This window comes from Eleutherodactylus coqui, chromosome 10 (assembly GCF_035609145.1).
Source record: "Eleutherodactylus coqui strain aEleCoq1 chromosome 10, aEleCoq1.hap1, whole genome shotgun sequence".
NCBI classification, from domain to species: Eukaryota; Metazoa; Chordata; class Amphibia; order Anura; family Eleutherodactylidae; genus Eleutherodactylus; species Eleutherodactylus coqui.
The window spans coordinates 53,691,049-53,763,137 of record NC_089846.1 but is presented as its reverse complement, the minus strand read 5'-3'; the positions used below and the strand labels follow the sequence as shown (position 1 = coordinate 53,763,137).

At 45.8% G+C, this 72,089-nt stretch overlaps 2 protein-coding genes across 2 annotated transcripts; both read right to left on the bottom strand.

The window, feature by feature from the left end:
* Positions 1 to 33,296: 33,296 nt before the first annotated feature.
* LOC136580433 (transcription initiation factor TFIID subunit 7-like) lies at positions 33,297 to 61,882 on the bottom strand. Its single transcript, XM_066581012.1, has 13 exons — positions 61,819 to 61,882; positions 57,058 to 57,102; positions 54,550 to 54,623; positions 50,852 to 50,930; positions 50,025 to 50,158; positions 48,972 to 49,098; positions 46,542 to 46,600; positions 46,371 to 46,443; positions 44,407 to 44,511; positions 42,372 to 42,530; positions 39,708 to 39,820; positions 39,546 to 39,605; positions 33,297 to 33,964 (listed from the first exon to the last, which is right to left on the bottom strand). Exons 2-13 carry the CDS (start codon positions 57,068 to 57,070, stop codon positions 33,920 to 33,922), a joined length of 1,041 nt encoding a protein of 346 aa, XP_066437109.1. The 5' UTR covers positions 57,071 to 57,102; positions 61,819 to 61,882; the 3' UTR covers positions 33,297 to 33,919.
* A 3,946-nt stretch (positions 61,883 to 65,828) lies between these two features.
* On the bottom strand, positions 65,829 to 70,100 carry TIMM8A (translocase of inner mitochondrial membrane 8A). Its single transcript, XM_066581010.1, has 2 exons — positions 69,946 to 70,100; positions 65,829 to 66,289 (listed from the first exon to the last, which is right to left on the bottom strand). Exons 1-2 carry the CDS (start codon positions 70,045 to 70,047, stop codon positions 66,128 to 66,130), a joined length of 264 nt encoding a protein of 87 aa, XP_066437107.1. The 5' UTR covers positions 70,048 to 70,100; the 3' UTR covers positions 65,829 to 66,127.
* Between the last annotated feature and the right edge of the window lie 1,989 nt (positions 70,101 to 72,089).

Here is a 72,089-nt window from a genome sequence, read left to right as displayed (position 1 = left end):
CTAGGAAAACCATATACAAATTGGATTGGAAAGGGTTAAGCACAACATTACTACCTCAGCTGTGTTGGGCAATGCAATGGGATATTTCTATGTACCGCCGGTGGCTTCCTGGCACCCACCCATGCTGTAGGTGCACACGGAGTTTTTACTACATCTGTACACTTATAAAGAACCCCAGTCAGACTGGGGCATGCAGTGTGGGCCGAAGCCCACCTGCATTAAGCACGACATTACTACCTCAGCTGTGTTGGGCAATGCAATGGGATATTTCTGTGTACCGCCGGTGGGTTCCAGGGAGCCACCCATGCTGTGGGTCGACAGGGACTTCACAATAGGGAGTTGTACCTGCCTGTGTCTATGAATTAAAAAGCCCGGTCTGACTGGGGCATGCAGACACCTTGACAGAATGAATAGTGTGTGGCACATAGGTTCCCCATTGCTATGCCCACGTGTGCAGCTCCTGATGGCGGTGGCACAGGATTCTATTTCTCATTGCTTCTGTACAGCATTGTGGGCTATCGCCCCGCCCCTTTTAAAGAGGGTCGCTGCCTAGCCGTGCCAACCTCTGCAGTGTGTGCCTGCGGTCCCTCGTCATGGCAGACGCAATTCTAAATAGACATGAGCGTGGTGTGGCATGAGGGCAGCTGAAGGCTGCGCAGGGACACTTTGGTGTGCGCTGTGGGGGGGAGGGGGGGCGGTTGGGCAGCATGTAACCCAGGAGAAGTGTCAGTGGAGTGTCATGCAGGCAGTGATTGTGCTTTGTTGGAGGTAGTGTGGTGCTTAGCAAAGGTATGCCATGCTAATGAGGGCTTTTCAGAAGTAAAAGTTGTTGGGAGGGGGGGGGGCCCACTCTTGCCGGTATTGTGGCTTAATAGTGGGACCTGGGAACTTGAGATGCAGCCCAACATGTAGCCCCTCGCCTGCCCTATCCGTCACTGTGTCATTCCCATCACTTTCCTGAATTGCCCAGATTTTCACACATGAAAACCTTAGCGAGCATCGGCGAAATACAAAAATGTTCTGGTCGCCCATTGACTTCAATGGGGTTCGTTGTTCGAAACGAACCCTCGAGCATCACGGGAAGTTCGTTACGAATAACGAACACCCGAACATTTTGGTGTTCGCTCATCTCTAGTAACGAGCATCCCGAACACCCTAATATTCGCCCGAGCATCAAGCTCGGACGAGTACGTTCGCTCATCTCTAGTTAGCATCTTTTAGAATGTCTGATAGAGATTTGATTCCCTTTTGTTTCCAGGCACTTAATGATGTGTTGGGGATGAGTATTTCCAGAGCTTCAATCGATATTGGTATATGTTTCCTAGGGGTATGCGATTTAGTGATTTCTAGACCGGTCAGCCATGCTTCTATTGAGGTTTTAATAGATGGGTAGTTTGGAGTCTTTATATTTGGGTCGATTGCTACTGCCAGCAGCATTGTGCGGAGGTTTTTCCCCCTTCCCAAGTGTTTTTCTATAGCTGGCCAGCTAGAGTCTTGGGGGGTGCACCAGGCTCTCAATTGTTGCGTAATTGTGGCTCTGTAATACGCTTCTATATTGGGAACCCCCATTCCACCTCTTCCTCTAGAGGAATAGAGTATGGAGGCCGCCATTCTCGGTCTCTTTTTTTTCCAGATGAATGATAACATTTGGTTTTGTAGTGCTTTTAGGAGGCTCTGGGGGATGGGTACAATCATTGTTCTGAATATATATAAAATTTTTGGCAGGGCCATAATTTTATATAGCACTATCCTCCCCAGCCACGTGGGTTCTGTTTTGTCGTATTTGTCTAATTCTTTTTGGAGGGAGTTAAAGGAGATGTCCCGCGCCGAAACGGGTTTTTTTTTTTTTAAACCCCCCCCCCGTTCGGCGCGAGACAACCCCGATGCAGGGGTTAAAAAAACCACCCGCACAGCGCTTACCTGAATCCCGGCGCTCCGGTGACTTCTCTACTCACCGCTGAAGATGGCCTCTTCCTCCGTGGACCGCAGCTCTTCTGTGCGGTCCACTGCCGATTCCAGCCTCCTGATTGGCTGGAATCGGCACGTGACGGGGCGGAGCTACACGGAGCTACACGGAGCCCCATAGAGAACAGCAGAAGACCCGGACTGCGCAAGCGCGGCTAATTTGGCCATCGGAGGCCAAAAATTAGTCGGCACCATGGAGACCAGGACGCTAGCAACGGAGCAGGTAAGTAAAAAACTTTTTATAACTTCTGTATGGCTCATAATTAATGCACAATGTATATTACAAAGTGCATTATTATGGCCATACAGAAGTGTATAACCCCACTTGCTGCCTCGGGACATCTCCTTTAATTAGAGGGGTAAGGTTTGTTAGTGGCATCTTGTTTAGAGGGGTTGTGAGTTTAAGGCCTAGGTACGGTACCTCCTCTGACTCCCACGAGAATGGGAATTCTGTTTGTATTAATTCCTTCGTGCTTTTTTTTATGTTTATTCCCAATATTTGGGATTTGTGGGCGTTGATTTTGTAATACGATACCTGGCCAAACTCGTTAATATTTTTTGTAATTGCTCTCAAAGATGTGATTGGTTGGGTCATTATCAGCGCCACATCGTCGGCAAATAGTCCGATTTTATGTTGGCGGAGAGACACCGGAATTCCTTTAATCTCTGGATCTATTCAGATTTTTTCAGCGAAGGGTTCGATTGTTAGCACAAATAGTAGAGGGGATAGGGGACACCTCTGTCCGGTCCCATTGGGGATGTGAAAGCTATTGGACAAAACTCCGTTGGCCAGTACTCTTGCCGTTGGGGAGGAATATAGGGCCTGTTTAGCTCCAAGTATCTCTCCTTTGAATCCAAATTTGTCCAATACCGCGAATGCGTAGCCCCAATGTATTCTGTCGAACGCTTTCTCCGCATCCAAAGTGAGGAGCAGAGAAGGTGTTCGCATTTCTGTCACCGCTGCCAGAAGGTCCATAATCCTTCTTGTGCCGTCTGAGGCCTGGCAGCCCAGGGTGAAACCAACCTGATCGCTATGGATCAGGTTCGGTATGATTGCCATTTGGGCTAAAATCTTTGCATAGATCTTTGTGTCGCTGTTGGGCAAGGAAATTGGCCTATAATTGGCCGGGGATGAGTGATCTTTATCTGGTTTTGGAATCGTGACAATTGTAGCTTGGAGCATTTCTGTTGGTAGTTGGCCCACTTTCATGGCTGTATTGTATATTTTGGCAAGATGTATTGATAGGTCTTTTCCGAATATTTGGTAATACTCATTAGGGTACCCGTCTGGGCCCGGGGCTTTCTCTTTTTTAAGATTTTTAATTGTTTTAAGGATTTCTTGGGTGGAGATTGGGGTGTTGAGTTCCTCCAGCTGTTCCTCATTTAGTTTCGGGAGTTTGATATCTCTTAGGAAGTTTTTTATGCTTTCTGCGTCTAGTTGTTTTGTTGATTTATCGTTTTTCAGGGTATAGAGTTTTGCATAAAATTTAGAGAATGCCTCCGCTATGCCTTTAGGGCTGCTAGTTTTCTGAACCGTGTCTGATTCTATTATATGTAATATCCTGGACTTGATGCGTTTTTGTTTGATTTTTCTGGCCATGTAGCTGCTAAATTTGTTGTTGTCTGTATAATAAGTGGTGTTGTATGCTTTGATGTGTCTTTCGTGGTCCAGCATTAGGTGGTCTTTTATGTTTTGTCTGGCTTTCAGTTGGTTTCTGTGTCTCTCTTCTGATGGGTTTTGTTGTACGGCTAGTTTTATGTCTCTTGCTGTTGTAAGAGGATCCGATAGTTTTTTGTTTTTTTCTTTTTTGTATCTAGATCCCTGCTGGATCATCAGTCCCCTAATTACTGTTTTGTGTGCGGACCATAGTGTGAATGGGCTGATGTCGGGTGTATCATTTGTTGCGAAATATTCTTTTATAGCGGAACATATTTGGTTCTTGTAGGGGTCAGCTCTCATCAGGTAGCTATTATTTCTCCATACTTTAGGGAGAAACTCAGATTTTGAGAGTCCCAGAGACAAAAACACAGGGGCGTGATCCGACCAGGACTTAGTTCCCATCGTTACTGACTTTGCCCTTGGTAGTAGAAAAAAATCAGTCAGAAACATATCTATTCTCGTGAAGATCTTATGTCTCCGGGAATAGAAGGTATACTCCCTCGAGTTCCCATTTGTACATCTAAATATGTCATAAAGTTCTTCTATTATGGTCCATGGGGTTAGGGTGGGCGATTTTGATTTTCCCTTACCGTTAGTATCCAATTCCCTAACAGAGATTATATTAAAGTCGCCACACAATAAGAGCTGGCCCCTTTGACATTTCTTGACTATACACATTACTTTGTTAAGGAAGCTTAACTGAGAAGAGTTTGGTGCGTAAATATTGACCAAAGTTATCAAATATCCATTTACATCACATATCAAGATTATATATCTGCCTTTTTCATCTATTACAGATTTACAGATTTGTGCATTTTAAGTTGGATGGAGTCCTTGAACGCTATGAGGACTCCTGCTTTTTTTTTGTCTGTGTTAGACATGAATATTTCTGGGAACTTAGGGTGGGAAATTTTATGGTGTTTTCCTTTTACAAAATGAGTCTCTTGTAGACACAGGATGTCCGTATGTGTGGCTAAAGCGTCTTTCCAGAGGGCGGCCCTTTTGTAAGGGAAGTTAAGCCCCTTTCGATTAAGGGACATCAGCTTTGTGTCCATTGTGGGGTGTTGTTACCTTGCTTTGTAGGTTCAAATATATTTACCATCTTCTCATTCCTGCTGTCGGGTTGGTAAAGGGGTTTCCTCTCAGTTGCGTCTTCTTTGTTCTGTCGTGGCGCTGCTTGTGTTGAGATGGTTTCTGATTTGCTCCTCCATGTTAGGGGTTGGTGGGGTAGGGGTTGGGAAAAACCTAAATAAATGGGAAAAAACAAACTTGTAACAGTTAGTATTTCGGCTACCCTCTTTGGACGTGTCAGCGCCCGCATGAGGGAACCGTTCCTTCTTGGGGGGAAAACTGTCCAGCCGTTGTAAGACCCGCTAAATTGGTGAAATTTTTGAAGAAGAGTGTAACTTATAGAAAAAGGTGAATAGTGATCTTTAGTTTCAACTCTTTAGAGAAGAGAGAATATCAGCTGTTAGGTTCAGCGATTGGGTGCTTTGCTCCACTTGGTGTTGAGGTGCGTAGGTTGACCCTGGTTTTCTGTTGTAAACCCCCACTTATTTAGGAGTTGCTGGCCTTCTTCTGGCTTTTGGATGACGAAGGTCCTCTCATTTCTTGTTATGATTAATTTAGGCAGAAAGCCCCATTTATATGGCATGTTGTTCTCTCGTAGTATTTGTGTGATATTTCGGAATTTTCTCCTCATTTGTAGTGTAGCTTGAGAGAGATCTGTGAATAACTTTATTTGTTCGTATGGCGCTGGAAGGTGTAGATTCTTTCTTGCTGCGTTTGACAGGCTTCTTTCACATGGAAGAAGTGGATTCTTATTATCACATCCCTAGGTAGGTGGTCTGGGACAGATTTCGGGCGAGGGAGTCTATGCGCCCTGTTGATGATTCTCTCTTCATCTGTAGTGTTTGGCAGCGTGTTTTTTATTAGTTTTTGGATGTATTCTTTGAGTTCGTGCTGCGTCACTGTTTCAGCTATTCCCCGGAGTTTTAAGTTATTTCGCCGGTTCCTATCCTCCATATCCGCTACTTTGCTTTTGAGTGCTTCTAATTCTTCCTTGACGCTGTAGTGTGCGTTGATAAGGTCGTTGTGGGAGGATGTAAACTCGGCAAACTTATTCTCTATATGGTCCACTCTTGTGCCTTACTCTGTCAGAGAGGAGCTAAGAGCGGCTGAGACAGATTGTAAATCCTTTTGTAGGGACTCTCTCAGTGCCATCACCATTTGCTTTATGAAGATCTCTGATGCTGCTTGCTCTGTGCAGCTCATGCTTTGGACAGGCTCCTCAGTGTCATCTATGGTTTGCACTGGGTTAGGGGAGTTTGTGATTTGCTGCCCAGAGTCATTAAGTTGTGGGGTGCTGTGAGCGTTCAGCTCTGCTATGCCATGTTGTTGCTGCTTCTGCAGCACGGGAAGCTTGCTCAGGGCAGGTGTGTCAGGCGCCATCTTGTTTACCCCTGTCTGCGTTCCTGAAGCTTTTTGGGGGGATTCCTGGGGTAGGGGAGCGTTGGGAGATCCCCTACCTTTGCCACTCTGAAGGGTACTTCCCCTGGCTGTCGCTCCTACTGGGGTCCACTGCTCCCGCTTGCCGGCATCTCTCTCCTCTCCTCCTCCTTCATGCGACTGTGCCGAGAGGATCGAGGTGAGCTGCTGCGGTCCCGTTCTCGCTCTTCTTCTGGCTGCCATATCTGCTTCGTTGTCCGGTAAGCTTGTCTGCAGAAACTTACTCTCCTTAGCGCTTTGTGTAGCTTATTATCGGCCGGGTCTCACGGAGCTCAGAGAGATGCGGCCGCTCCGGTCTCCATCCAGGCCACGCCCCCCAGAACCCATTGTTTTTAATGGGTGCATATATTCACATGTGATTTTGCTTTCGCAGCGCTGCAAGAAGCATTGCAAGTGAAGAATTGGAGAATGTCTTATTTTTCGGCAATTCTGTTGAAGAATTATCCATTATCCACAATATGAAAAAAAAAAAAAATACATGTGGCTTTCATGCAAGTGTGATGCTCAAAAATTGCATCACACTTGCATAATAATTGCGGATTTGCAAGTGCAATATTGTTCCAGGTTTTTCGGACTGATGTTGTACTCGCCCATGTAAACGTACCCTAATGAATTTTCCCTCTATTCCTGCATGGCTTTGGATCATCCCAGGGAGAGAGGTGACATGGACCTTTGTTCAAGGCCCTTTATCAATCACAAAGCGCACTTGGGTTGTGATTGGCATGTATGGGGTGAGCACTTGCTCATCTAAACATTTCTCTGTGTTTAATTACTGTATTTACTCAACCTAGCTGTTTAACCCTTCAGATGTCATTCAATGCTGAGTGCAGCATCTAAGTGGTTTCACAGAAAAGTTAAAAAACTTTCCCTTCTTAAAAAAAAAAGGACCAGTACTGTAAAGAGAATATGTTTTTTATCCCTCACAGAAAACGCCATAACAAACAATGCTAGAAGAGCTGTTCTCTGCAGATCCCAAAAAGAATTAAAAAATCCGTAAATACCCCAAACAGTACTAATGCAAAATACTGTAAAAGTCCTAATACAAACAGCAAACCTTCATTTACTTTAGTCGGTGGAAGCATATAAATATTATGGGTCTTGGAAAGCTGTGGCACAAAAACTAAACTTTTTTTTTTATATAAAAGTATTTTCTTTATCAAAAAGTAGTAAATATAAAAAAACAAAAACTATAAAAATGTCTAAATAATTGTAACAAGCTATAGGAACCTTCACAGAGGATGTCTGAGCTGCAGACATTCTTTAGCTTTTCTGCCGATTCTATATGCAATAGCGTTTTCTTTACATGCCGATTTTCTGCAGCGGAATGTGTTGCCTTTTTGCAATATGGCAGTAGTGGTTCACACTGGCAGACTTTATTGTCAAACATCAACAAGCGCAGATTTCCAAGCAGATTCTCTGCATTTCCGGGGCAGAAACACTTCAAAGTCCACAGCAAAAGTGTATTTGCGGATCTTGGTGTTGGGTATGTATGTTCTTCATTGATCTCTATGGCAAAAATTCTCTGCACATCTGCAACATAAACAGACATGCTGCCGATTCTTAATCTGCAATATATATATATATATATATATATATATATATATATATATATATATATATATATATATATATATATATATATATATTTTAGAGGAAGCCAAACATGGTTCCTATATAGATAACAACTTGCTCCATAAAATACAATGGGGTCTGGTGCAAAAAAGTCACAATTTTGACACGTGTCAAAACTATGACTTTTTGGCATATAGACTGCGCCTCCCCCCCCCCACCCCCTGCTTTAGGGGGCAAAGGCATGCTGTCCATCACATTTACTATAATCTATGCCAGAAACTGGTAAAGATGATGGCAAAAAGGAACTCCAGCTCAGAGCTGACATAGATTTCCATCTGCCGCACAGGGGTGCCTGCAGATTTGACAAATGAATTGCACCTCCTAATACCTTTGTCATTCACGTAAGGTGCAGTGCTTACTTGGACAAGTATGAGAAACACCTGTGTAGGTAAGTAAAACCCAATATCTCATATAGCTAGATTAGATAAAAAATAACCAGATTATGACCGCTTAAATATAGAGGGAAAAAAAGACTAGTCCTTAAAACTAAATTAAAGTGATGTCACTCGTTAAGGGCTTATTCAGATGAGCATGTGTTTTGCACGTGCATAATGCACGCTTGTAAATGAACCAATGGGTTCCTATAGAAGCGTTCATATGCGCGGAATTTGAAGCGCAAAACAGCTCCCACCTAAAAAAGATAGGACATAGCTGCGTGTTTTGCAGGAGTTTCCATTGACTCATATAGGAGCAGAAGTTATTGGAAACTCCTGCGCATGGGACAGATTCCCCGCTGCTTACAACAGGTGCATTTAAAAGGCGCTTCTGGCCAGAACCACCTTTTAAATGTCCCGCAGTTAACTCCTTTGTCCCGGCAGGGATGAGGGGACTCCTGGAGGGTTCAGTTAATCACAGTCACAGTGTTCAGTGATAATGGGACTGCAGCGGGGATGAAAGCATCCCCTGACACAGCTGTTACAGCTGTGGCAGAAGAGCACAATGCCATCACATTGCTTTCAATGGGGCCGCCGCTACTGCCGCTCCGTTAAAAGTAATGTGAGCGGATCGCTATCCCGTGCTGCGGCTGTGACAGCTGCAGCAGGGGATTCCTTGGATGTGAAACCCCTGAATGCTCTCACATCCAGGGGCTTCACCATGTTGTCAGTGAGGCCAGTGACAGCAGTGCCGACCCCATTGAAAACATATGGAGAAGATGCGCTCCTCTGCCACAGCTGTGACAGCTGTGACACCTATTGCAGGGGATTTCTTCATCCCTGCGGAGATGAAGGAATACCCTGTCACAGCCTAAAGATTCAGATTTTCCAGCAGCACTCATCATCACCAAAGTTGGGAGGATCCTGGAGATGCAGCAGCCACACCAGAACTTGAACTTGTTCCCACAATAGATCCAGAATAAAAGCTAAGTGGCAGCCAATCAGAAGCAGTGCTTTCTGATGGCGAGGATTTTTCAATCCACGGCCATCAGAATACAGAAGAAGACTGCCGAGGACGGGGAGGAGAGCAGGACAGCGCTTCTAGGTGAGTTCATTTTTTGTTTTTTTCTACAGCCAGGAATGATTTTCAGGGAAGGGCTTATATTTCACATCCTTAGGTAATTTCAGCCCATGCAGCACTTTTCTTAACCCAAAAATACTGCAGGTCCCCGCATTGGGAACTGCAACTGAGCGCCACCACCGCTCATGGAAGTGGCATGACATGACATGAACGCCTGGCAGTGGTGCTTAGTCGCAGTTCCTGGGGTGTGCTGCTCTGCCGATACCAGTAAGTGCTGCAAGGGCTGAAATCAGCCGCAGATCAGTAACTGATTTCAAGTCAAAATCCAGAGCAATAGAGCGGAAATTGACTGTTTTTTATACAAAAATGTTGAGGGTTTATTGGAGAATTTTGTGCTGTGGGAAGTCCGCAGTATTTCTTCTACAAGGGAACGCCCCCTAATAGTGAGATAATACATTAGTGAAGTGTAAAAATACGTTGTGTGTCGCTGTGCTCTGTGTGTATGTAGCAGTGCTGTGTTGTATGTTACTGTGCTGTTCATGTAGCAGTGTGTTTAGTAGGGCTATGTGTGTGGCTGTGCTCTGTGTGTATGTAGCAGTGCTGTGCTGCATGTTACTGTGCTGTTCATGTAGCAGTGTGTTTAGTAGGGCTATGTGTGTCGCTGTGCTCTGTGTGTATGTAGCAGTGCTGTGTTGCATGTTACTGTGCTGCTCATGTAGCAGTGTGTTTAGTAGGGCTATGTGTGTCGCTGTGCTCTGTGTGTATGTAGCAGTGCTGTGCTGCATGTTACTGTGCTGTTCATGTAGCAGTGTGTTTAGTAGGGCTATGTGTGTGGCTGTGCTCTGTGTGTATGTAGCAGTGCTGTGCTGCATGTTACTGTGCTGGTCATGTAGCAGTGTGTTTAGTAGGGCTATGTGTGTCGCTGTGCTCTGTGTGTATGTAGCAGTGCTGTGTTACATGTTACTGTGCTGTTCATGTAGCAGTGTGTTTAGTAGGGCTATGTGTGTCGCTGTGCTCTGTGTGTATGTAGCAGTGCTGTGTTGCATGTTACTGTGCTGTTCATGTAGCAGTGTGTTTAGTAGGGCTATGTGTGTCGCTGTGCTCTGTGTGTATGTAGCAGTGCTGTGTTGCATGTTACTGTGCTGTTCATGTAGCAGTGTGTTTAGTAGGGCTATGTGTGTGGCTGTGCTCTGTGTGTATGTAGCAGTGCTGTGCTGCATGTTACTGTGCTGGTCATGTAGCAGTGTGTTTAGTAGGGCTATGTGTGTTGCTGTGCTCTGTGTGTATGTAGCAGTGCTGTGTTGCATGTTACTGTGCTGTTCATGTAGCAGTGTGTTTAGTAGGGCTATGTGTGTCGCTGTGCTCTGTGTGTATGTAGCAGTGCTGTGTTGCATGTTACTGTGCTGTTCATGTAGCAGTGTGTTTAGTAGGGCTATGTGTGTCGCTGTGCTCTGTGTGTATGTAGCAGTGCTGTGCTGCATGTTACTGTGCTGTTTATGTAGCAGTGTGTTTAGTAGGGCTATGTGTGTCGCTGTGCTCTGTGTGTATGTAGCAGTGCTGTGCTGCATGTTACTGTGCTGTTTATGTAGCAGTGTGTTTAGTGGGGCTATGTGTGTGGCTGTGCTCTGTGTGTATGTAGCAGTGCTGTGTTACATGTTACTGTGCTGCTCATGTAGCAGTGTGTTTAGTAGGGCTATGTGTGTGGCTGTGCTCTGTGTGTATGTAGCAGTGCTGTGCTGCATGTTACTGTGCTGTTTATGTAGCAGTGTGTTTAGTAGGGCTATGTGTGTCGCTGTGCAAAAAAATACTTACAGGGATGTTCCGAGTAAAATTTTGTCTTGTATTTTCTTAAAGCTGTGCTGGTCATGCACAAAAAATTATAAGGAGGCGTACTCACCCCTCATGGGTCCCCACAGCTCCAGCGCTGCATCCCTGTTCTTCCCACTATTTACAGAAGGTTCGAGGCTGCTGTAGCCAATCACAGGTCTACAGCAGCCTCTAACTGGGATCTGGTCCTCTTCTGAGATCTGTGATTGGCAGCAGCAGTCTGTGATGTTCCGTTGATGGACTGCCTTAAAAACAGATCCAACAGGGTGCAACATTGGAGTTGTGGGGTCCTTGGATGGGTGAGCATAGACTGTTTTTAATGTTTTTGTGCATGGACAGCCCCATTTAAAAATAGTCAGAAAATCACTTTAAAATAATAAAATTCACTTACCATAAAGCAAAAAGGATAAAGCACAACAAGCAGAAACGTTGCACAGACATTTAAATAGTAAAATGTAATGGGGTGTCCACATGGGCCATTGCAATTTGTCTTCAATGGTCAAAAGACGAGGACACCCTAAATTTAACAAGAGCAGACTTTACGCTATTAACGCCCTCACCTGCACTAGAATACCAGTATAGGAGGCATTACCCTAGACCAGTGATGGCAAACCTTTTGGAGACCAAGTGCCCAAACTGCACTCCGTCATTATAAGGGTTGCTTCAAAATAGACAGCGTGCAAATTTTGACATCTTTTTAGATGTGGAAATGCTGCAGAATTTTCCACAGTAATTACCGCCACATGTAAACATACCCCAGCAGTAATAGTGACCCCCGCACAGCGGCCCCAGCGATAATAGTGACATCCCACAGTGGCCCCAGCGGTAAAAGTGACTTCCCACAGTGGCTCTAGTAGTATTAGTAACATCCTACAGCGGTCCCAGTAGTCTTAGTGACATCCCACAGCAGTCCCAGCGGTAATAGTGACTTCCCACAGCGGCCCCAGTAGTAATAGTGACATCCCACAGTGGCTCTAGTAGTATTAGTAACATCCTACAGCGGTCCCAGTAGTATTAGTGACATCCCACAGCAGTCCCAGCGGTAATAGTAACATCCCACAGTGGCCCCAGTAGTATTAGTGACATTCCACAGTGGTCCCAGCGGTAATCGTGACATCACACAGTGGCCACAGTAGTAATAATGACATCCCACAGCAGCCCCCAGTAGTAATAGTGACATCCCACAGTGGCTCCAGTAGTATTAGTGACATCCCACAGCGGTCCCAGTGGTAATAGAGATATTGCACAGCAGTCCCAGCGGTAATAGAGACATCCCACATTGGCCCCAGTAGTATTAGTGACATCCCACAGCGGTCCCAGTAGTAATAGTAAAATTCTACACCGGTCCCAGAAGTATTAGTGACATCCCACAGCAGTCCCAGTAGTAATAGTGACATCGCACAGCGGTCCCAGCGGTAATAGAGACATCCCACAGTACCCCAGTAGTATTAATGACATCCCACACATAACAGCACACATATGAATGGAGATTTGCACCCCAAAATGGATACCCCTGTTTGTCCTGTGTTCAGAAACATACCCATTGTGGCCCTAATCTTCTGTCTGTATGGACAACAGGGCCCAAAATGAAAGGTGCAGTCGATGGCTTTCAGAACAGAAATTTTGCTTGAAGGTGATTTAGGCCCCATAGCCCACTTGTGGAGGCCTTGAGCGGCCAAAACGATTGATAACCCCCACAAATAACCCAATTTTGAAAACTAGACCCTTAACGACTTCATCAAGGGGTGTACTGCGTATTTTGACCCCACAGTATGGGGGGGGGGGGGGGGGGAGGAAGGAAAAAATTACAATTTTCATTTTTTTGGCAATTGTGTCAATTTAAAAACAGCTTTTTTTGTACAGCACTCATATAAACAAAGACTTGTACCCCAAAATGGATACCCCTGTTTGTCCTGAGTGGAGAAACATACCCATTGTGGCCCTAATCTACTTACAGGACACATGACTTGGCCTATAATGGAGGAAACACCCCTTAGATTTTAGGGTACAACCGAATAAATTCCAGGCCCCATTGCCCACTTGTAGAGTTCTTGGGCGGACAAAACGATAAAGTAGCCCCACAAATGACCCCAATTTGAAAACAAGTCCCCTTAACGAATTCCTCTAGGGGTGTACTGCGTATTTTGACCTCACAGTTTTTGAATGAATTTAAGCAAAGCAGAAGGAAATAATTACGTTTTTTTTGGCAATTGTGTCATTTTAAAAACAGGGTTTTTTGTACAGCACACATATGAATGGAGACCTGCATCCGAAAATAGATACCCCTGCTTGTCCTGTGTTCAGAAACATACTGACTGTAGCCCCAATCTACATCTAGGACACATGGCTAGGCCTTTAATGGAGAGAACACCCGTTGTATTTCAGGGCACAACTGAATAAATTCTAGGCCCATTGCCCACTTGTGCAGAAAAAAAAATGACTCCCTAAAAATAATCCCCCCCATCTCCATTTTTTGCCACTCCCTAAATCTTAGATAAAAGTAATAATGTAAACTGCGTGGTATGTCCGAAGACAGGGGTAATTACGGAGACTGGTTGGGATGGGAACATGGGGCAATAAAACCGGGTATCCCTCCTGCTCCCATGCTTTTTTGGGGTGTATTTCCTGACCCCAGAGGCAGGGATCGGGTGTAAAAAGTGGCGCTCTGTGAGACTTCGTAAGCTTGCTGAGGTGCGGTGGTCTCACACAGAAGGCACTCAACTATCTGCTCCTGGAACTGCAGGAAGGCGAGCGTTCCTGGATTTTCTTGTAAATTACGTATTACAGGTAGCGGTCCGAATAATGCCGGACTCACACAGTCGTATGTGGAATCCACTTGTGGAGGCCCGCAGCGGATCCCAGCTGTGAGCCCGTCCGTGGCGCTGCGTACGGCCATGTACTGCGCATAACGGCATACTCACTAGCTTGAGGGGAATTGTAAAATTCAATGCATTTGATTGATCTGCGTATTACCACTGATCAAATGCATGTGGAATCTGCAATTTTTATCTAGTAGTGTGAGTCAGTCCTAATAGTAGACCGCTACTTTTTTTATCAAGTGACCAGGGACCGCTGAATGAGGCCACCAGTCACTGCTCCAGGCACTCGGCGATTGTTGGTTGCCAAGTGCAAGGAGATTTGAAATTTCCTGGGTTCCCCGACTCCTGCGAATGTGTCTGGCATTTTGCCGGTGGGCGCATGCACAGAAGCCAGAAGGGTCCATGGAGGATCAATCTTGAAGGATTATCTTTTTAAACTTTTTTTTTTACAATTTTTACCTTTCCGTGGTGACCGTTATCCCATGGATAATGGTGATCATGTGACCAGGAACTGCATATAGCAGTCCTCAGTGACATCTCCCTGCACACGGCTATCTTTGAATTTGACGGGCTCTGCAGCCTTCTGCGCATGCACGCCACATTGGCACATGTGCAGAAGCCCACGGCAGGCCCCGATCGCCGGAGGACATTATGGAAGAGGGGGGTGAGTATTTTCACTTCCCCTCATGGATCGGATCCATGAAGGGAGGAGGTGCAACTTTAACTTTAAAAAAAATTTTTTTTCACTTTTCCGTGAGCACAGTGGTCCCCGGTGACCTCTGCTACCTTCAGGATCCCAGAACCAAAAGATTTTAAATTTGATGGGGTTCCCGGCCTTCTGCACATGCGGTTGATGTAAAGACGCCTGGCGCGCATATGCAGAAGGCCAGTGTCAGGTCCTGGAGGACCAGGTCAGCGGGGCACAGTACGGAGGACGTGGGTGAGTAATCTCAACTGCCCTCATGGATCTGATCCATGAGGGCAGTTGAATCTTTAACTTTTTTAAAACTTTTTTTTTATTTATTGTGATCGGTACTATCTATCAGATAGCACCAATCGCATTGCTGGGGGGGTCCTGGCAGCCCGGGATGACAGCTTTGTGTGGTCCGGCTTCATGAGTGTCGGGAAGGGACCCCATAGGAGAAGACATTTTATATTGAGTTGTGGTTCGTTGGAGGGTAGGTGGGAAGTGCATGCAGCATAAAAAACACCAGAGCCGTGTTCTACAATGGTGTTAACGGTATTGTCCCTGTTCATGATCTCACAAACCAGTAGACATCTCAGAACCTGTACCGCTGGTCCTTAGAAGCTTTGAATCGAGATCTAGAGCCAGTGGGGGTGCTGGTGACCAGGAGATAAATCTGGATTAAAAATGCCCCCACCGATGTCTGGCTTCATCATTGTGTCATATGTGATGGATCTTGAGTCCCAAACAGCCTCACCCGAACCAAAGATTGTGAAACAAATACACAAGACACATTCATTTGATGTTTAATTGACAACATTTTATTTGAAATAACATTATATTTTTATTCAGTATCTCAAATATAAATTTAGACCAATTGCTATAAGTAGACGAAAATGGCGCACCTCCGACTCACGAAGAGTCATCGTCCAGCACTCAGGAGAGGAAAAACCCCCTGTGGAGGAAACCTCTGGGGAGCCATGGCTGGAGAACGGCCCTCCCTCTGGGCTTAGGGGGTTAATGCCAATATGTAACGGCATCTTTTATCAGAATTGATACATTTTATCATACTTACAGTCATACATCCTATAACAGAACATTACATATGATGGTTATTAGTAAACAAGGCGAGGGCAAAGCAGAGGCCCCGTGTGATGCCTAATGGAGATATCCAAATGTGACCTCTCCGGGCAGCGGATACTGGATATGATGGAGATCTGGCTGCAGCATCTGTCACCCCATGGATCGCTAGGGATAATAGACATGATCTGGCTGGCTGCGCAGTTATGGCTGATCGGGCTGGCTAGGTAAATATGGCTGATCTGGCTGGCTAGGCGGGCGTCCCCTCCTCCCTCACAGATGGTGAAGCTCCAGGTCTCCAGACACACCAAGCACCACGCTGCATCTGGCCGTGTCCCCTGCCGGCATGGAGTTTTCTTGTGTAGGCTCTTTATGACGTAGGCCTAGCTGTGGATGACATCAGCACAGTTGCCATGGTGACTGCAGGTGTTTATCACCAAGGCCTCATCCACTTGAAGTCACCCATAATTACCTGTTTAATGACTGGCACTGTGCTTTTCTACAGAAGGCTATTAAAAAATAAATTTAAATGATTACAATGTAAAGTAGGTGTGGTAGCTGTTAACCCCTTAGTGACAAAGCTTTTTAGTTTTTTTCTATTTCTGTTCTTTCCTTCCCCCCTTTTAATAACTCCTTTATTTATCCATCGATGTTGCTGTATGAGGGCTTGTTTTTTGCAGGCTGAGCTGTATTTTTCAATGGTGTTATTTAATCTACCGTATAACGTACTGAAAAACTTTTAAAAAATTCTAATTGGAGAGAAATGAAAAAAAAATTCAATTCTGCCAATTTTTTTTTCAAAGATATTTAATTTTTAAAAAATATCCTCTGCCGCCATCTTCTGCGCCCAATAGCTTTTTTATTTTTTTGTTGACATAGTTGTGTGATGGCTCATTTTTTGCAGGATGTCCTGTAGTTTGCGTTGGCACTTTTTAATCGCTTTTTATTGCATTTTTTTTTGGAGACGGGGTAAACAAAAAAAGCGCATTTCTTGCGTTCTTTATTTTTTTTCTGACAACTAGAGATGAGCGAGCACGCTCGTGTAAGGCTGATGCAGTCTTTTCGAGTAAGCAGAGGTCTCTCTCTCCCTGTCGCTCCCCACTGCTAACCCCCGCCGCCCCCCCCCCCCCCCCGCATGGTGCTCAGTTGAGTAAGCAGTTACTTGAGCATCAGCCTTAAACGAGCGTGCTCGCTCATCTCTACTGACAACGTTCATCGTGCGGGGTAAATAATGCGTTACTTTGATAGATCTGAGGTTTATGGATCATACCAAATCACACAATGATACCAAATATGTATTTTTGTTTTATTGCTTAGATTCCTTTATTATTAATACAGTCATACCTCTACTTTTGTCGTCTTCGTCTTTCACTGATTTCCAGTTTCGACGATTCTTCATTGCAGCCGAAGAAAGAAGATCCAGCCGTGAAGAGGAGAAGACCTGCCCAGTCCGCTGCGGGTGAGTTAATTCTTATTTTAAGCGCTCATGTCCGCGGGGCATGGAGAATCCGTAGCAGGCCTGATTTTCCCCGTGGACATGAGGCCTAAGGGTGCATTTACACAGGTGATTTTCCCGCACAATTTCTGTGTCTTGCGAGATGCACAGAAATCCCAGGGGAAAAGAACCCATTGTTTTTAATGGGTGCATATACACGTGGGATTTTGCTTTCGCAGCGCTGCGAGAAGCATTGCAAGTGAAGAATCGGAGCATGTCTTATTTTTGGGCAATTCTGTTGAAGAATTATCCATTCTCCACAGTATGACAAAAAAAAAATACATGTGGCTTTCATGCAAGTGTGATGCGCAAAAATTGCATCACACTTGCATTATAATTGCGGATTTGCAAGTGCAATATTGTTCCAGGTTTTTCGGACTGATGTTGCACTCGCCCATGTAAACGTACCCTAATAAATTCTCCCTCTATTCCTGCATGGCTTTGGATCATCCCAGGGAGAGGGGTGACATGGACCTTTGTTCAGGGCCCTTTATCAATCACAAAGCGCACTTGGGCTCTGATTGACATATATGGGGTGAGCATTTGCTCATCTAAACATTTCTCTGTGTTTAATTACTGTATTTACTCAACCTAGCTGTTTAACCCTTCAGATGCCATTCAATGCTGAGTGCAGCATCTAAGTGGTTTCACAGTAAAGTTAAAAAACTTTCCCTTCCTAAAAAAAAGGACCAGTACTGTAAAGAGAATATGTTTTTTATCCCTCACAGAAAACGCCATAAAAAACAATGCTAGAAGAGCTGTTCTCTGCAGATCCCAAAAAGAATTTAAAAATCCGTAAATACCCCAAACAGTACTAATGCAAAATACTGTAAAAGTCCTAATACAAACAGCAAACCTTCATTTAGTTTAGTTTGTGGAAGCATATAATGAATTATGGGTCTTGGAAAGCTGTGGCACAAAAACAAAACTTTTTTGTATATAAAAGTATTTTCTTTATCGAAAAGTAGTAAATATAAAAAAACTAAAACTATAAAAATGTCTAAATAATTGTAACAAGCTATAGGAACCTTCACAGAGGATGTCTGAGCTGCAGATATTCTTTAGCTTTTCTGCCGATTTGTATAAGCAATTGCGTTTTCTGCAGCGGAATGTGTTGCCTTTTTGCACTATGGCAGTAGTGGTTCACACTGGCAGACGTTATTGTCAAACATCAACAAACGCAGATTTCCAAGCAGATTCTCTGCATTTCTGGGGCAGAAACACTTCTGCAACATAAACAGACATGCTGCCGATTCTTAATCTGCCGTGTGTGTGTGTATATATATATATTATTATTATTTTTTTTTTAGAGGAAGCCAAACATGGTTCCTATATAGATAACAACTTGCTCCACAAAATACAATGGGGTCTGGTGCAAAAAAGTCACAATTTTGACACGTGTCAAAACTATGACTTTTTGGCATATAGACTGCGCCCCTTCCCACCTGCTTTAGGGGGCAAAGGCGCATGCTGTCCATCACATTTACTATAATCTATGCTAGAAACTGGTAAAGATGATGGCAAAAAGGTACTCCAGCTCAGAGCTGACATAGATTTCCATCTGCCACACAGGGGTGCCTGCAGATTTGACAAATGAATTGCACCTCTTAAAGGGGTGGTCTCGCGAAACCAAGTGGGGTTATACACTTCCGTATGGCCATATTAATGCACTTTGTAATATACATCGTGCATTAAATATGAGCCATACAGAAGTTATTCCACTTACCTGCTCCGTTGCTAGCGTCCTCGTCTCCATGGTTCCGTCTAAATTCGCTGGCAGCTTGCTTTTTTAGACGCGCTTGCGCAGTCCGGTCTTCTCCTTTCAGCACGAGCCGCTTCAGTGTGCTCCCCGCTACAGCTCTTCTGCGCATGCGCAGATGAGCTGTCACTGCTCGGGAGCGCGCTGGAGCGGCCATTCTGTACCATCCTCTGTTAGAGGAAGGTGCAGAGCCGCCCAGCTGTCCGGAGAAGCCGCCCAGCTGTCCTGCCGTCCAGCTGTCCTGCCGTCCAGGTAAGTGATGGGCCGGGGGGGCTGCCGTCGCTGTCGCTGCGATGGGGGGGCTGCCGCTGCGCCGGGGGGGGGCTGTCGCTGCGATGGGGGGGCTGTCGCTAGGCCGGGGGAACTAGCGCTGGGCCAGGGGGGTAAGTGATGGGTCGGGGGTGATGTTCACTGACAGGTGAAGGCCCCGGAGCCCAGCGCTGGGCTCCGGGGCCTTCACCTGGGCTCCGGAACCTAGCGCTGGGCTCCGGAACCTAGCGCTGGGCTCCGGAACCTAGCGCTGGGCTCCGGGGCCTTCACCTGGGCTGAGGGTCTAGCGCTGGGGAGCCGGGAGCGTAGCGCTGGGGAGCCGGGGGCTAGCGCCGGTTACCTGCTGCCTGGCGGTGGGTGACTGGTCGGCGGCTGCGGGGCGTCTGGTCGGCGGCTGCGGGGCGTCTGGTCGGCGGCTGCGGGGAGTCTGGTCGGCGGCTGCGGGGCGTCTGGTCGGCGGCTGCGGGGGTCCGGTTGCCATGGAGACGCGGCTGCGGGGCGTCCGGTTGCCATGGAGACACAGCTGGCAGCGTCTCGGGAGCGCGCACGTCGGGCTGCAGCGAGCGACGGGGAAGAGTCGGCGGCCATCTTGGGGAAACTTTTATAAGTTGCTGAAACGCTGGAACGGTAAGTACAAACCAGCTAGGAAAGTCATTTACAGGGGGGCTTAGTTATGTATGTTTAATTAGGGGGACTGGGAAAAAAAAAAAAATCACTGCTTCCTCGAGACATCTCCTTTAATACCTTTGTCATTCACGTAAGGTGCAGTGCTTACTTAGACAAGTATGAGAAACACCTGTGTAGGTAAGTAAAACCCAATATCTCATATAGCTAGATTAGATAAAAAATAACCAGATTATGACCGCTTAAATATAGAAGAAAAAAAATGACTAGTCCTTAAAACTAAATTAAAGTGATGTCACTCATTAAGGGCTTGTTCAGATGAGCGTGTGTTTTGCACGCGCATAATGCACGCTTGTAAAAGATCCAATGGGATCCTATAGAAGCGTTCATATGCGCAGAATTTGAAGCGCAAAACAGCGCGCACCTAAAAAAGTCACTCCCGCGCTCGCCGGCAGACCATTGCTTTCAATGGAGCCGGCTGTATTGCCGGCTCCATTGAATTCAATGGTCCGTGCTCGTTTAATCAAGACGAGTACCGCGTGGTGCTCATCTAGAGTAACGAGCATCTCAAGAACCCTAATACTCGAACGAGCATCAAGCTCGGACGAGTATGCTCGCTCATCTCTATTTATAACACATCCACAATATGGATCTGTGTTACAGATGGCATTACAACCCTACATCAGCAGTATTTATGGTCATTGGCTTCATTTTTTACTGGACAAATACTGATCTGTATTTGCCCAAAATAAAAAAAAATACTAACACAAAGGAGAGAATACAAGTCATTCTGCGTTAAAAAACAAAAAGGCCATGTGGATACATAGATTTACATTAGCTTTGCATTCATCCCCATTAAGACAGAATGGCTGTTGGGCAAACGATGCCTGACACTCGTCCCTGCATGTACTAGCTCCCGTCCTTTTGCACAGCAGCGAGTATTGTTGCTTCACAGCGGGGCAGCTGGAGATTTCACTCCTTGCTCTTCCCCACCACTCTCCATTCACTTAACACAGCGGCGGTTCAGTACTGAACGGCTGCTATTTACACTGAGCAATCAGCGTTCAGGATTTTATGCAGCTGTGAAGCAACGATACTCGCTCCGGGTTCAGACTGTTTTATTTTACGCTCTGTTTTACAGTCCCAGGGTTCCATTTAATTAGTCAAATACGACATTCAGAGGGAATCCAAAATGGAACTATTTACTTTGGAGAATCAGGCTAAAAGACGCAAACTTTGGTCTACGTTTGACTGGCTTTAATTTAGTCTTTTTGGAGGACAATAACATGATGAAATAACCCCTTTAACAAGCAGTTAACCAAGATCCAATGTTCCCCAGGTAAAACCGTATGACCAAAAAAAAATTAAAAAAGGGAAAACTAGTATTACATGTAGGCCATTAAACTGAACGGACGTCCATATGACCTAATAAGGAGCTGCTCTTATCACCTTCCCAACGTGTACATCATATCGAAGGGAAGTATGTGGAGTGAGCTCAGGAGTGGAGCATGCTCCATAGGTAACTGCATATTACAGTCAGCACCAGCTAACCCCTGCTTGATCCTGACCATTTAACCCACAGATACTAAGATCAAGAGCGACTGCAATATCTAAGCAGAGACAGAGGGAGGTGGCTCCCTTTGTTACCCAATCACCCGCCAGCTGACAGGCATAATATATTGCAATACGAAAGTATTGCAGTGTATTATACAACAGATTGCATGTTCCACTTCTCTGGGGTTAAGAGATATATATGTAATATTTACAAAATAATGCTAAAAAAACAAACAAAATAGTTCAACACCCCCCGCCCCTTTTCACATTTGTTATGCAGAGAATATAAATAAACGTAATTGCTATCGCTGTGCCCATAAAGTCTGAACAATTGGAATAGCACACTATATATCCCCATATGGTGAATGCCAATAAGTAAAGCACACAATGCCAGAATTGCTGTTTGTTTGGTCACCTTACCACCCCAAAAGAGCAGAATAAAAAGTCATCAAAAAGTTGTACGTACCAATAAAAACTACAGCTTGCTTCACAAAAAACAAGCCCTCACACGGCTCAATTGAGGAAAAATAAAAAGTTATGGATCTGAGACTATAAAAGGTGGAAAGCCCAATTTTATTTTGTAAAAACAAAACAAAAAAGAAAAAGTCAAAGCCGTCAAGCAGAATTAGGTTAACATGACAATTTTATTGTACAAGGACCCAAACAACGATTGCACGATTGTATTTTTTCCCCATTCACCTCCCAAACGTTTTTTTAAAAACATTTTTAATACATTAACCCCTTAAGGACATGGCCTATTTTGGGCTTAAGGATGCAATGATATTTGGTGGATTTTCATCTCCATTTTTCAAAAGCCATAACTTTTTTATTTTTCAGTCAACGCGGCCGTATAAGGGCTTGTTTTTTGCGTCGCGAACTGTAGTTTTTGATGGTGCCATTTTTGGGTACATAGACTATATTGTAAAACCTTTATTTTTTTTTATGATAACAGGGAGAGAAAATGCATCAATTCTGCCATAGATTTTTTTAATGTGATAATCATGCAGCATAAATGACAATACATTTTTTCTGCGGGTCGGTACGGTTACAATGATACCAAAATTCTTATATTTTTTTTAGGTTCTTCTACTTTTTTGCAATAAAAACCCTTTTTTTGGAAAAAAAAATTCCATATCTCTGCATTCAAAGTCCTGTAACTTTTTTACTTTTCTATGTAAGGAGTTCCATGAGGGCTTATTTTTTGTGAGACGAGCTATAGTTTTTCTTGGTACCATTTTGGGGAATATACGGCTTTTTTGATTACTTTTATTGCATTTTTTGGGAGGCAAAATGCTAAAAATTAGCATTTGCCTGTTTTTTAGTGTTTTTTTTACGCTTTTTTCCGTACAAAATAAAAAGTGTGTTGAACTTTTTGTACACGTCGTTACGGACGCGTCAATACCAAATATGTGCCATTTTAATTTTTTAAACTTTTTTTTATGCTGCAGCGGGAGGCTGGCTATCACTGACGTGTCTGACATCCTGCTGCCATGGCGACTGGCCGGGCTCTCTGCGATTATATCGCGAGGGCCTGGCAACTTCACAGAGGGAGCGCGCTCCCTCTGTGAACCCTTCCCATGCCACGATCTACTTATCGCGGCAGGGAAGGGGTTAACAGCGGGGGGCACATCTCCGATGCACCCCCCACTGCTGCAGCGAGAGGCCGGCTATCACTGACGCCAGTGTCTGGCATCCTGCTGCCATGGCGACTGGCCGGGCTCTCTGCGATTATATTGCGAGAGCCTGGCAACTTCACAGAGGGAGCGCGCTCCCTCTGTGAACCCTTCCCATGCCGCAATCCACTTATCGCAGCAGGGAAGGGGTTAACAGCGGGAGGCCGGCTATCCCTGACAGCCAGCTCCCGCTGCGGGATAGCGCGAGATCTGCTATGATCTCGTGCTATCCCTATGACGTAAGGGTACATCATTTTGCAGGAAGTACCCCGCTTCCATGACGTACCCTTACGTTATGGGGAGGGAAGGGGTTAAATGACATTATTTTGGCCTTCCTCTGGATCAACATCTTTTTTTGGCCTTACATTCTATATATTTATCTTAGAAGATATAGGAATTGTATTCTGGTTGTATTGACAGCTTTTGGATAAGTTTAACTAGTAACCAATGCCTACTTTGTATTCATTAGTGGAACAGGCAAGACTACAAAAAGGTCTTGCTCACAGTGTGCAATAGTATGGCAGTTGGTTACTATCCAATCAAAGGAAAAGTACTGGCAAAACATTTCTATTAAAAGGTTTCTAGACTGGCCGCACATCCCAACACTGCCCGTTACGGCACCCAAAGCCACCTGGCAGGAGGCCAGACCAAGACGCCAGAGGAGCAGGAACCACCCCACCCACATGCCCCCGGGACCCACACGCTGAAGATGCTACCTGCGAGACCCGATACCACCCGGACTATACGTGAACTAACTATCAGCGGACGGGTCCGGCTAATCCGACCCTGCACTACTCACCTCTGCATCTATCCGCATTTACCCACAGTTAACACGCTGGGCCCCGGGTCACCAGTCAGCCCAACCCTCCGCCCCCACCAAACTTACTAAGTTTCAACTTGCACTTATCAACCCCCCTGTTTAGCTACACCTCCCCAAATGGTCGTTTAACCATATTTTCTAATCCCCCTTGGATGCAGGTTTTCCACATATGTTTCTCTTCATCTGAAAAATTACAGTCATAGACGAGGGAGACCGGGAGCGACTGCGACTCCCGTGTTTCCGGCTCTCGCCCCCCCCCCCCCCCCTCAGGAGATTGGGACTTGGCTCCCCAATCGATGGAACACACGTTTTCCGTCACCCATCCCTCTTAACCCAACCTAACCCTCTCTCTCCTTTCACCTATCCACCCCCGCTTTCCAGTGTCTCGGAAGCCCTGATGGACCCATCGCCCACCATTACACAACCACCATGACTGGCATCTCATTCTGCACATATAATACTAGAGGCCTCAATAACCCCACCAAAAGAGGCCAAATTTTGGCTCACTTACATTAAAAACGGGCCCTAGTTGCCTTCCTACAGGAAACGCACTTTATGGAAAATAAGTGTTTATTTGGACGGACAAGCATGTTACAATAATCAAGCCATAGTAGCATCGCATACAATGGTACAGTCGATACGCATACATACTTATTGATGCGCCCATTCTCCCACTCCACCACCTCTCCTCCGTGGAGTTTGTTGCTGGCTTGCCTCCGCCCAGTCTTTTTCTTTTAATTAACAGAAGTCGGTCCCACCTCGGGGTAGGGGACCGCGAGGTGGAACAGAAAAAAAAACAAAGAGACATACAATGAAAGCAAAAAGTTAAACAAGGGTAAGGCTCCTAGAAGCCCATAGGGGGATTAGGGGGGGGGGGGGGGGAGGGAGATGGGGTGTGGGTGGTCCGGGTAGTGGATTATGCTCGCCTGTTGGGTACCTATTTGCGCAAGCCTTATAGTCTGGTTAGGCAACTCCCTTAATGGGTGGGCTGCGGTATCATCATATCTGAGGTCCCCTGCGCCAGAGGAAGGGCTGCATGGCCCGTTCAGCTCGCGGGGGGGGGGGGGGGGGGCTGTCAGGGCACTGGGTGTTTACGACGCATTTGTTGTCCTGGAGATCCAGTCCCCCAGGCCAGGTGACAACCTAAAGTCCAACCATGGCCTCCATGTTGCATAAAACTTCTCCACCGTAGCATCCTCCTCAGCCCTCATCTCCTGGAAACGCACTTTAAAACAGGCCACACACCCAGATGCATCAACAAATACTACACCAAGTGGTATCATAGCACCCACCCCGAAAAAAAGGCTTGTGGAGTCTCAATAGCGATACACAAGAACCTCCCCCACAAAGTACTGGCAACAAAAGAGGACCCAGAGGGTCGGTACATATTCCTCAAACTTGACCTTGGACACCGTATCCTGACGTTAGCTAACTTATACTTTCCTAACACAGGACAAATCGGCTTCGGGATTATCGCCCTGAGAGAACTAGAGCAATTCGCAGCGGGAACCGGCATCATCCTCGGTGGGGATTTCAACCTGACGATGGACCCTGATCTGGACTCGTCTTCGGGTAAGTCCGGGGTTTCCCTGGTCGCCATACGTAGACTAAGGAGATGTTTGCAAGGACTGAGACTCGTTGACCTCTGGAGGACTCTTCATCCAGGGGTCAAGGACTACAGCCACCACTCCACAGCACATAACAGCTACGGGAGACAGGACTACCTATTCATTATACACGGTCTTTTAGACCTGGCCCCAAGAAGCTCAATAGGCAACATCATCTGGTCGGACCATGCACCCATCTTCGGGGCCCTGCTGAAACACGACCATAGGGTCGGAGCCAACACCTGGCGCCTAAACGACAACCTCCTGACGGACGCGCTCTGTCGTGATGAGATCAATAGAACCATCGAGACATTTATAGAAACCCACAGTAGAGACACGACATCCCCACCAACACAATGGGAAGCACTTAAGTGTGTGTTAAGAGGGGTCTTCATCTCCCACGGGGCGAGACTTAAAAAAGATAGAATAGGCAAACTGACAGACCTCAACACCCGTTTGGGGATAGCCAAACAGGCTAATAAAACTAAGGCCACCGCCCACTTGAACGCGGAGATAACCTCCCTCCGCCAGCAGATACTAGCGGTACTGGACCAGGCCCACCTGTGCATTAGAGACAGGATTAGAGGAGGCTACTACGAATATGGTAACAAATGCAGTAGCTGGCTGGCAAAGGCCTTAAACCCACGGGAAAGCTAGTCCTACGTATTTGCGCTGAATTCACCAAAGGAAGGGAAGGTACACGCCACGGAAGACATACGAGAATGCTTCAGAATATATTATGAAGAACTATACAACATCCCGGCCCCCTCAGAGGCGAACCCAAACGATAAACATGACACCATAGAGGCTTATTTACACAACTTTGCCCCCCAAAAGATCTCCTCGCTGGAGGCTGAGACGCTCGAAAATGATCTTATGGAACAGGAAATCCTGGAGGAGATCCGGAACCTAAAAGTGGGCAAAAGCCCCAGGGCCTGACGGCTTCACCCCTCGCTTTTACAAAGCCCTTGGGACCCAGTTAACGCTAATATTATGCAAAACTTTCAATGCGATCTCGGTAAACTGCCCCTTCCCTCGACAGGCATTACAAGCCACAATCACGGTTATCCCAAAACCCGGAAGGGACCCCCTTTTTTGTGGGAACTATAGGCCCATTTCCTTAATAAACGTGGGCACAAAAATCTTCGCCAGAACACTAGCTACACACCTTGGGTCATTGATCCCTAGAATTATTCACAGAGACCAGGTGGGCTTCGTCCGTGGTCGAGAGGCAAGAGATAACACCATAAGAACTCTCTCCTTGATACATAGGGTACGAGACTCCAACAGCCCCCTTTGCCTTCAGAAGAAGGCATTCGATCGCGTTAACTGGAGATTCCTTGAAGCCACCTTACAAAAAATTGGCCTAGGAAACAGATTGAGCAATTGGATAATGGCCCTTTACAAAAACACCACGGCTCAAATACGAGTGAACGGGAAACTCTCACATCCAATTAATATCAAAAACGGGACGCGCCAGGGATGCCCACTTTCCCCAACCTTATATATCTTAGTTATGGAGTCACTCGCTAATGCAATCAGAGCAAATCCAGAAATCCAGGGATACAGCACGGCACAAACAGAACACAAGGTGGCGATATTTGCTGATGATCTCCTAGTCTATATCACAAACCCCAGACGGGCCTTACCAGCCATATTACGAGAATTTGACAATTACAGCAAGGTTATCAACTTTAAAATTAATCTGCGTAAGTCAGAAATCCTAAACATAACACTACAGCACGCAGAACTGGCCCAACTTAAACCCCTATTCCCACTCTCGTGGCGTGAAGACAACATCAAATATCTAGGAGTAAAAGTATCGCCCAACCCAGCCCAACTGTTTAACCTAAATTATGAACCCATCTACTCCTCCTTGATAAAAGATCTCGAAAGATGGAGGCCATTAACATTATCATGGTTCGGCAGAATAAACGCCATCAAAATGAATTCCCTCCCAAAATTCCTGTATCTTTTCCAGGCGGTGCCTATCCAACTCCCACGCAATTATTTCATTAAGCTACGAAGAGCCTTGATGAGATTCGTATGGGGGGGGGGGGGGCAAGGCCCGACTGAGCTACAAACTCCTCACCCAAAAGAAAGAGAAGGGTGAAGTGGGCTTACCTGACATGCTCCTCTACTATAGATCCGCAATATGCAGAATGGTCCTGGACCTCATGCACAGGGGACATTCCAAATTATGGGTGGAACTGGAACACAACTCCGCCCCGCACCGGGCGCAAGGCCTATTCTGGCTTAAAGGAGGACTGGGCAGACGGGGCATAAAGGTGTCGCCATTTTTGAACACTATATTAAGGATCTGGGACAGCTTCGCACACAGATGTGGCCTGATATCCGTGCCGGGACCCTGGACCCCCCTGGTCGGCAAACCGGACTTCCCTGCAGGAGACTGGGGAATGACGTTCCTAGCCAACCTTGGGGCTCCCATCCCAAGGCTACACGACTGTCTTCAAGAAAATGGAATTAAGACCCTACATGCGCTCACAGGAGAGGGAGGCCAGGAGACGGGTGCATGGTTCCAATACCTACAATTATGCCACTACATAAAAACACAAGGCTCAATTGCAGAGCTGTCCGTCCCAGCTACTCCCTTCGAGGAGCTATGTGCTAATCCCCGAGAATCAAGGGGAGAGATCACCAAGGTCTACAACATACAGGTGACCAGGGGGGCTCCGGACCCTGAACGAGGAGCCCGCGGAGCCTGGGAGGGTGAGCTAGGTCAGCCCCTGTCAGAGGAAGACTGGGCCAAAGGGGTTGTTTTGACTCACAAGATGTCGGTTTGCGGGCAGACACCACGAGATAAATTATAAACTCATCATGAGATGGTACCGTACCCCGGCACTACTGGCCAAAATATACCCTGGTACCTCCTCAGCATGCAGGAGATGTCTGAATGGGGTGGGTACGTTTGTACACATCTGGTGGTCCTGCCCGGGTATTTCTAGACTATGGTTAGAAATAGAAGACATATACAATGCCTTGAAAAGAAAATGCTTAACCTTTACAGCGGAGATGGTCCTCCTGTCAATCCTGCCAGGAACCATTTCCGCTAACAAAAAGGATGTCCTTAGGTTTTTCCTTCTAGCCATGCGGACCATGATCCCCAGACTATGGAAAACCAGGACGACACCGACACGCCTGAACTGGGCAATGGCCTTAGACGAAATTAGGCACATGGAGGAATTGAGAGCCAAAGCTAATGACAAATGGACAGCATACTACGCCACGTGGGAGGTATGGATCTCCTTCCGTAGCGCCAACGGATTCGACCTGTGGACCGAAAATGGAGTAGTACCAGCTTGACTGAAGAATGGGACTCCTTTAGAGGCTTCCATGAAACGAGACACTTTCTTTTTCTTCTCCTTCTTTCTCTTCCTTCCCCCCCCCCCCCCCCCCCCATCTGGACGCCCTAACCTACCCGACCCCCCACCCCACCCCGCCAACCCCTCTATACCCACCCCAATTAATGAATCGGTTTGGAACGATCCTATGTTTTTGAAATATAGTTGAGTTATAAATATTCACTTTGATTCCTCAGAAAAAAGAAGCAATCTAACCACTTCCGAGCCGACCAAGGAGCACAGCACAGATAAGTCAGCTCAGTAGTAATAGTTGCTCAGGGTGACATGCCTGTACTGACTCAAACATAGGCAAACTAGTTAACCCTACCTCTGTTAAGACCATCTTTGTCTGAGGACCTTTTCATTGAGCTGTGACTGGTAGTTGTAGTTATAGTTATATTATGTTAACTATATGGTCTGCTATTGGAACGAACCACAACGTATGTAACAAGTATTGCTTTGAATAAAAACATTTTGACCATAAAAGGTTTCTAAAATGGTCTCTATGGAAATGCATTTATTGCAGTTTTCCAAGTGAAGCAGTGTAGTTAGTTTAAAACAGAAACTTTATTAAAAGTAATACTAAAAATGTATTAGCAAGGAGAAAAAGGTTCCTTATTTTGTGTTACTATTGCACCAACAAGTCTTTAAGATGAGTGAGGCTGCTTTCACATGTGTATTATGGATCCCTATGAGTCCGTGGACCAACGATCGGGCTAGGACACTTGTCGAGACTGCATATATCTCTATGACTCCCCAAATCCACACCATTCGCAACCTGATTGGTTGTTTGGATTTATTCACTCAGTGATTGGTTGTATGGGTTGGCTGATTCACGGTGATTGGTTGTTCTGGTTGGCTGATTCACGGCGATTGGCTGATTCACGGCGATTGGCTGTTTGGGTTGGCTGATTCACGGCGATTGGCTGTTTGGGTTGGCTGATTCACGGCGATTGGCTGTTTGGGTTGGCTGATTCACGGCGATTGGTTGTTTGGGTTGGCTGATTCACGGCGATTGGTTGTTTGGGTTGGCTGATTCACGGCGATTAGTTGTTTGGGTTGGCTGATTCACGGCGATTGGTTGTTTGGGTTGGCTGATTCACGGCGATTGGTTGTTTGGGTTGGCTGATTCACGGCGATTAGTTGTTTGGGTTGGCTGATTCACGGCGATTGGTTGTTTGGGTTGGCTGATTCACGGCGATTGGTTGTTTGGGTTGGCTGATTCACGGCGATTGGTTGTTTGGGTTGGCTGATTCACGGCGATTGGTTGTTTGGGTTGGCTGATTCACGGCGATTGGTTGTTTGGGTTGGCTGATTCACGGCGATTGGTTGTTTGGGTTGGCTGATTCACGGCGATTGGTTGTTTAGGTTGGCTCGTATAGAAGTGGGGAGTAAAAGGCTAATATGCGTCCAGACTAGGACTGCAAAAACACACTCATGGGAAAGCAGCTTAATCAAAAGGGTTGTTTTTGCTGCAGCTTTTGCAATTTTTAAGTGTCCTATTAGTTTTAATGGGAATTCAAGGCCATGTCTCTTAAAGGGGTTGTCCCGCGGCAGCAAGTGGGTCTATACACTTCTGTATGGCCATATTAATGCACTTTGTAATGTACATTGTGCATTAATTATGAGCCATACAGAAGTTATCAAAAGTTTTATACTTACCTGCTCCGTTGCTGGCGTCCTCGTTCCCATGGTGCCGACTAATTTTCGGCCTCTAATGGCCAAATTAGCCGCGCTTGCGCAGTCCGGGTCTTCTGCTGTCTTCAATGGGGCCGCTCGTGCAGAATGCCGGCTCCGTGTAGCTCCGCCCCGTCACGTGCCGATTCCAGCCAATCAGGAGGCTGGAATCGGCAATGGACCGCACAGAAGCCCTGCGGTCCACAGAGAGAGAGGATCCCGGCGGCCATCTTCAGCAGGTGAGTATGAAGATGCCGGACCGCCGGGATTCGGGTAAGTACTACCCGGTTTGTTTTTTTAACCCCTGCATCGGGGTTGTCTCGCGCCGAACGGGGGGGGAGGGGGGGGGGGTGAAAAAAAAAAAAAAAAACCCCGTTTCGGCACGGGACAACCCCTTTAACATAAGGGAAATCCACAAGCAGATTTGCCCGTTATAAGGGAATGGATCTGCATTCGCACACTGATGTGCAAATCTGTGGCTCAGCCACGGATTTCTGCCACATAATTTGAGTCGGATTCCATCGTCTGAACACCCCAAGACAAATATGTATGGATAGAATAAGAACATTAATACTGGATTAGGACTGCTGACTGTGTTTTAATGGTATGTGTGAACAAAAGTTTAGGCAGCCTACAATACTGGAAACATTTTCTCGGTGTTAGATAAATCACAATGAAAGGGTGACCTCATATATCCAAGTCCTAAATAGAGAAAACCCATCTGTCATGTAATTACTTATTTAAAAAAATAAGGAAAGATGTAGCACTCATGATTACAGCCCGAGTATGACTAATGATGAGGTGATGCAACATTTTAACACAGTGAACCTAAGGCATGCAATAAACTAACACTGTGTATAAATACGTACCCTATGCTATAAGACAATCGGATCAAGAAAGAAAAGTCAAAGATTAAATGAAAATGAGTATATATACACATGTTCATTGTATGACAGAAAATTGATAGGATTCATTAAAAAAAACAAAAAAAAAAAACCCTTATCCATGAGGAACTAATTCTGTTGACAAATATACAATAAGATAAGGTTAATCAATATCATTGGTCCTAGCCATTGTTGTTTTAGTATATGCCTTTTAAGGTCACTGCTAAGAATTTTTTGATTTTGTAATGATATAGTGGATCCTTGGTGGTTTTATATTCCTAAGTGAATTAAAGGTTTAACGACCTTTTACACGCAGAGATAATCTTTCAAACGGCTGAAAGATTTATCAAACTATTTTCATAAAGTGTTGGCTATTAACACTCATCTTCATTTGCATGTAAAAGGGCCTCAATGAGCTGTTTGCAGAGCCCAGCCTGTGTTTAAACACACTCCCAGCTGTTTAAACAGCTGCTGGAAAACTCCATTGTTCTCTCTCTCTCTCCCCCCCCCCGAATCTTTTCAGACGAGTAGGCAGTTACTCGAAAACAAGCGATGCTCGCTCGAGTAATTGCCTTAACCGAGCATGCTCGCTCATCTCTAGCCTATACCAACACACTGTCCGCATCAGAGTTGTAGTTTCCATTTTTAATTGGAGCCACAATACTGTGCTGGACTAGGACAGCCACTTTTTCTATTGAATGCGACGGGGGACTTTGCAGTGGAGGCTCTGAACAAAACCTCCGGCACAGATGTGAACACAGTCTAAAGAGCCATTTACATGCAAAGATGATCACTGAAAATTTGTTCAGAAGATAGGGAGATTGACAGTTAGAGCGATTATTTTGCATAAGCTGCTAATGGGCACTAATAACCATTAGCAGCTTATTAGCTTCATTTGCATGTAAATGAGCCTTCCTTTGCTGTATGCAGATAACAGCAGGTGGTCTGTTATCTGCACACAGCCCCTTTGTTCTGCTGCAGGACTGCAGCTGAAAACAATGTTATCAGTGCTCACATGGAGAATCACAGGGTGTAGTCCCTGCTATCAGTTGCTCGGCCAAACAATGGATTTTAAACTCAACATAAAGTCATCGATCGGCCCGAAAAGTAAACGATTATCGCTCAAAAGACATCGTTTGAGTGAATTTTGAGCGATAATCATCCCATGTAAACGGGCTCAAGCCATTTATGTGGGCTAAAGAGTATTTTGTTATTTCATATAGCAACCACAAACCCAAGAGTTAAGAGATACCAGTATGCATCGAGCTGCCATGCTCTTTTCACTAATGTGTCATTTCTGAGCCTTGAGATTGTACAAACAATATGCCGTTGTCTGTGCAGGGAATTTGGAGATCTGAATCAGAAAAAAATGAAGTTTTGAAAGCTATAAAGATATATTAGGTGACTAAAAGCAAAAAATTGTGGACCTAAAAAAACAAAAAACGTGGTGTTAGAAGGTGGGCAATCACTTTAAAAGTGTTATCTGGGGCCAAAAAGTATCTTAATGCTGCTCACAATGCTGTAATAAATAAATGCCATGCTCACCTCTCCAGCCCCCTCCACTCCTATTCTGCCAGTGCCAGGGCTCCCTGCTGGTCGTTTCTTCTGACTGCAAAGAGCCACCGATGGCATTACAGACACCAGGAACTTGTGACCACTACAGCCAGGCACCTGCTTATTTTGGCCAATGATTAGCTGTGCAGCGGTCACAGGTCCTATTGTCAGGAAGTCATTGCTGCTGCAGGTGGAAGTGAAGCTATCAAGGGACTAGGTACTGGTGGCACATAAGTGGCAGGCGATCAGGTGAGAAGACTATTGCTTGTTTTATAGCATTGTCCCTGGATAACCCTTTTAAATGCAGAAGGCTATCGTAAGTTGGAAGGTTAACGCAGGTGATTGTTTACGGATACAGAAGAGTTTACTAGAATAAAGGTCAAAAATAACATTAAAAGTATTTTTAATGAATGACAGATAGATTTAAAATACTTGTTTCAGATGTTTAACACAAAAATGTCTATTCTTGATTTGCTGACATTAAAGGGATTATTAGAACTCCATTTTCTTTTATTGTAAAAACAGGTTCACCATGCTGGAAAGTAACAAACGAGCTTATACTCCCCTCCTGACCGACAGAGCCAGCGATCAATTGTTGTGCTCTGTGATTGGCTGCAGCAGCCTGTAAACAGTACATCATAACAGAGATCTGGCGCTGTGGGCGGGGCAATGCGGGGAGAAGCGAATAGGAGCTTGTTTTTTTTTTTTATTTCCAGTATGGAGAACCTGTTCTTACAGTAAAAGTGTATCATGGAAAACCCTCTTTACTTGTGGAATTGTCACATAGCAAAACATGCATAAATAACCTCCACATCAGGAATGCAGTCGTCACTCAATGTTTAAGTAGTTGCGCCTCACAAATACATTTCCATCTAATCTTTATTGGGAATCAGTTATTTCTTAAATGAGTCAACATGTATCAGCCATCATCTTCCAACCCATCTGCCTGAAGATCACCAAGTACTTGAGAGATTACAGAGCTTTGCTGTGTTATTCCGTAGTTTGTTCCTCATTTCTCTATTAGGGCTTCAAGCTGCTCCTGCAATGATGTCACCTAAGAAGAGAACATACAATTATTAGCGGTGCACAAAATATGCCTCTAACTGTTTTGCACATGTTGGGGTCAAAAGTAGGGTACGGTTAGAGAAGATCTGTCACCTACTTTTAGCCCTATAAGCCAAGCTAAGTTGATGGGCTAAATGTAGGTGATGCACCAAGTCCAGGGATGTAAGGACTATACCGTAATTCCCCCAATGTCTGCGGTGGAAGTCGCCGCTCAATGCATTGCGTGGTGCTGTTAAGTAGTCCGCCTGTTCTCATACTACTACTGAGCAGCGCTGTTCAATGCACTGAGTGGTGGCTTCCATCGCTCACACCGGGGGTATAACTGGGAAGGTAAGTATAACAATTAGATCTCCGGACTCAGGGCTTCACCTACTTTAAGCCCATAAACTTAGCTTATAGTGCTAGTAGGTGAGAGTCTCTCTATGAAAAGCACCCTCAAAGAGATAAAAGAAAAATATTAGATGTTTCACTCTAACAATCAGTAATACACATCTGTTTTTGAATTACATGTGTTGTCTTTTGTGAAAATTATTTATCACTAACCCATAAATAAAGATTGAAGGAAGTGGGGTTTGAGAATCCCAACGCACCCTTGCCTCTTCGTTCAGTTGCCAGTTTGGCGGTGAGCTGGGGATCCGGATGTCTTACACATCCAATTATACATTTCTTCCATTTAAATCAATCATCAGAAATCCCTGCAGAATTTCACACACAAACCCCCTTTGTAGCATTATTCTTATTTATGGCTACTATTAGACACCCATTAGGCTGCGTCTGTATGGTGCTTGTGCGCTGTCTCTTCCTGGGGCCCTTTGACTCCCCACTTCATACGCTCTGAAGCAATGTCTTGCCCGCTTTCCTCAAGAGCCATAGGTTCTGCTCGTATGTAAAAGGAAACATCTTACAGTGTTCTGAGAACATACGAGAGAGCAGGCAGGCTCTGCATTTAGAAGCATCCCTTACATCTGCCAAGAGATTATGTCATTGGCATAGTCTCTCTCTGACACTCACAAGAAATGAGTGTCAGAACAGCAATGTACATACAACAGGGAGTGGATCGTGTAGAGCAGTTGTGCCTTACACTCAGCGGACATAACATTTAGGAAACAGTGAATGAAGTGATGTCCTGGAGCCATACAATACGTATATCCAACAATTATAGCAGTTCCGTGCCAAGACAAACTGGCTGCTAGGGTTGCACGGCTGTCTGCTTTAGCTGCTTGGCATTATGCCCTAGCAACCAGCTGGACTAGCACCATCATGCCAGCAAAGGGGAGAAGCAATTAATCATGTCAGATTTTCCATTGAGAACCTCCCACTAATTGATAACAATGCTAATAATGCCAGTACTAGTCTTCTATTGATTCTGTTCTATAATAAATTTCCTTCTTTCCTCTTAACTTCGTATTGCCCGTTACGTAATACAAACATATCGCATTTCACAATCAGCAAGATTTAACTTTATAGTAACTGCTAGGTTGTATTTATTGGGTAAAATAATGATGGAAAAATATTGGAAACCCGTACTTTGCTATTTTTTACCTGTTTAATGCTTTTATTGCGCTGTATAATCAATAAAGAGTTGGCTTCACAACTCTATCATTATATAGACATCTGTCTAAAACATTGATTTGTACATTCCAAGGTATGTGAAACATGCACCTCATCATTCTACTATCCGCATGATAACCGAGTTCTGATCTGTGTCCAATCGCAGGGATACCGACGTCTACATGCTGGTTTTTCACAATCGCTCACTTAATCTAGACAAAGTATCAAGCTGCAGTTTTTAGTCCCAGAGAATAATTTAAACCATGTACACGGCTGGTGTAAGAGGCTCATGGAAAGCTCAATGGAAAAAATAAGGAAAAGGTACTACATGAGTAAAACGAGAAAAAAGTTTGGTACCGACTTAGCCTGTAGAGCAACGTGTGATTGTTCTCAGTAAGGAAAACCAAGTAATGTTGTCGATATGATACATTTTAATGGCTAACAAAAATACACGATGTTACAGCAAGCTTTTGGATCTTCTATGGACACTTCCTCAGATTAAGCCTGAGGAAGGGTCCATAGAAGATCTGAAAGCTCGCACTAACATCATGTATTTTTGTTAGCTATTAAAAGGTATCATATCTACAAGATTATTGGTTTCTCTTACGGCGAACAATCACACTTAAATAGTGAGTGTCACCTCATTAAGGTCTCGCACAAACCATTCATAAGGTGGCAGATGGAATCAGCCGTTATCATTCAGGGAAGTTCCAACCTGCCATAAAAAATCCTAAAACGCCCTACTTTAAACTAGATTATGGATTTCATAAGAACCCCTTTAATCATGCAAGCACATAAAGTTCTTAAGCATTTGAATACCTAAAACACTGACATTGCTAGCAGCTAAAAAAGACAGAAGTAGAGATGTAACCCAGAATCTGTCCAGTCACATCCGAGCATGCAACATTTTACAAAGAACTCCTGGACTAGTCAGCTACTTTTCTGCTTCCTCCCCCTTCTAAAACATATAGTGTAGCAAAACTAGGGTTTTATTTAGCCCTCCATTTAAAAAAATTCCACCAATAGCACAATTCTTCTCTTAGGCCGCTTTCACACGAACATAAAAATTGCGCAAGATTTGCCCGTTGTAAGGCACAAGTCTCACACAAATATGAACCCCATTCTTTTGAAAAAATCACAGCATATCCTATTTTTGGGTGTTCCCTCAGAACATATTGTTTTCAATGGGGCCGGAAAACACAGCATACAATGCAAAGTTTTCTATTCAAAACAATGGGAAACATTTGCCGATCCGCTGATGTGGCTGCAAGCCATGCTGGAGGATCGCAACTCTATTGAAGGGATCAGAGGAGTTTTTGACAGGGAAGCACTTTGCATGCCCGTATAAAAAGCACGCTGGAAAGCACAATATCTGCTGGGTTCTACGATATCGCGGACGCCTGTGTGTAGGAAGCCTCACAATGAGGGCAAAATGATTAAGGGACTACAAGAAGCACATCTCATGCAAAATGTCATTGCCCATCTTATTGGGATTGTACCCCCCACACTTTATAGTGTAACATAAAGCTAAAAGAGCTATGGAGTGCTACAACTACACCAACAACAGGATGAAGCATCATGTTTTACACATCTTATATAACTGAAGTCCTATGAAGACATTGACCTCCAATTCTCTCCAAGAAATAGTTGAAAGGAAATTATTTTCTTCACATTACCTTCCACTGAAGTATTTTCATTATGACTTTGAAATGCCAAGAAGAAAACAAATCTGATGTCAGCCCTCTAAAAGCTGACCAGGGAAAAAAACAAACCCTCCTGCTGGCCGGATCCTCCTCTTCTGTTTTGGAGCGTGCATTACCTGCAGTTCACTTCAGTGACATAGCATTCATTGCCTAGCAGGGAATGCCGAACCCTCGGCAGCCTGCTTTAGTATGCATGCGTGATATCTCCTCGCTAGTGTTCCATATAGTATATGACACGCTAGTGACGAGACATCGCGCATGCGCAGCCGCGTAGAAAGCAGACTGCCGTGGATTCTGCATTCCCTGCTAGGCAGAGAATGCTATGTCACTAGTGACCGGGTACATTGCCCTGCAGGAAGCAGAATGCAGGCAATGTACGTTTTGTCACAGAAAGAAGAGGATCCGGACGGCTGGAGGTGAGGTGACCCGGGGAACTGGAGGAGCAAGGAGAAGATCGGTGAGGTGAAGATCTGGTAAGGAGGCTGCCTGGGGAGGAATAGGCACGTTTAGATAGTTCAAACGTGTCCTGATGTCTTTATTGTTCAAATCACAGCTCCTCCACACGACTAGCCTTCTGGACGGCGCCAGTTTTAGTACTGTAACCAACATGTCATCATGACCCCTCCACAGATGTAGTGTGCCTTCTGTCCGTGCATGAGCAAGTCCTGGACATAGGAGTCGCGCATCTATGGAGTCAACATGATGCCGAAGGCTGGCCATGCGAAGGTGGACAGAGCCATAACACACATTGAAATATTTTTTAAAAATGTCCGCAAAAGGGGTCCATAACATTTAAAGGTGTGTGGCACAAAACCACCTCCTGCCCTATTTACATGATAGAAAAGAAGCATCTGATTGGTGGGGAACCACTGGGAATGTACACACTACCACTTCATTCATTTCTATGGGACTGCCAGAAATAGCAAAGCACAAGTGCTTAGCTATCTGCAACGGTCCCACAGAACTGAATGGACTAGTAGTGCAAACACATGACCACTGCTCTGTTCATTCGAGGACCCCAGGGACTCCAGTTCTTTTAAATCAGTAAGGGTTCCAGCAAACGGACCCCCAATGATCAGATATCTATCCCCTATTTTAAGTTGACCCAATCCTCTCTCACCTCATCCCCAATCCCACCACCTTACCCATGTGCATCCTGGGGTATTCTGATTAAATAAGCTGTACTTAATGTCTAGCAGCAGCTGCAAAGCCAATAAGATTTTAGCATGGGAGATTTCTCATAATGTGAAGCTAGAAAAAGTGGACTTGTTTAGCTTGGAAGAAAGATGCCTTAGAGGTGGATCTTATTTACACTTATGTGTGTGGCCAATACAAAGAACTGTATGAAGGAATGAGGAAGATTCCTTACGCTTTAAGGAAAGCCATCAGACACGAAGGGTTCCTTACAGTTTAGCGCAGTCAAATTATAAAATGTTCTACCCTGAAAAGTAGTAATGTCAGATTCTATAGCAGCATTCAAAAAGGCCCGGAGCCAATAAACTGTAGTGGGAGTTAATAATACTAGTGCATAAAGTTGCACTTGGAGAGATATGTTGCTCAGCCCAAGTAATTATGTTACTGTGTAAAACCTGCTGATATCATCAGAAAATTATTTAGATCATGTATTTATTAAAACTGCTCGAGAATAGAACACAAATAAGCACTTGGAATGTAGAAAGGTAAGACGACCAACATCGAAAATAAAAAAGCCTACAGGCTTTTTTTTTTGCCCCACACTTTGACCCCTTTATGTGACCTTTGGTGGAAGATTTTGGCGTCATTAGATTTGTTACATCCTCACCGCCGCCGTAAATCATAAAATGTGAGTTTGATACATGGAGTCACCTGTCAGACAAGGTCAAAGTTCCTATGTTAATTCTAGCGGCGGTGTTGTGCTTCAGCCAACAGCGCTGCTAGAGAGAGTAGGGCTCCTTTACACTGACAAGGGCATTATCGGGCCGTGAATCATGGCCTGATCGCCCTCGCGATCCATGTGGAAACCTGTGGATGCGAGGAGTTTTCACATGAAAACAGCCTCGTATCCCTACGGGGCTGAAGGAATCCCCCAGCGCAGCTGTCACAGCCATGGCAGGGGATCGCATGTTCTCCCATTCTTCTCATTACGGTCGGCTCTGCTGCTGACGGCCCCATTGGGAACAGTGGGTGATATCACAAAAAGAAAGGACATGCTGCGATTCTTTCCCTGCATAGCATGGCAACGCAGTGCCATGCAGGGAAACCTCACAAATGTGAATGCACCCATTTTATGTTCGCGTAGTGAACATCGCGTCAATCTGGTTTTGTAGAATATCTCACCTGTTGTTTCTCACGGTCTTCCTGCTGCCTGAATTCATCAAGGACTGCTTGTAAACGTGTCTGAGGGGTTACAGATGATAAAGAGAAAAGTGAGAATACTATTCTAACACCATTATGACCTCTCACAAATACGGGGTAGTAGCAATACTCCTTTCTCCTCACCTTAAGAGCGACATTCTCCACTTTCATGATCAGCTCTTCCTGACGTTTCCTTCTTTCTTGAGTCTCCCGTAGTTTCTTCTGTAAATTTTCTACTTGTTTCTGCAGTTCTAGCACTAAAGGGAAATAAAAAATAAAATATGTACCGTATATACCGGCGTATAAGGCGACGGGGCGTATAAGACGACCCCCCAACTTTCACCTTATACGCCGGTAATACAGTGGAGAAAAAAAAAATCAGTACTCACCTCCCCCGGCGTTCTGTCGCGCTCCGGCGTTCTGTCGCGCTCCGGCAGGATGTCGCTCGCTCCTCGTCCCCGGCGCAGCATTGCTTTCTGAATGCGGGGCTTGAAATCCCCGCCTCCAGAAAGCTAATACACACGCCGTCAGCCGGTTACAGCCATTCAATGACAGCATTGAATGGCTGTGATTGGCTGAAGGCGCACGTGGCTTCAGCCAATCACACTATTCAATGACATCATTGAATGGGTGTGATTGGCTGAAGCCACGTGCGCCTTCAGCCAATCACAGCCATTCAATGCTGTCATTGAATAGCTGTACCGGCTGACGGCGTGTGTATTAGCTTTCTGGAAGCGGGGATTTCAAGCCCCGCATTCAGAAAGCAATGCTGCGCCGGGGACGAGGAGCGAGCGACATCCTGCCGGAGCGCGACAGAACGCCGGGGGAGGTGAGTAATGATTTTTTTTTTTTACACTTTTTTTTTTTGTATTACCGGCGCATAAGACGACCCCCGACTGCAGAGCAGATTTTTCGGGGTTCAAAAGTCGTCTTATACGCCGGTATATACGGTATTCAGAAACAAATCAGCACAAAACTGATTCCACAGCATACGAGGGGGTACCCAAAAGAAACGGGAATCTTCTGGTGGGCGGGGCGCTACTAGTACTGGCTTCTATTGCTGGGTGAATATCTGTGGAGCCCTTCTGAAGCGGTATGTATTTGGCTATAGAGATTTTTTTTTTTTTGACAAGTTATTTAGTCTTTGCCTACTTTGTTCATATGAATTGGCCATCACAACGTGCAGCTGGGAAATTTTTTACCTTCATAAAAAAAGTTACAAAAATAAATACATTTAAAATTATTTTTACAGAATAATTACATGCAAACGACCCACCGCCAACCAGAACAGTGGCCATACGCACCCCATCATCCAAAACTATACATAATATACAGTATATCAAAACGTCCAGAAAAAAAAATGAGGATTCCATTTCACAGACTTCATTTTAGCATAAATAGACTAATTTAAAATCAAAAACAACTATAAATGTTAGAAAAATTGTTTTTAGCTTTTTACCCCCAATAGTCAGTGAAAAGAGAGATTTTTATATTATATATAATATTATAGGGGGGGTGGGGGGGGGGAACACAGTAAAAACAATTTTGGTTGCTGAAGAGAAATTAAAAAAAAAATAGGCCAGTAAAAGCCACATGGGTAAAATCCCTAAAAAGTGTCTGGTCCTTTAGGACCAAAACAGCCTGGTCTTTAAGGGGTTAAAAACTGAATTGGCAACATGCCAACATGGTTTTTGGACGCTTCACAATGTCGTTGGTGGATGTCATGTCTAAATCGTACATTTGTAAGTAATGAGCTCCACTAGTACTGACTGCGGCACCAATAATTTTAGGATTTAAAACCCTGTTTATACTTGGGTAAAAAAGCTGAAGAGCCAGACTGTTATCCATTATCCAGCACAACAAACCTAATGGACCAATTATAATCCTCTGTGAGGGGCGGATAATGCATCACAAAGGATCGCGACAGATGTCTCATGGATTCCATAAAAGCAGAAGTCATGGCTCTAGTATGAACATAACCATGCTTCTATAGCGGCATTGACTCATTGTTTTTTATGCATACTGTATATCTAAGTTCATAATGGTAAATTGTTGTGGAAGCACTGATTGCGTATTCAAAACCCTAAGGCTGGGGTCACAGGACCGAAATCCTATGGAAATCTCGCGGAATGACCGCATGGAAATACCGCGAGATTCCCGCGGCAGAAATGCAGCTTCAAAATCCGTGGATTTTGAAGCGGCTTGGCTGCCTGCATTCCGCTGCGGCCATCTCTCCCCATAGAAAGGAGAGCGGCCACCGTGGAAACGGGGAAAGCATTGACATGCCGCAGCTTTGAATTCCGCGCGGCACGTCAGTTTCAGTGCGACTTGGCCGCAGCATGTGAACGAGATTTTTGCAAATGTTCTCCACTTTGCTGCTTCTTTTACCCGGGATAAGAAGCCGCAGGAGGGATTTCCATGTAGAAAGTCTGCATGGAAATTCCGCCCAGAGGGAACTCAGCCTAATACCTCCTGCCGCCATGCTCACAGACACAGAAATACCCACTGCAAGTACTAAAATGGTCCCTTCCCTGAGCAGTACATGTGTGTGGATGAGGTTAGCGGACCTCAGTATCTCCATGAATCACCATTAAACTAAGTATAAAGTTATGATAAGGCTAGCATCACTTCAGACAGTTTTTACAAAGCTAATGTCTTCTATACTGCATAGTGGAAAATTTTAAAAAGTAATAGTGGTTTTTACATTGCATAGCCAATTTTAACAAAAATGGGCCATCATTGCCCATCTGATGACAAATTCACGTACGTCATGCAGTATGTACAACTATTTCAATTTTTAACATTCACCTATCTGGTTGGTTCCCCCATCCTGGCCATTTTGACGGCCTCTTTGCTCATCTTCCGTTTCCATAATGTTCAAGTCTTCTTCTTCTTGCCGTTCCTCTTCCTCTCCATCACTGCTGCTACTAATGTCATTAAAGATCTCACGGAGTTCATCTCGTTCCACTGAAAAGGTTTAGGAAAAGCAAATGGAATGAATAAATATAAAATAAAGGCATCGATGAACCTATTCTTAGGGCTCATTTCCGCAAGCGTATATCGGCCCGCTGTTTTCACGAACGGCTGATATACGCTGTGATCTGATGCATCAGATCACATGGCCGTATTCCAAAAAAGGAAAAGCGACCGGCCAATATAGCGCCAGGCGTTTTTATGTCAGGCCAAAAAGATAGTCCTGGAACTATCTTTTGGGCCGGAATACGTCGGCCACTGCATAAGCTCCTATTGGAGCCCATAGCAGTAGCCGGAGGGAGTTTAGCAGTGTGGCTGCTAAACTCCTTCCCTCTGCTCTCCTTCCCCAGCGCAGGCTCACCTCTGCTCTCCTGCCCGCTGGCTCTTTGCAATGGGAGGGGCGGGACAAGGGCGGAGTTAAGCGCCGACCCGTCTCCTCCAATTGCTGGCTGAGAACAAGGGACGGGATGTGGACGGAGCTAAGATCCCGCTCTCCCGGCCCCTTGTCCATAGCCATCAATGGGAGGAGACGGGACAACGCTTAGCTCCGCCCCTCCAATTGCAAAGAACGAGCGGGGAGGAGAGCAGAGGTGAGCCTGCGATGGGGAGGGAGGGGAAAGAGGCGACGACACATGCCGTCTGAATGGGCGCACGAACATTTGATTTGTGCGCCCATTCACCAGTTTTAGCTCTCCCAACGTAGCGTATATCAGCCGGCCGTGAAAACGGCGGCCGATATACGCTTGTGGGAAAGAAGCCTCAAAGCCTGTGCAAAGGACATAATAGTGTAGATTTTTATCAGCTTCGCTATGGAAAAATATGGAAAAAAAATAATAAAGAGTTTCTATTGCATATCCTGAAAAAACAGCCATTTTAATTTACTGTAAATGAAGAAATTAGGTAATTTGCTAAAGGGAATTGGTGATCAGAAAATTGGCCCCCGTACAGCTTAGGGCCCTTTTAAACGAGCCGATAAATCATTGTTTTTTCCGCATCCAGCAAGATCATCTGAAAGATTATTTATTGTAAATGCATTCACAGACTGAACAACGAACAATTCGTTGTCTTACTGTTTGTTGTTCAGTTTATGCAGGCATAAAAACTGAACAATTGGCCCGTATAAACAGGCAGTCACTTATGAATGACTGCCTGTTCACTGTGAATGGAGGCAGGTGGGCCCAAAAAATCTCCGGCCCACTCCGCCTCTATTCATGAAGCGATCAACGTTGGGCATCTGCACTTGACAGGTCATCCCATGTAAAAGGGCCCTTACATCAGTGTTTCCCCTAGCACAGTTCGATGGAACTCTGGTATTTATTGGAATCTGGTTAGGAGTTTCTCAGAAGATGAAAACAGCCAACAATTTTATAGACAGCATGGCATAATTGTAGGGAATCCATGGAGTACTTTACTCTGGTGTGCAGGTCCAGAGAATCCTTTTCTATGCTGAATGTCATTTCCAATAATAAATTACTATATAAGGCCGCCTGCAGACGGGCGGAAATTCCGCAGAATTTCCACACCTGGAAGCTGCCATAGGATCGCGTTAACAAACGCAATCCTATGCAGACGGCCACGATTTGGCCGCGCAAAATCTCGCGCGACAAACAGGTCGCGACATGCTCCATTTCTGTGCGGGGCACTGCGAAAAACGTCACTCACCGGCCATCGGCTCTGCTCTGCGCATGCGCCAGCTGCCCGGCAGCCGGCACATGAAAGACCCGGGGCCGCAGGAGCAGGTGAATGTCACGCTGCTCTCTGCAGACGCTTGGGTCGGGTGCCGTCTGCAGGCGGCCTAACAACCTAAACGCTTACAAACAACAAAAGTCAACAAAAACAATAAAAAAAGAACAAAAAAAACTTTAATTACTTGAAGATCCATGTACTTGCTTCATTCCTGACATTCCAGGGGAACCATCCAGGCCGGTCAGATTTTCATTTTCTTTGGACTCATCTTCAGCAATCACCTCCCATCCTAAACGTTGGTGTCAAGGAAAAAGACTAGAACTGCCCACCAATCAGAGAAGGCTAAGCAATAAACAAGCCGTATACATAACATATACTTCTATCTATGGATCCACGCTGACCATTGGTCATCCGTCAGTTCAATCATCAGTGGTTACACAATGGTACAACAGGGGTCCTCTCACTAGACTTCATTTAGTAACATCCTTCTACCTTCCATCCCTTCCTTTTCCTAACCCATGTCACACAACAGTACGGGCTCATTGTGCAGATATATGTATTTTCTAACACGTGAATAAGGATATATTGGAACATGCTGCGCACTGAAAACAAAGCAATACGCATTCAAAATATAGAAATAGCAGCAATAATAAAAATGGAATTAATATGGATCCATAACGCACAAGTGGGAATCAGCCCCAACCCTGCTGATACCGCAGATGTGTTCCATCGATGCTACACAGACCATGAAGAGCTTAGGTTTTCTACCGTACATGTCAGCGTTGTCAGGGAGACCTTGTGTGGTTCAAAACTAGTTACCTGCATGCATATATACACAACGGACACCGTTCTAGCAAGTGATTGTAGTTCAGCATTGACAATGGGTATTTAACCCCTTTACGACCTATGGCAGATAGATCTGGATCAGAGTCTGCGTCATACTTGGCGCCTATCAGCTGTTTCTGACAGCCGACAACCACCAGCAATGGCCACAATCAGAGCAAGGTACAACTGCAGGCATTTAACTGCTTAAATGCCACAGTCAATGCAGACATTGGTGTCTAAGCAACAGACTACAGCGCCCTCTAGCTTCCCATAGTTGGAAAGCAATAGGGTTTACATGACAGCCCAGAGCCTTCTGAACGCTCCCAGGGCTGTCATGTCTTTCAGCCTATTAAGGCCCAATGTCCACAGGCAGATTTGATTTGCGGGAGATCCGCAAATCAAGCCGCCCATAAAGATGCATTACCGTCCGCAGAACAGTAAAAAGCATGCGGATGTAATTTTTTCCCAGCGTGCAGATCGCACGTGCGGGGAGAAATCCCAGCATGCTCCATTTTTCAGCAAACCTTGCAAGGACAGCTTCCATTGAAGTCAATGGAAGCTGTCTGATCTGAGGCACAGCCACAGCCGGACACATCCGCCGTGCTGAAGCAAGAAGATCCGGCACAGAGGAGACCCGCGCTGGATCTAGACTGGTAAAAAAGATGTATTTTTTTGTCCATGTATGCGGGCACCGCTGGATTCCGCTGCGGGATGCAGCAGATGGAATCCATGCGTGCAAGTGGACATTGGCCCTAAGCCTTGCCTGTAGCAGGGCTTAATCAGCGCCGGTAGAATTAGAACATACTACAGAACTGTAGTGTATTAATAAAGTGAACATATAAAAACATTTATATGTTCAGCCCCCCTTCTCCCAGTTTTCACGTAAAAAAAGTTTGAAAAAAAACAAACAACAACATAATTTGTATTGATGTACCCGTATATATCCAAAATATGGAATAAAAACAACACAAAATGCTCCGACTTTGATCTCTTAATAAGTCTTGTAATATAACTGGGGATATGTGCCAGACATCGACTTGCAGGAATGCTGTCTTCTAATAGGTGGCGCTGCAGAGGCTTGTACCATGTACCAAATTTCCCAGAGGAGCATGTGTGGCCTTATAAGGCTCCTCACACCTTCTGGCTGCTCTCCACAAGGAGAATGTAACTGGTCTATAAAATACACAGACAGCACATGAACGGAGAATACGCCCGTGTGAATAAGCCCCGGACTATTAAGGTTTCTTCCCCATCACATTCCTATGTGGTAGATAAACGCACCAGTAAAATAGTTTAAGAAAACAATAGACATAAAAAGGATACGGACGCTGACCGCCTCCGCGTCTGTGCTCAGAAGACGTTTCACTTCTTTCTCTACATCTGGTGACTCGATGTACTGCGGATGCAGGAGTCACAATTTAGCAGTATTTTCGACACTCAAAGTAAAAAGTTCCCTGCAGCACCCAATAATCTGAGAATATCACAGCCACGTACCTTTTTTTTGGCGGTTTTCCTAAAGCGTCTTTTGCGCACATTCTTTAGTGGTAGCGTTACTAAAAGGAGAGGATAAACAGGATTAAATGGGAACATGTATAACGTAGAAGGAACTGTGATACGGTACCAGAGCCAAGGAGGGAAGAATGATGCTTTTTATTAAAAGATGAAATAATAAAAAAAATGTAAATAAAAAGGTAGGTGTTTCACTGCCAAGGCCCGGCAGCTTCCCCAGACCCCGTTTGAGAAGAAAGCACAGACATTTAAATTGAACGAGTCGTGAGACAGGAAGTTAAAGTTCGCGATCGCTGTGAGATAATGCTACCACTCGCAGAAGAACAACTGCACAAAACCATTACAAATCTGGAAATAATGGAGCAGCATGTTAGAAACCATTACTGACCGCTAGGAATGTGACTTCTAATGTGAACCAAGTGGTGTGCAGTGACTATATCCCCAAGAATTGTAGCAGCAGGTCTGAAGTGCGCTTACACATACAGCTAGATTTTCAGTGTGACAATTTCTTTAACCCCTTAAGTACACGGCCTATTTTGGAACTTCGAATAAAACAATTTTTTGGGATTTTCATTTTTCCTTTTCAAAAGCCGTAACCATTTTTCCAGGGACATATGAGGGCTTGCATTTCGCATGGCGACTTGTAGTTTTTATTAGTACCGAAAAACTTGTATAGCTTTTAGTCATTTTTTTGGAGAGCGGGATGAAAAAAAAAAAAAAGTATGTTATGTCACTATGCAGTATAAATAACAGAACTTTAGAATGATTATGATAACAAAATTCTATATCCTTTTGATTTTTTTTCCACGTCTTTGGGGGCAAATGTGTGATTACACTTACTGGTAATCAGGTTTTCTTGAATCCATAAGGAGAGGATCCTCCACTGCTGGACAGCAAACCCAAGTTGATAAAAGTGGGGCACACCTCTCCCTTCCTTAGTTCTTGTCCGCTTTTGCTGGCCTCCTTGAAAACAATGGGTAATGTGTTCCGAAGGTACGCTTAAAGATTGGACATGCCGAGTTTGTTGTCCACACCGTGATGCAATCTAGTGGGGAAGGAGGGTGGCCAGGGGGAGAATCACTCATGTGTATGACCCCATTCAAAAGAATGAGGTTCATATGCGTGCGTCTCACAAATCTCGCCGTGTGAAAGTGGCCTAAGACAGATACATATCCTTTTTTTTGCTTTTTTCTTGGGGGTGAATAAGCCCAGAGTACCATCATGGGATCAAATCATACTTTTACGCTCACCCATGACAGCACCGCTGGAGTAGTAAATCAGGAACAGACTATAAGGCTGGGGTCACATGGGATGGAAATGCTGTGGAATTTCCGTGCAGACCCTCCACATGGAACTTCCGCGTCCATTTTTAAAACTGAGACTAAGCAGCAAAGCAGACGAGATTTGCAAAAATCTTGGCCACATGCTGTTGACAGTCCGCGCAGAAACTGACATGCGGCACGGAACTCAAATCCGTGACATATCAATTTTGGCAACGTTTCCACTGCGGACTCTCTTCTCTCTATGGGGAAAGATTTCTGAAGTGGAATACAGGCTAAAAATGGCGCAGGTTTTGTAGCAGCCTTTCCACTGCAGAAATCGCAAGGAATTTCCATTTGGTCCCACTGCGGACTTTCCGCAAGATTTCTGTCCGGTGTGTCCTAGCCTGAAGGGGGTATGGCAGCCTGCAAAACTTGTTATCAAAAGAATAAATCTGATACTGGGTTCAGCTGGAGCCTATGAGGTTTACAGAAGGTGTGCGTAGAACTGCAGGTAGTTGCCCTACAAATTTCGTCAAGAGAGACCTCTCTAATGTCCAATATTTTATTAGGGGCTGGCCGTTTCAGATTGTCTCGGACGCCAGAGACCAAGCTTTATCTGTAGCGCTCCACTGTCCTGGGGTAGGAGGGCGACACAAGGACCAGTCTCCTGAGGAGCCCTCCAAAATAATTATAGCACCATGTGCAGAAAAAAGGGGCGCCTGGAAATCATGCCACCACTCAGAACCACCTCCAGTAACAGCATGAGAGGCTGCTCCAAAATGGCACTGACATGAAGTGACGCCACTCTGAATCACCGCACTTCTAACCCCACAAGACTTTGCCATGCCGGAAATTATGTGGCACCTGCTGTTAATGCCTTTGGCATTTATTTTCACTTTAAGCTGCACCGAATAGCGCCGAAAGACTAAAATGACCAGCCTTCCCTCTAATAGAAGCGAAACCGCAGCGCCAAACTGCACCCGGAAGACACTCAGACATGGATAGAACTTTAACCTAAGACGGGGACAGAAGGAAAGGATCCAAGGGACCAGCAGCAAGCTTAGGGCGGCTCCCAAGATGCCCAGAGCTCTACTAGTGAATACCAACATAGCTGCACATGCACTTCAGCTGGCATAAAAAGAGAGACACTTACTTCCATGATTCCAAATAAACTTCTTTTCTCTGTCCCGGTCTTTCTTTTTGCTGGCCTTTGGGTCACTTGTTCCAGTTGGTTCCTCTAGAGGAGGGTAAAGGTCTCCATCAAGGGTACAAACTAACATCTAAAATAAATTCAGAAAATAAATCAGTACAAATTGAAATCCTATTTACAGATGCATTAAAGGGGCCATCTAGGTATTTAAAAAAATGCCATCATCATAGAATAAAAAACCAAAAGCTATTTATGTCTTCAATCATGTGCCATTACTTAAAGGGGTATTCCAGCACAGACTAACATTATAACATTTAGTGTCCATCATCACAATAAGTCCTCTGTAATAGGTTTACTGGTCTGGCTCCTTTCTTAATTTTCTATGTCATGTAACCCTCCGCCTGAAAAATATCTCCACTTCCTCTGACATCTTGTCAGCATTTGCTACTTCCTCCCTTGTCCATAGCCTCCAACATAACCTGTGAGCAGTGCATGATGGGAGGACAGGAGCGGAAGTACTGCACTGTATTGCTCATGTGCAGTTCAGAGTGCTGGAAGGTCCGGTCTGTTGGATTCAGCAGGCTTTCCCCGAATGAGTGGGAGGTTGGTGCCGGTAAGTTGTAGGACCTGAGAGCTGGGGGCGGAGTTGGCCGGTAAACAAACTCTATGTAAGATGGAAGTTGTAGGGAACAGTCTGTTGTGTATAATGCAGAAGTGATGCATGTAAACACAGAGGCAGATCTTTGTCTGCACAGGATGAAGAAGTGGGTCCAAAGCAGCAGATAAGGTACAAGCTGCCGCTACTTAGCTTACCTCCTAGATTTCAGCATTTTCTGAATTTCCATGGCTCAGTAGTATGACATGTGAACACCAAGGCAGTTGATAAACAAAGACCAACAGGGACTACAGGAGGATCTGCACTCGATTGGCAGAGGATTAAAGAGTAGAGTAGCATTTTTTGTTGGCTTTTTCCCCATTTTTATATAACATTCGCATCTCTTTTCCTAGAAGCCAAATAACCCCTTTAAAGTCCTTCTGGCAAAAAAAAGGCCTTACCTGACAAATGTCAGCAGTCTTGTAGAAAGTCTTCTTGTCAATGGTTTTCAGACACTCTAATACACATGGAACATCAACTAACTTTGCAGCAAGTGGAACCCTATCAACACGCACGATCCCATGACGGCCATCGGCTGTAAAACAGTCACAGTATTTATTAACACCTTTATGCTTCACAGATCTTCACACTTAACCAGACACCTTTCAGCCATTTTCCATTTCTGCTGGTTAAATAGCAAAAACTTTGTGGCTGATGAAAATAGCATAAAATCCCGTATTATATAGAAAGACTTGAAATGTTTCCCCTTCTTATGCCTTTAGTCATGTGCCTGGTGTATAGTCAATATATAGTCAATATGGTCTATAACTCAAAAAGGACCGTATTATGGACACGTTGAAAGAAATAAGCATCCTATGTAGGGATGAGCGAGTATACTCGCTAAGGCACTACTCGCTCGAGTAATGTGCCTTAGCCGAGTATCTCCCGCTCGTCCCGAAAGATTCGGGGGCCGGTGCGGGGCAGGGAGCTGCGGGGGAGAGCGGGAAGGAACGGAGGGGAGATCTCTCTCTCCCGCCCGCTCTCCCCTGCTGCCCGCCGCACCTCACCTGTCAGCTGCGGCGGCCCCCGATCTTTCGGGACGAGCGGGGAGATACTCGGCTAAGGCACATTACTCGAGCGAGTAGTGCCTTAGCGAGTATACTCGCTCATCCCTAATCCTATGTCTTTCACCTTCTGAGACTAACTAGTATTCGGTAGGGTGAATACAAATATGACGAGTATAAAATCACTTTCAATAAACTATTCTTGTGTTTCTGTTCTTACTTACGATGCAACTCAATCGATAGTCTGTCTTTTGCATTGACGTTGCCGGACTGCACCATCCTTCTCACCGTCGATGCGTATTCCTAGAAGGCGAAATAAGGTGGTACATAAAGTTATCAAAGAGGCCCTGACAAATAACACCTTAAATAAGTATTTCCTTCTTATTGGAATATAGACCAAAACAGCAATGAAAATAATAATAATCAACAAACACCAAAAGAGCAGAGAAAGTGTCACCAAATTAGGACTATTCTTCTATAAATTTCCAATACAGTTTCTGGAATCACTTTTTTAAAGATCTCTGACTGCGAGCATTAGATGTGAACCTTTATTTTTATATGTTCTTTAGAAAAACAAGTTTGAAATCGAGGCCGCTGCTTCCACTGGAAGTAAATTATAAAGAAGAACTGCTACATTTTACAGTCTGGGGGCTTATTCAGACGACCGTATATCGGCCGCGTATTCACGCTGGCCAATATACGGCGTCCCTCTCTGCAGGGGGGAGGAGGCTGGAAGAGCCGGGAGCAGGGCTCTGAGCTCCCGCCCCCTCTCCGCCAACTCTCCACCCTCTCTCCACTATTTGCAATGAGGGAAGGCAGGAAGGGGGTGGAGCTAATTCCCAGAACTTAGCCTCCCCGTCCCACCTCCTTTCATTCCAAATAGTGCAGAGGGGTGGAGAGGAGGCAGAGAGGGGGCGGGAGCTCAGACCACTGCTCCCGGCTCTTCCAGCGTCCTCCCCCTGCTGAGAGAGACACCGTAAATCGGCCGGCGTGAATACCCGACCGATATACGGTCGTCTGATTAAGCCCTTGTACACAGAGATGTAATAATTACATGAAAGTTTTAAAGGGCCACTCCAGCGAAAACACATTTTTCCATCCCTGCACCCTAAACATGATTGGCTGTCACACTCTGGAAGTCTTCTATGTATATTACAGTCACTTCCATGTGACTGAGTCTTAGCAAACACTTTCCGGATGCTGAAATTTATCCCCGCTTTCTAACTCACTTTTCTGTGCCATCAATCCCACGATGCTTCAACACATCACATGAGGAACTAGAGATTGTACCATCTCTGCCTGTTGGGAGAATACTGTGATTATCATTACCTTCTATATTCTGCTAAGTAAGCTACAGACCATCAGTATACAGACAGGAAGATGAGCTGTGACAACCTTCATTATCACTGTGTGACAGCAGGGTTTAATTATGAGCAGTAACTATGCTAGAAGTTTGTGTCCCCCTCTAAAAAGCTTGCAGGTAGAGTTCATCATACAGGAAATATGCTGATTGAAAAACCTACTTTTTGAGAGGAATATAAACCTAAGTAAGGGATATGTAAACAATTTAATATTAGCCGACTAATATATACCAGGGCACTAATTACATAACGAATGAATAAAATAAATAAAACTTCACCGGAGTGGCCCCTTTAACACGAGTCTTATAACATATACACTGATGGCTACATTTTCTGCAGAAAAGAATAAAAATATTTTTTAAAAAGTAACACGGGTATTGGTGTCATGGCAATAAAAGGCACCAAGAGGAGTTATAGCTCGTAAGGTACATTTTGCAGAAGCACACATGGGTTGCCGTAGCTCAGCATAGTCTACCAAACCATAGTGGATCTAGGAAACGCTTATATGAATTTTGTTGGAAGAGCATAACAGTACCGCAAGTCAGAAAGATTAAGATGTGGAAGCCTTCCATCGCTCCTCAGGGGAATTTCAGCAAGGAGCTCCCTATGACCGGTTATTCCCTATCAAGTGGATAGCTTTATGCTTGGTGGAGGTCTGACTGCTGGGACTCCCACCGAGCCCACCAACAGGGGTCCAGTCAGTCCCCAAATAAAGGGAGTGGAAGTTGCGCAGGCACACTGCCAATACATTCAATTCAATGACAGTGCCAGAGATTACACAGTTCAAGCACTTTGCCAACCTTTGGCGCTGTCATTAAGGTGAAAGGAGCCACAGCGCGCCTGCGCATCATTCACTCCGGGACAGACTGGAATCTCATTCTCGGGATCCAAGGGGGGGGGGGGGGGGGGGGGGTCGCAGCTGTTGCACCCCCACCGATTATAAAGCTATCCCCTATCCCGTGCATAGGCTATAAGTTTATAAGGTGGCACAACCTCTTCAGCCTTTGGTATTGGATCCAGCCAGTGCTGTATGTATCTCAGTAGACCCACTATGTAGAATAATTTGAGATCATGCAGAGCCACAGCTGCCATATCTTTATGGCGCTGCAAGGTTTCTATACCTAACTGATTATGTAAATTTTCCACAATAAATGACATTAAGACATTTACTGTAGAGAAGACATTTTGCTGTACCACAATAGCTATACGTCCCAGCAGCCGTATGTCCAAAACGCTGTACAAGACTCCCATTCATTTCAATGGGGCTGCTCACACAAGCAGCAAATGGCAGAGTCTTCAACGCTGTTCTATCTTTGGCTGTTTTCAGCCATGCGTTGCCCATTGAAATGAATGGGTAACAGTTTCAGCGCTGCTGAAAACGTGCCACAACTTGGTACCAGGTTTTTGGCAGCTCTAAACGCAAGCCCTAGCTGCACTAACTAAAAAACAAACAAAAAAAAAAAAAACACAATACTCACCTAGCTGGTGCCGTCCAGGTCCCTGCCACTGCTCTCTGAAACTCTGGGCAGGCTGCCAGGCACTTGTCATTGCCGACAGAGCATCTTTTATTAGTGACAGGGTTTGAAGTCCCCGCCTCCAGCAAGAGATTGCTCTGATTGGCCCAGCCAGCGCTTGAGGAACCAATCAGAACCAGCGCTCGATGAACCAATCATGGCCATTCAATGAATGGCTCTAATTGGTGCATCCAGCGCTGGCTCTGATTGGCTGAGCTTGCGGCGCATCAGTTTTAGTCCTGTGACTGATAAACAAGTGCAGGATCGCTTACAGTTATAAGAAATGTGTCATGTAACGAGTTATGATCATGTGACCAGATCAGATTTTTATCACCTGGGTGTAAACAATGAAGGTTCCCATTTATTAGCAGAAAGCTGGATCAACATTGGGAGATAATAGGCCGAACTGGATGGGCATATGTCTTTTCTCGGCCATACATACTATGTTATTAAGCAGAGATCTTGACAACATAGAGGAATTGACACAAGAAGCATATTGGAAAGTTATGTGACTTTTCATTAAGCAAAGAATAACTTTGAACAGCTCTAAACGACTTGTCCCACCGGGGGGTTTCACCCCTGGCACTGTCACAAAGTTATGGTAGCGATGGCAGCATGCACACCACCGCCACTCCATTCATTTCAATGGATCCACCAGAGATATTCCATTGAAGAGAATGTTGTGATGGCCACTACAGTCAAAAATTCAGGACACACCAGGGGTGATATCTCAGGATCAATGGAGGTCACAGCAGTTGGACCACCACCGATTGCAAGTCATTCCCTATTCTTTTGATATGTGATAACTTGCTAAGTTGGGAATACCCCTTTAAGAAACTCAGGAGGTGATCCTGTGTCGGGAGAAAAGACATACAACATTTTTTCACAAGATTCAATACAAATTTGTCATAAATAGATGTAATAGGAACCATGAAGAACCCAAGCTGATAATAGCAGCCCGTTGTCATTTGCAGGCTAAAGTGTATAGTGAGATTTTGCACAATGTCCAATACCAAACCAAACGATGTAATGCCACGAGCATCATACCTGGGGAAGCCGCAAAACATACTGGTTCTCTAATTCATGGGGAGCATCATCTTTGCTACGCGAGGTCTTTTGTTCTGCAAGGAAGAAATAAAATGCTGTTTACTGAGTGACCGGTCTACAAATCCGCAAAATGTATCACTGTTGACAATAGCAACCAATCACATTCCAGCTTTTATTTTTCCAGTAAAGGCTGAAAACGTAGTGACCTGATAGGATGCTATGGGCAATAATGACACTTATTTTATTAAAGGGCCACACCAATGAAAATGTTCTCATTAAATATGTACAGTAGCTAGACCCCCTGTGTGTGTGTATATATTACACATACATATATACACACACACAGTGTGTGTTAACCTGGTTGGTTATTCTAACCAAGACTCCTGGCCTCTTTCTCCTTAGATGGTCGTGTGATCTCAATTCTGGCCAGTCAAATTTACTTGGATTTAAATGTTCATTTCCTAGTCAGTTTCTCAGTCTGTGTGCTGATGTTACATGGTCCCTACCTCAGACACTGCTAAGAGGGGGATACAGACACTCCTGTCACAGTTACTGATGATGATTAGAGGCTCCTGTCACACAGTTATAATAGAGGAGATGACAGCTCATCTTGCTGACTGTATACCTGTAGCTTATTTAGAAGAATATAAAAGGTCATTTTCTGCTATGTGTTTGTCTTGGGTGATATATTTGGTAAAATAGAAGACTCCATTCACACCTCGTTTTTGACTCTGCCCAGGGGTCCTGTCAAGGTGTCTGTTTAAAATCCCGAAAATGAAACCCCTGGATGAAACATATCTTGGCCATTATACAAAACTATTGAAATAAGAGACCAATAGGATCCCCCTGGGCAGAGCTGAACATAAGATCTGAATGGAGAACAACATGACATGATCTCAGGACCCATAAAAACATTATGTTAGTAAGAATACTAGCAGCACAAACGTGAATAATGTAAACACTTTTTTAAAGTTTGTGCTGCTATTTCTATTCATTTATTCGTATACAGAAGGGTTCCCACAAGAGGGTCCTGGGATCCTTTCATTGAACATTTTAGATAAGGCCAATTTGGCTAAAGTCGACATCTGAGACACACATAACATGGAAGGAGTGCACTACGTTTCTAAACAAAATATGGCCCATCTATAGAGCACCAGGATGGCAAGTTACTTGGACCGCCGTTTTTTATGCTGGTGTAAGTAAGGAGTGCTTCAGAGCGATGTGCACCAAGTGTTTTGATGAACTTTATTTATACCCAGTGCTGTGACTGTAACAAGAGGACATCCTCTACATCTATAGAAGGGGGTTCTTTACTGTAAGAGCAGTGAGACTATGGAACTCTCTGCCTGAGGTCAGTGATCCATGGATTATTCAGATTCCCAGATTTAGAGTCAGAAAATGAGGATAATTGGCTTCTACCTCATGGGGGGCGTTTGGCCTTCCTCTGGATCAACATTGCAGGATAATAGGCTAAACTGGATGGGCATGTGTCTTTTTCAGCCCAAGGCCGGGCTCATACAGCCCAAACGTAAAACACTTTTTAGGGGTTTACAGTGCTTTTTGCATCTGTGATGTGCACAGAAACACCGCACAACAGAGGCTGCAGGCAAGTGTAGCACCCCAGATCTCAACACTCCTGTCCTAACCATTTAGGCTGGGTTCACACGGGGCGGAATTGCTGCGAAATTTCCACACATTGCGGACAAGTTATTGTGGCCAAGCCACACGGAAGCTGACATGCCACGCGGAATTCAAAGCCACGGCATGTTAATTTCATCACCGTTTCCACTGTAGGCACTCTCCACTCTATGGGGAAAGAAAGCCACAGAAGAATACAGGCAGTGAAGCCGCTTCAAAACCTGGGTCCTGAAGCTACCTTTCTGCCACGGAAATCTCACAGAATGTATGTACGGTCCCGCTGCGGTCATTTCGGTGAGATTTCCATGGGATTTATGCCCAGTAGGACCACAGCCTTACAGTCTCAAGGAAAAATGGCTACTGTTCTCTATGGGAGTCCCCGCACACTGACTGAAGTCAGGAGCGCCGACTTCCACTGGTGACAGCACGGGAACAGGCAGCTGGGTAAGTATACAAATAGAGATGAGCGAGCATACTCGATAAGGCATACTACTTGAGCGAGTAGTGCCTTAGTCGAGTATCTGCCCGCTCGTGTCTAAAGATTCGGCTGCCGGCGTGGGTGACAGGCGAGTTGCGGGAGTGAGCAAGGGGGAGGGGGGAGAGGGAGAGAGATCTCCCCTCTGTTCCTCCCCGCTCTCCCCCGCTGCCGAATCTTTAGAGACGAGCGGGCAGGTTCTCGACTACGGCACTACTCGCTCAAGTAGTATGCCTTATCGAGTAAACTCGCTCCTCTCTATATACGAAGCATACCCCTGGTACTTGTTCCCAGTCCTATGAGCGCCATAGCTTTGTTCCTGGTTCTTGTAGTACCTAACAGGTTCCCTCTAACAAGTATGCATTTATTTTTCATACATGTAATATATTCCTTACTTGTAGACATCATCTCGATTTCTGCGTTGTCTTATTCTTCAGTATCTGGAAGAGAAAATAAAGGAAACATTAAACAAACGTTTCAAAACAGATAATTCTAAACCCAAATCTGCCCATATGGGCATAAGGCCGGGGTCACAAGAACAGGTCGGCAGCGGAGGACCTATGTACGACCGCGGAAGTGAGTGCATGGCCGCGTATGCACGTGGTTTTCCGCATAGGTGTACAGCTTTTGACAGCGTATTGTCCATGTGGAAGAATGAACGCAAGCAGGGAATGATGTCAGAAATTTGGCCAACTGCCTGGAAATACACCCCCATCACTCAGGCGACTTTCTCTCGTGCTGTCATGGCAAGTGCTGCTCTGATACTGCTCTCCAGGCTCTGCAGGTTTATACTACTTATTTTGGAAGTAGTATACACCATTTAAAAAAAAAAAAACACCTTTTGGAAGAAGAGCCCAGAAGAACAAGCGGAGGTTGCAGACAGCAGGCTAGATAGTGTGTTGCTCCCCCCGACTCCATCCTGCATTGTCTGACCACAAATTCCTGCCTTCTTTATACCATTTAAGACCATCTGGACTTCTAGCAACATCTATACGAATCCGCAATGTTAATTGTGTATGCACTGCTGATCAAACGCATCCATAGAGATCAATGGAGCTTATACCTGCGGAATCCGTGGTAAAATACAGCATGCTGTGATTTTTCTCCCACTTGCGGAACCCACAATTCCTACCCGCAACTGTGAGTGAACCATCGAAAATCAGTGCATTTGATATATCGTGCAGACAGCGATTGTGAAAAACTATATATGAAACCACATGCCAACTTATACGGCACGGAATACCTTTAACGAGGTTCTCAGGAACTCCACTACTGATGAGCGAACCTCAGAATGGGCCATCAATAGTTGATCAGTGGTGTTCCTCCTTTCCCTTTGGGCAACCAGTGGATATTGATCTAGCGGACAGTAAGGACCTAGCCCTATCTTATTAGGTCACTGACAATGGAGGCTGCAATACCGTGTGACCTCTTGTCAGAGCACAACCAGAAGTGGCGGATCCAACTCTGCACGTTAGGTAAGAAATGTACAGCAATAGGTAACCCATTTAATGACTCCACAGAACTGCAAGTGTACAAGCACAAGAGTGCAACAACATGGGCACCGTTATGGTGGATTCACATGTGGCGGATTTGCGCAATTAAGATTGGCAGCGGAGTACAGAGCGAGCTGCGCACATTATATGAGCTGCAGTACACAGCCTGCTCATTCTGTTGTCGATTTATATTGGATTGTCGCTTTGCTGCAAAACCCGGCATGCAGTTACATCTCAGGCAGATATGCAAATTAGCGTTGTGGCGGGATTATATGAACAGTCTTGCCAGCCGAGGCCCTAGAAATGGTTCAATTTGCAGTGGTGTCATGAACAAGTAACCTGGACTATTACAGAGTGGAAAAGGGTTGTTTTCAATGACAAAGCCAGCTTTAGTTTGGGCACCGATGACGGCCTTGCTCGTGTCTGGAGACCTCGGGGTGAGCGCCTCAATCCTGCCTTTGCTGTGGAGCGGCACACTGCCCCCACTGCTGTTGTGGTGGCCTGGGGGGCATCACATACAACAGTCGGTCACCCCTAGTAGTGGGGGCAATGACAGCTCAGCGATATGTTCAGGGCATCCTGCAGCCACATGTGTTCCTCTCATGGCGGCTTCCAAGAGGCAGCAGGATAATGCTCGGCCGCACACAGCAAGGGGGTCACAGGAAGCCCCCACATCATTGTCACACTTTGCCCAGTTGCCAGATTTATGGCCAATAGAACATATATGGGACCATCTGGGACACCAACTTCTACAGCCAACAAGCTTCCACGATCGCACATAGAAAGTTTTATTCGATCCTGACAACTTCTGGGGGATGGATGGTTTTTGATTTATAGCGAGATCTGCAGCAGAAATATTCCACAGCAATACAGGAACACCAAAGAGTTCACACAATGGAAATTGCACTTCTGCTGTGTCCGGGCGGTGGTCGGCTCTTGCGGAAATTTCTGCAACTGAAAATCAGTTCTATTTATTGAAGTGGGGTTGTTTCTGCAACAAGTGCACAGACTTCTGCCGGCCCAACTTAGGGTCACGTTTTAGAAAGATGTACTTACTGCTGTGGGAGGTCGCCCTCATGGAGACCCCCTAAAAGGCCGAAATCAGGCAAAAGAAGAGAGTCTTTGTCTTATTAAACGCTTTTTTCGCATTACTATTTCAAACGAAGCACTGGCGACAAGGGAGGGAGGGGAGCCCAAGGATATGGCATGCAACGCGTTTCGGATCCGGGAAAGCTCCTTTATTAAGCAAATCTACTGACATTCCAGTATAGAATCAGCATTGCAACAACACAGAGGTCAGAGCGGAAGCCTCAGTGTAGTGGCCGGCGCTTGTAACTGCAGGCACGGTTCCACTTGATTTCAATGAGAGCCGTGCCTGCAGTTACAAGCGCCGGCCACTACACAGAGTCGGCATCGAGGCCTCTGCTTCAACCTCTGTGTTATTGCGCCACTGACAGCAAGTGCCCGCTCAGCTGATTGGTCAGGCTCCCGAGTGGTGGACCGACCGATCAACTATTAATGACCTATCCCGATGATAGGTCATCAATAGTATTTCCCTGGAAAACCCCTTTAATTGTCCATTTCAACGAATGGAAGCACGCTTGCATGATCTTTTGCGCACGCAACTGAATATGATACGGGGCACAAAAAGTACAGTAAGACAAATATGCGCCAAATATACAGCTCCCATTGTGCAAATGCTTATACCAGTGTGACACCGGTAAATGCGCAAGAAAATACAGCATGCTGGGTATTGTTTTCTTGTATAATAGGCTTATGTGAACGAATGCATTGAAACCAGTGAAATAGATTCACTGCGTACGGCGCATGCAAAACGCTGCGGAAACCTGTGCATATGAATCCGGCCTTAGGCTGGGTTCACACAGGGCGGATTTGCCGCGGAAATGCCGTGTGGAATTTCGCCGCGGCAAATCCACCTGCGGACGCTAATCTCGGGATTAGCCAGCCATGTGGATGAGATCTCTCAGAAATCTCGTCCATACGGGACGTCCAATCCGCTGCGGTAAGTCAGGCTGGAACTGCGGCAACCGCAGCCGCGGCTTCAGAAAATGCAGCATGTCTATTTATCTTTTCTTTCCGCCGCGGCCGCGCTCTCCTCTATGGGAGCACCGGCTGCAGTGGAAGAGCGAGCGGCCAACCGCTTCAAAGCCGCCGCGCGTTTGTCCGCGGCGGTTCTCCCGGCGGAAATCGCGCGGTTTTTGCTGCGGCCAGACCGCGGGATTTCCGGCGGGAATACACCCTGTGTGAACCCAGCCTTCGGGTCCTTTTATATGGGGCAATTCTTGCTCCTGTGATTTCACACAGCAGTGATGATCTTCAGTGAATGGAGGCGGAGCGCCGGGGATCGCTGCAGGCCGCTTTTAAACAGGACACTTTTTACCGTGATTAGCGCTGCGTCCCAAACACCGCGGTACAATGCTGTCATAGATTTCAATGGGGCCTCACAAACCAGCGCTCGAATGAGGCGTCCCTAACGCTGACATTTTTGAGCGCTGTCTGCTCTATTTTCGTGTTTTTTTTAACGCACCTCATCCCCAATCCCAGTGATGGGGTGCGTTAGAAATCAGCTGTCAGAAACATTCATAAAATGGCGCGGCGTGTATGAGATCAGCCCAAGTCACAGTAAACAGGCAGTAGTTCATAGATGAGTGACTGCCTGTTCGCAGAGGCCGATCAGCGTTTGATTTTTATGCCTTCCTAAACCGAACGATAAGCGAATGAATTACCGTTCGCCGTCAGCCTCCGGGTCTCGTTACACCCAACAATTAGCGGTCCGTTTTGCACGAACCATTGATAAATGGAATGATAGTCGTTTCACGCAAAAGGGTCTTAAGGGTCATTGACTCCCAGAGTGCCGGGTCACACGTCACGGACTTGCCACAAGCATTCCATATGTAGAATATCAGAATGTGAGGCAGTCCGTTGGATGCCCTGCAGATATGCCCGGAGGCCGGCCCCACCGTCCACAGCTAATCCTTCGCGTTTTAGTCCGCAGTTTATAAGGAATGGGTCACTTAAGTCTCCCTCGCACTCGCGGATTTGTGCGCGTAAAATGTATCGCAGCATCAAAAACATCCCGTGCAGAAATAGATTAGTGACGTCACTTATGTACATAACGGGGCTGAACCTCCGGAGGATCCGCAGGGCATCTTTGGGGCATCCAGGTGTTAGATTCGGATTTCTGCCATAGATACTTTAAAACCCCCAGAGGATCCCCGGCCCATCCGCACGCGCTCGCACCCCGCTTTGTTTTTCTGCATCGTGCATTGATATCCTTGCAGTTTTTGATGCACATCCATGAAATGGCGCAAACCCCATTCACCGGCATTTACAGACGGTCTTTGGGTCGGACATGGATTTCAGCGTGGGCCGCACACGTACCAGACCTCGTCCGCGGAGCCGCGCAAATCTGGCAAGTTTGCCAGCCTGCATATGCGCAGACAAGCACACTCAGGTGCGCGCAAATACGCTTACGCTTGTGCAAAGACAGACTAATCATATTCTCCATAGTGCTGTCGCCATTCCGTGCCCGGTCATTATCTACATTTACGGCCCACGCCGAGAACATCCCCCCACGGTCAGCCGGAGCTCACAGACACACAAGACACAGACGAGCAACACAAGACGCTCCACTCACTGTACCTTGTAGCCGAGAATCTCACCAAAACACACAGACACCGGAAACGTGATCTCCGTCCAATCAGCAAAGCAGAATCTATCACGTGACCTCACGTAGGCCGTCACTCTTGCCAACCAGTTCAGGAAGAGAGAATGTGCCAACCAAGAAGTAAGAGGCTAGAATGAAGTTGCTAGAATGAGGGAAGGAGTTATGAGAGCAGAAGGTCACGTGACACTCCTCGGTCATATGACTCTAGCAGAGGCGGGCTATGAGCGTTTGGTAAGAAGATTTAAAGGCACAGGGGTCGTGTCTACGACAGGGAGAGCAGTTGGAAAGTGCATGTGGGGTGGGCAGGTTGGCTCGTGTAGAAGTGGGGAGTAAAAGGCTAATATGCGGCACAGAGTGAGGTGTTGACGAGGCTTATGGGTAAAAGGATGTGCTACATTAACCCATTAGTGACGGGGTTCTGTCAGCAAAATAAAAAAAAAATCCCTGTACCCCTGTACAGTCTAACCTGGGGAAAGAGAAAAGTTAAAAAAATAACAAAGCAACCTCCCCTAATCACATTGTGTTTCTTCCCTCCGTTGTTTCGGTGCTCCGTGATGGGTCATCTCCCAACAGCTCCTGTGCGCACATGCACATTCCCGCCAGCCTGGCTGCATATAACCTCTGCCCTCCACAGGCGGATTTGATTTGTGAAACCTGTGCAGGAGATCCGCAAATCAAGCCGCCCATAGGGGATGCATTAGCGTCCGCAGCATGCTCCGTTTTTCTGCGGATCACACAGGGACAGCTTCTATTGAAGTCAATGGAAGCCGTCTGATCCGCGGCCCGTCTGCATCTGACACTGTGGATGTGCCACAGATCTGTGGGAAAGCAGGAGACTTAGGCCGCCTGCACACGAGCGGACTGAAAGTTTGCATAGGAGTGCATTAAAATACGCACTCCTATGCAGACGGCTGCGGTTTGCCCGCGCGAAATCTCTCGCTGCAAACAAACCGCGGCATGTCCTAATTTTCTGCGGGGCACGCACTCACCCGGCCGCCGGCTCCGGTCTGCGCATGCGCCGGCTGCGCGGCAGCCGGCACATGAAAGAGCCGGGGCCGCCAGGCGCGGGAGAGTACGCGCTCGTCCCTGCAGGCGCTCGGGTCGGATCGCGCGGCGAGAATTCTCGCTGCCGGATCCGACCCGCTCGTCTGCAGGCGGCCTTAAAAAAGAAAACATTGCACTGCACATGCCTATGGCACAGCCGGACACACCCGTCGTGCTGAAGAAAGAAGATCCAGCCGGCACAGAGGAGACCCGCGCTGGATCTGGACAGGTAAGGAAATGTATTTTCCTGACCATGTCTGTGGACACGGCTGGATTCCGCTGCGGAATTCAGCAGATGGAATCCGTGCCTGCAAGTGGACATGAGGCCTTAACAGGGTCTGAATGATGTAAAAGTGCAAGGTATGCATGGTGCTGCTGGGGTGTTATTTGTGTGGGGGTCATGGCCTGCACCGTGTGTGTGACAGCGAGGGGATGAATAGTGTTAAAGGTTGCTAGCTGTGTGAGAAGGGGGCCATGGGCTGCACCCTGCGTGTGACAGAAGGAGGTTGCATAGGGGTGCAATGTGTGAGTTGGTCAGCATATTGGGGTGCAGCCTGTGTGTGAGCAGAGGGAGGTGCAGGGTACAACCTGTGTGAGAGTGTGTGTGTGTGTGTGTGTGTGTGTGTGTGTGTGTGTGTGTGTGTGGGGGTGGGGGGGGGGGGGGTGATGGGTAAAACTTGATGACCTTGACTAGGTTACCGACAGCAGATGGTTGGGATTCCGCCAGTCAGGACCTGCCAATCAGCTGATGGGAAGCCGCTATGAATGTACATAATGTTCAGATTGTAGTGCAATGGCCAGATCCATAGACAGTTACAAACCTGATGACATCAGACAGAAGCTCCCACCCACAGAAGTAACAGCGATGGGCTTCTTCAGGGGTAGTGTGGGCATCTGTGCTTGACCACCAGGTCCTGGCAGATGATATTCTCGGCAGAGCCGGAGGATAGGAAAGCCTCCTTTCCAGAAATGTTGCCACCTGGATAGGTGAGGGGCTCATATGGCATAAACATGGGAGGGAGAGAATGTGTGACCCTTTCATGACCAAGCGTCATTGATGCGTCTGCAAGTGAATGGGATAGTGCTGCAATACTCAGAACTGCTGCTATAAAACTGCAATACTCTGAGTCACGGTTGCCAACTTGAATTTTTTACTCAAACCGTAATGAATGATAAAGATTATAAGCTATACATGTCTATGAGTCAGATACTGATATTAACTCCTTACTAGCATTTACTGTGACCGATAACATGATAATTACTGTTATAATAACCCACAGCCTGAAAGAGAATTCACAGGCACATCTATTTTTTTTTTTTTTACGGACACTGGGAAAATTCGCTCAATTTTACAGACTGTCCAGAAATTTCTGAGAAACTGGCAACCCCGTGCAAACCAAACCACAAGCCAAGGAAAATATTAAAGAGGGCGTAGCGCTCATGCAAGTGCCTTGGGCCCTTCACACGGCTGATCATCAGGGGTGCCAAGAGTTGGCCCGCAAACCCATGTGATATCAATAACCTAATCTAATAAAATGTAGGTAAATAACAATAAAAGGAAATCTGTAAAAATAAAAAAAAGAGTCCCTTGCCCCGGAAAAAGTGCACACTCCTCTGAACCCACAGACAACAGTTTTAGCCGTCCTTTGTGCCAAGAAAACATCTTTAAAGGGGTTGTCCCGCGGCAGCAAGTGGGTCTATACACTTCTGTATGGCCATATTAATGCACTTTGTAATGTACATTGTGCATTAATTATGAGCCATACAGAAGTTATAAGAAGTTATTCACTTACCTGCTCCGTTGCTAGCGTCCTCGTTTCCATGGAGCCGCCTAATTTTCGGCGTCTAATGGCCAAATTAGACGCGCTTGCGCAGTCCGGGTCTTCTTCGTTTCGGCGCGGGACAACCCCTTTAATGGCTGTTGGGTGCTTGGGCTTCAAAGAGGTTTTCAGATCTTTAAGTGTGCCAATGATGGACATGCAGAAAGATCTGTAAGCTATAGACACTAGTTTGGTAGCTCAGATACTTCCAGTTTCACATGCAGCGATTTGTCACGCTTCTGGTATTTGCCCCCTACTTGTGTGACCCCATTACTATGGACAAGTGGTTCTTTCTCCTCTCCCCATCTCTTTAATAGGGGACCTCACACATCACATGCCTCCAGTCTCCATAGCTCCTTGGATCTTCCTCCTCCCACTGGACCATAGAGGCCAGAAGTGAATTACACAAGAGACTTTCCAGGCACAGATGTCCTAGGACAATGTATCCACAGTGTGTTTCAAGGAGCAGGGTCATCTTCTTCAAGTAACAGAGACAGAACCTGTAGCTTGACAAAGAGGACTCTGTTACTCAAAATACATTGTTGCTGGAGATATTGATTACATAACTGATCATTCCGCATCTATGTCGTCTTCGGAGTTCTGTGCCTGGAAGGCATCTCTTTTATTGTAGAGTCCACTTCTTGACTCCAACAATGGCAGTGCCGGATCCGTCATATGACTTTCACCAGGGTCAGGAAGGGTATTGTTTCTCCTTAGGGAGAGCACCAAGCAGGTATGAGAAGACTTAGAAGGCCAACCATGCACCTCTGGGAAATATGCAAATGAAAAAATACCTCTACAGCACCCCCTATTGGAAGGCAGCATTCCTGCAAGTCAATGTCAGACTTTTTAAACAAGCCTTGTAACAATGACTGGGAATAGTGAGCCAAAGCCAGAACCCCATACACAGACAGCTGTTTCGGTGTGCAGGTTTCTGGCTTGGCTAGTACCAATAACACCAATGGAACCCACTCCCTATACCACTGCTATTAAAGTAAAAAATAGTGTTGCGCATATTTCCATAATCTGACAGAATTTTGTCTCCATTGGGTGAATCTAGCCTCCATAACTTGTAAAACATTTGCTACGTGCTCTGAAAGTTAAAAAGAAACACAAGCAAATACAATCACAATTCTGTTTAATGAAATGTCATAAATAAATGTGAAGATAGACGTTAGACATTCAGTTGTATCCTCTTGTGAATCATCTCATGTTCCTTGAGAAATCTTAAGACTTTTTAAAGTTTCATCTGGGAAGTTTTGACGAACGCCAACATCTCCAAGGTTTTCCAGGAAACAATAAGCAGTCCGCAAAGATAAGCAACTTGTGTCATCTTAGACTGGACCGCCCCGGACAAGGACTCCCCGGTACGACAGGCATGATCTTCAAGACTTAGCAGTTGGAAAATAAAGTTTCATCCTCAGTCTGTAAGACTTCTTGAAAAGGGGTCCCTTGTTTTTTGAGTCTGTTCTAATCGGTTCAGTATAAATTGGCTCGTGTCTATAAATCTCTCCACACAGTTCACAAAACAGCCCTCACATCGGGCATCCAGCTTCGGCCCGGGTTTCTCCATACATTTGTCCTGGAAAATGGAAAACACACAAAGAAAAAAATTCATCTTTTACTAAGTTTTACATTGATAGCACTGTATTACTAAATACAAATCCCTGGTGATAACCCAAGGGGAAAGACACAGCAGTGAAATATGCCTCAGACAACTGTGACACAGCCCCATGTAGATTTAACCCCTTCCCGCTCCAGGGCGTAAGTTTACGTCCTGTGGATAGCGCGGGATCACATACGATCCCGCACTATCCCGCAGCAGAAGCCAGCTGTCAGTCACAGCCGATGTCCCGCTGTTAAACCCTTCCCTGCTGCGATCTAAGTAGATAGCGGCAGGGAAAGAGTTCACAGAGGGAGCGCGTTCCCTCTGTGTCTTCAACCGGCTCTCGCGATGTTATCGCGAGAGCCCGGCCTGTCGCCATGGCAACAGGACGCCAGACACTGGCGTCCTGTGTTGCAAGTGCCTGAGATCGCTGTATAAGCGATAAGGCATGGCAGGGCAGTAGACCTGCCATGCCTTATCACAGCGATGGGCAATACTGGGGTGAAAGTCCCCCAGAGGGACACAAATGTTGTAAAAAAAAAAAAAGAAAGATTAAAAAAATGAATTAAAAAAAAAAAAAGGAAAAAAACCTTTTTTCATGCTTTTTCTCAGATTAGCATAAAAAAAATTAAAACCCCACATATTTGGTATTGTCGCGTCTGTAACGACGCATACAATAAGTTGCACATGCTTTTGACTGCGCACGGAAAAAAGCGTAAAAAGAAACGCTAAAAAAATGCAATAAGTGATCAAAAAAGCCGTATGTACCCCCAAAATGGTACCAATAAAAACTACAGCTCCTCTCGCAAAAAATAAGCCCTCATAGAGCTCCGTACATAAAAAAATAAAAAAGTTACAGGACTTTGAATGCGGCGATTTAGAAAAAAAAAAGATTTCCAAAAAAAGGGGTTTTATTGCAGAAAAGTGGAAAAACCTGAAAAAAAGTAAGAATTTTGGTATCATTGTAACCGTACCGGTCCGCAGAAAAAATTGAATGTCTTATTTATGCTGCATGATTAACGCTGTGAAAATAAAAATTGATGAGTTTTCTCTCCCTGCTATCATAAAAAAATAATTTAAGTTTTACAATATAGTCTATGTACCCAAAAAAGGACACCGATAAAAACTACAGTTCGCCACGCAAAAAACAAGCCCTCATACGGCTGCGTCGACAGAAAAATAAAAAAATTATGGCTTTTGATAAATGGAGAAGAAAATCCGCCAAAAATCCTTGCGTCCTTAAGCCCAAAATAGACCATGTCATGAAGGGGTTAAAGGGGTTGTCCAGATGTAAACAATTATAATATTACATGGCAGCCATTCAGATGAACGGCTATCGATGTAATACTGCAATGACTCAAGATCCACCAGGATGGTTCTGGCTCATAAAGGGGGTATCCCAAGCAGGGGAATCCACTCTACGGTGTTAATGCAACCCCTATTATGTATGGGGTTTGTGTTCTTGGCACATCCCCTTTAATATTAACCACTCATGCATAGGCGTATCAAATGGTCAAATAAAGCTGGGTGATATGGCATACATTTTTTTCCATATTTTTGTAGATTATACTTTATGTACCGTACTATCACAGCCTCCATAGTATTAGCCATTTTGTTATTTTACACCATGGGAGACCCCGTAGGCTGCCCTTTCATAACTGAGACAACCCCTTTAAGTGGCCAACATATTAAATATATAGTTCGCTGAGGAGTTAGTCAATTACAGATGTTCTGTAAAATGTAAGTAAAGCCAGTTAATGAGTTGCAGGCAGGCCATTCACTGTACGGAGGCACCATACAACCAGGGGCGCCCCATCTAGAAGGCGAGTTGAGGGCTCTTTCTCAGGCGGAGCCCATTCACTACTGTAAGGGGCAGCAATTTCTAGCTGCTGTCTACCTGGGCTAATAAGGGTTAAACAATACACAATATGTACCCTCAATATTGTTAAAAGTGTGTAAAAATTCTCAGACTGGTGATCATTGGGCCAAGAACTTGGCTCATCTAAAAGGACCCTTAGGCCACTCTCACACATGCGCTCATCAAAACACTGTGATTTCGATTTGCCGCCGATTTACTTTGCCTTCGGACTGCGTCCAGTAGCGGTTTTTAGCGCACCCCATCATGGTGATGAGGTGCGCTACACATGGCAAAATACAGCAGACAATGCTCAAAAATCACTGCGCTAGATAGCGCCATGACCAAGCGTATGCCTGCGAGGCCCCATGAAAATTAATGGGAGCGTTATCCCGAGATTACCGAGGCGTACAAAACACCACGGTATAAAGCATGCGTGAGAGCGCCCCTGGACTGCGGTATTTATATACAGCGATACGTAGAATTCCTAATAAAACCCTATAGCTAGAATAATTGGCAGGAAAATTTAATTTTAATTTGGAAAAAATTCTCCCCCCCCCCCCCCCAAAAAAAAAGTTGTTCACAACATTTAAATGGGTTTTGTCATTAGAGGGAAAAAAAATACTTACCTATTCCTCCCGCATTAGTCTTCTTACCGCATTTTCTCCTGGCTCCCACAGTCCCCCGGGTCACCTCCCCTCCAGCTGGCCATCCATTCTCGGCATTCTGCTTCCTGCAGGTCAGTGTAGGCTACATCACTAGTGACATAACGTTCACTGCCTAGCAGGGAATGCCGAATCCTATACCGGGTTATTGCCAAGACTGCGCCTGCGCACTGTCTCACTGCGAGTGTTCATATACTATTGCTGTGAGACAGTGCGCAGGCGCAGTCTTGGCAATAACCTGGTATAGGATTCGGCATTCCCTGCTAGGCAGTGAACGCTATGTCACTAGTGATATAGCCTACACTGACCTGCAGGAAGGAGACTGCCGAGAATGGACGGCCAGCTGGAAGGGAGGTGACCCGGGCGAGCCAGGAGAAGATGCGGCAAGAAGACTAAACGGGAAAGGAATAGGTAAGTATTGATTTTTTCCCCTACTTACAGTACACATTGGGAACTTCTGTAGTGGAAAGCAGCAGTGCCAATACCAGCTGTCACCGTTTTTAGTCATGCAGCGCTCATGCCAGTGATGTGTTATATACAAACCATGGAAATGGATTCTTGAAGCTACAGACTGTAACCCTTTCCTAACAGGAGCGGTGACCCGTCAGTGAGGAGGTGTACACACGGACTATTCTGCCAGGACGCACCCATTAAGTTGCACCACAGCCCACAGGGCTAACTGCGGGTTTGATGTGCAGCAGCAGTCCGCTGAAAGCCATTTTTAATTCCACATTAAACCCCACGGGTTACCCAGCAGATTTCCCGGAGTGCTGCAGTGCGTCTGGACGGCTGGATCCATTGCCCAACGTAAAGATCCACACGACTCTACAAGTAACACAACGTGCTTCCGGTCACTGCAGAAGGTCCCTGAGCCGTCGTCTGTCCGAGGTCCCCCACAGTAATAATGGGCCCCTCACCGGAATAATGCTCAGCTGCTCTCCTAATAATTGCTGACTGTAGCAGCCGCACATCAGTAACTAGCTGTCCCCAGCGCGGTCACCTCTCCGGCAGTGAGGGGGTTACAGTTCCCGGCTGCAGGAGAGAAGCCTCCACCACGGGGCAGCTGCCCCCTTACCCCACCCTGTGCCCGGCTACCCCCCGCCAGTAAGTACCCAGCACAGCTCGGTCAGCTGGTGCACCAGGCCCTGGAAGCGCTGCTTCTGCGTCTCCGCTTCTATAAAACTCTGCAGCTCGGGGTCGGCGGCCGCCTCCATGCTGTCTGCACACTCCGTGACCTTCAGTTACTCCGGAACTGTACTACAATCCCATCGCGGTGCTGCCATCTAGTGGTGGCAGGGGGTACTCACCCAGAGGGTCTCCAGTTATAGACCTAGTTCAAATCCTATATAATCTGTTTCCTCAAAGCTGGACGAATAACCGATATATAGAAAGAATATGGTACCGTGTTCTCCAGTAGAGAAGAATGTGATTGTCGTGATTAATGGTGACTACCCACTAGCGTTTTTTTTCCGCTGCTAATTCGCTGTGTTTTTTTTCTAATTATCAACGGGACTTCCTAATGTTAAAAAACGCAACGCAACGCAACTTTGCATTTTTAGCATTAGAAAGTCCCATTGACATTTGGAAAAAAAACGCAGCGAATTCACAGCAGAAAAAAAACGCTAGTGGGTAGTCACCCTTAGGTGGAACAGTCCCGCTGTCCACAAGGTCTCTAAGCGGGACAGCCTTTTGTCCCACTTTCGGGAAGTCGGGTCACCATAAGGCTGGGTTCACACAGGGCGGATTTGCGGCAAATCCGCCCGCAGCCGCTAATCTCGGGATTAGCCAGCCATGTGGACGAGATTTCTCAGAAACCTCGTCCACACGGGACAGCCAATCCGCTGCGGTAAATCCGGTTGAAACCGCGGCTGCGGCGGCCGCAGCCGCGGTTTCAAAAGATGCAGCATGTCTATTTACTTTTTTTTTTTGTTTATTTTCGTCGCGGCCGCGCTCTCCTCTATGGAGCGCCGGCCGCAACGGAAAAGCAAGCGGCCGGGCCGCTTCAAAGCCGCCGCGGCTTAAACCGTGGCGGTTCTCCTGGCGGAAATCTAGCGGTTTTTGCTGCGGCCAAACCGCGAGATTTCCGACGGGAATACGCCCTGTGTGAACCCAGCCTAAAGGTGATTACCAGCCGGGATGCTGCAGTTCCTCGGCTGGTAATCCCCGGCGCTGCTGAGGGATGCACTTTCGGCAGTGTATGCACCTGGGATCCTCCGCCCCTGACCTGTCCTTGTTGGTTCTACAAGAGGAGAAGGGAGGAGCCGTCCAGCGCACACACTTCTGCCCGCAACAGTGCTGAGCGAAGCAGCAGCGGCACTCTGAGGACAAGGAAGAGGTAAGTATATTGGTCTATTACTACTGAGGCCACTGTGGGGGTCATTATTACTACTGGGGCTAATATAGGGGTCATGGGGTATGGAGTAGAAAGACTTTATGGGCCCTCTAGGGCTTCTGGGCCCGGATGCGACCGCACCCCCTATACGTACGCCCATGGTGGAGGTCACAATTACTACTGAGGCCACTGTGGGGGTCATTATTACTACTGAGGCTAATATGGGGAATCACAATTACTACTGAGGCCACTGTGGAGGTCATTATTACTACTGGGGCTAATATAGGGGTCATGGGGTATGGAGTAGAGAGACTTTATGGGCCCGGATGCGACCGCACCCCCTATACGTACGCCCATGGTGGAGGTCACTATTACTACTGAGGCTACTGTGGGGATCGCTATTACTGCTGGGGCTAATATAGAGGACACTATTACTACTGGGGCCAATATAGAGGACACTATTACTACTGGGGCCAATATAGGGGACACTATTACTACTGGGGCCAATATAGGGGACACTATGACTACTGGGGCCAATATAGAGGACACTATTACTACTGGGGCCAATATAGAGGACACTATTACTACTGGGGCCAATATAAGAGACACTATTACTACTGGGGCCAATATAGAGGACACTATTACTACTGGGGCCAATATAGAGGACACTATTACTACTGGGGCCAATATAAGAGACACTATTACTACTGGGGCCAATATAGAGGACACTATTACTACTGGGGCCGATATAAGAGACACTATTACTACTGGGGCCAATATAGAGGACACTATTACTACTGGGGCCAATATAAGAGACACTATTACTACTGGGGCCAATATAAAGGACACTATTACTACTGGGGCCAATGTAGGGGACACACAGCAGCATCTGTATTGAGTTTTGGCTACCCTCCATGGTTAGGG

Bases quoted from the DNA above. Each gene is read 5' to 3' on its own strand.
- TIMM8A (XM_066581010.1), bottom strand. From the start codon at position 70,047: ATGGAGGCGGCCGCCGACCCCGAGCTGCAGAGTTTTATAGAAGCGGAG. The intron at 66,290-69,945 runs GTACTTACTGGC...TCCATTTTCCAG, and splicing joins AGCTGACCGAGCTGTGCTGG to GACAAATGTATGGAGAAACC.
- LOC136580433 (XM_066581012.1), bottom strand. The intron at 50,931-54,549 runs GTATGATGCTCG...TTCGCCTTCTAG, and splicing joins ATGTTTTGCGGCTTCCCCAG to GAATACGCATCGACGGTGAG. The intron at 50,159-50,851 runs GTAAGTAAGAAC...ACTGTTTTACAG, and splicing joins ACTATCGATTGAGTTGCATC to CCGATGGCCGTCATGGGATC.